This window comes from Eubalaena glacialis, chromosome 2 (genome assembly GCF_028564815.1).
Source record: "Eubalaena glacialis isolate mEubGla1 chromosome 2, mEubGla1.1.hap2.+ XY, whole genome shotgun sequence".
NCBI classification, from domain to species: Eukaryota; Metazoa; Chordata; class Mammalia; order Artiodactyla; family Balaenidae; genus Eubalaena; species Eubalaena glacialis.
Window position 1 is genome coordinate 94,179,866 of NC_083717.1, and position 72,089 is coordinate 94,251,954.

Here is a 72,089-nt window from a genome sequence, read left to right on the forward strand (position 1 = left end):
AGCAGGGAGTAGGTCTTGTCTATTACATATTTGGCTAATGGAACGGTATCTGAGCTAATTTGAAACCTTTGTTTTATGTATCACCCCACCTGATCTTTCCCGTTAAGCAGCCATAGTGTGTTTTCTAAACGTGTGACTCTGTTCTGTTTTGTAATTCAGTTCAAAGGTAGCGATTTTGACATTCCCTCTATAAGTGATATCTTAGGATAAGTGTCTTTTTCTGTGTCACTTATTTCACTTAGAGTCATCGTACCTAAATCCACTCATCATGCTGCTACTAGCCTTATGACACTGATTTCATGGCTGAGTGATATTCCATTGTGCATAAGTACCACAACTTCTTTATCCATTTTTCTCTTTCCTGGGCTATTTAAGGTGTACCGAAGTGGAGGTTCTTGTAAACAGAGCAGCCCTACACTTTGGGGTGACGGTGTCTTGTGGATTTTCAGTTTTCCCAATGTATACGCCCATGAGTGGAAGTGCCCTATGCTCTCTAAGCTGTGTTTATTACATGTTTCAGGACACACCGTACACTTCTCCAGAGTGGCTGTTGGCAATTTACATCCCGCCCATCAGCGTAGCAAGGCTCCCATGTCTCCATGACCTGTCCTGCATTTCTGGGTTTTACACTTTTTTCAGCATGGCCCTTTTGACCGATGGCAAGCGAGACTTCTTTGTAGTGCTGATTTGCCTTTCCGGCTTGCTTGGTTGGCCAAAAAGGGCGTATGCGTTTTTTCCTGAATATATTCAGGAAAAAACGCATACGCCCTTTTTGGCCAAGGGCATCATTGTCGACGTTTTGCCGCTTTTCATGTGCTTTAAAGGCGAGTCGAATCTACCTCCTGAAATCTGTTTCCTGCAATTCTGCCTTGCTTTCCAATCCTCTTCGTTGCCTTCCCTCAATATATTTGTGGACGAGAGTTATCATTTCTAACTCTGCAGGTTTGTGAATTGCAGTGCCCCTGAGCTCCATTTGTCAACTCGCTTTTTTGGGAGCTGGCCGCAAAAGCGCAGGATTGCTTCAGGCCCTATTCTGGTTCCGGGGGGGCAGGCTGAGCCTGTGGTTCATTCTTCTTCCTGATGGGAAAATAGAGTGACCTGTGAATGTCCCAACACCTAGAGCTAGTCTCTCATTGGTTCCCCCTCTTCCCGTTCATCCTAGGACAAATTGCAACCTGTACGAAACAGGAGGGTAACGGTGCTGATTCTCCAAGTAAGGAGATTGTTGGTAAAGCGGCTGGAATGGCGAACCCGAGCACAAGGATAGGAGAAATGAGGTGCGTTTTAAAAACCTTTCCTGATCACACGGTGTACCATCTTCTGGGTTTCCCAGCATGTTTTCGATGTAGGAAGATGCCCTTGAACCTGGAGATTTGGGACCCATGGGATGGGTACCACGCAGTATTACTTTAAAGGGTCTGCGTTTGCTCGCCCAACCTCACCAATCCTCTCAGCCCCAAGAGTGTCCAGCCTTCTGTCTCATCCAGCTGTGGGTCTAGATATGGTCAATCCAGGTGGCATCAGAGCCCCTGAACGGATTTTGTAAGAATTTCTCTCTCTTTCACTGTCTTTGTTTTATGGGGTTTTTTTTGAGTAATTTATTTTTATAATGGGGTTTAGCTGCTTTTCACTGCTGTGATTATGCCGCTTTACACCCTCTTGTGGCACTTCCCGAGAGATAGCAACACATAGGTTTTAAGATTCTTACTAGTCAGATATATTCTTGTGTGGTGAATAGGGGGTGTTGAGTCCAGTTCACTGAGCAGGGAGTAGGTCTTGTCTATTACATATTTGGCTTATGGAACGGTATCTGAGCTAATTTGAAACCCTTGTTTTATGTATCACCCCACCTGATCTTTCCCGTTAAGCAGCCATAGTGTGTTTTCTAAACGTGTGACTCTGTTCTGTTTTGTAATTCAGTTCAAAGGTAGCGATTTTGACATTCCCTCTATAAGTGATATCTTAGGATAAGTGTCTTTTTCTGTGTCACTTATTTCACTTAGAGTCATCGTACCTAAATCCACTCATCATGCTGCTACTAGCCTTATGACACTGATTTCATGGCTGAGTGATATTCCATTGTGCATAAGTACCACAACTTCTTTATCCATTTTTCTCTTTCCTGGGCTATTTAAGGTGTACCGAAGTGGAGGTTCTCGTAAACAGAGCAGCCCTACACTTTGGGGTGCCGGTGTCTTGTGGATTTTCAGTTTTCCCAATGTATACGCCCATGAGTGGAAGTGCCCTATGCTCTCTAAGCTGTGTTTATTACATGTTTCAGGACACACCGTACACTTCTCCAGAGTGGCTGTTGGCAATTTACATCCCGCCCATCAGCGTAGCAAGGCTCCCATGTCTCCATGGCCTGTCCTGCATTTCTGGTTTTTACACTTTTTTCAGCATGGCCCTTTTGACCGATGGCAAGCGAGACTTCTTTGTAGTGCTGATTTGCCTTTCCGGCTTGCTTGGTTGGCCAAAAAGGGCGTATGCGTTTTTTCCTGAATATATTCAGGAAAAAACGCATACGCCCTTTTTGGCCAAGGGCATCATTGTCGACGTTTTGCCGCTTTTTATGTGCTTTAAAGGCGAGTCGAATCTACCTCCTGAAATCTGTTTCCTGCAATTCTGCCTTGCTTTCCAATCCTCTTCGTTGCCTTCCCTCAATATATTTGTGGACGAGAGTTATCATTTCTAACTCTGCAGGTTTGTGAATTGCAGTGCCCCTGAGCTCCATTTGTCAACTCGCTTTTTTGGGAGCTGGCCGCAAAAGCGCAGGATTGCTTCAGGCCCTATTCTGGTTCCGGGGGGGGGGCAGGCTGAGCCTGTGGTTCATTCTTCTTCCTGATGGGAAAATAGAGTGACCTGTGCCTGTCCCAACACCTAGAGCTAGTCTCTCATTGGTTCCCCCTCTTCCCGTTCATCCTCAGGACAAATTGCAACCTGTACGAAACAGGAGGGTAACGGTGCTGATTCTCCAAGTAGGGAGATTGTTGGTAAAGCGGCTGGAATGGCGAACCCCAGCACAAGGAGAGGAGAAATGAGGTGCGTTTTACAAACCTTTCCCGATCACACGGTGTACCATCTTCTGGGTTTCCCAGGCATGTTTTCGATGTAGGAAGATGCCCTTGAACCTGGAGATTTGGGACCCATGGGATGGGTACCACGCAGTATTACTTTAAAGGGTCTGCGTTTGCTCGCCCAACCTCACCAATCCTCTCAGCCCCAAGAGTGTCCAGCCTTCTGTCTCATCCAGCTGTGGGTCTAGATATGGTCAATCCAGGTGGCATCAGAGCCCCTGAACGGATTTTGTAAGAATTTGTCTCTCTTTCACTGTCTTTGTTTTATGGGGTTTTTTTTTGAGTAATTTATTTTTATAATGGGGTTTAGCTGCTTTTCACTGCTGTGTTTATGCCGCTTTACACCCTCTTGTTGCACTTCCCGAGAGATAGCAACACATAGGTTTTAAGATTCTTACTAGTCAGATATATTCTTGTGTGGTGAATAGGGGGTGTTGAGTCCAGTTCACTGAGCAGGGAGTAGGTCTTGTCTATTACATATTTGGCTAATGGAACGGTATCTGATCTAATTTGAAACCTTTGTTTTATGTATCACCCCACCTGATCTTTCCCGGTAAGCAGCCATAGTGTGTTTTCTAAACGTGTGACTCTGTTCTGTTTTGTAATTCAGTTCAAAGGTAGCGATTTTGACATTCCCTCTATAAGTGATATCTTAGGATAAGTGTCTTTTTCTGTGTCACTTATTTCACTTAGAGTCATCGTACCTAAATCCACTCATCATGCTGCTACTAGCCTTATGACACTGATTTCATGGCTGAGTGATATTCCATTGTGCATAAGTACCACAACTTCTTTATCCATTTTTCTCTTTCCTGGGCTATTTAAGGTGTACCGAAGTGGAGGTTCTTGTAAACAGAGCAGCCCTACACTTTGGGGTGACGGTGTCTTGTGGATTTTCAGTTTTCCCAATGTATACGCCCATGAGTGGAAGTGCCCTATGCTCTCTAAGCTGTGTTTATTACATGTTTCAGGACACACCGTACACTTCTCCAGAGTGGCTGTTGGCAATTTACATCCCGCCCATCAGCGTAGCAAGGCTCCCATGTCTCCATGACCTGTCCTGCATTTCTGGGTTTTACACTTTTTTCAGCATGGCCCTTTTGACCGATGGCAAGCGAGACTTCTTTGTAGTGCTGATTTGCCTTTCCGGCTTGCTTGGTTGGCCAAAAAGGGCGTATGCGTTTTTTCCTGAATATATTCAGGAAAAAACGCATACGCCCTTTTTGGCCAAGGGCATCATTGTCGACGTTTTGCCGCTTTTCATGTGCTTGAAAGGCGAGTCGAATCTACCTCCTGAAATCTGTTTCCTGCAATTCTGCCTTGCTTTCCAATCCTCTTCGTTGCCTTCCCTCAATATATTTGTGGACGAGAGTTATCATTTCTAACTCTGCAGGTTTGTGAATTGCAGTGCCCCTGAGCTCCATTTGTCAACTCGCTTTTTTGGGAGCTGGCCGCAAAAGCGCAGGATTGCTTCAGGCCCTATTCTGGTTCCGGGGGGGCAGGCTGAGCCTGTGGTTCATTCTTCTTCCTGATGGGAAAATAGAGTGACCTGTGAATGTCCCAACACCTAGAGCTAGTCTCTCATTGGTTCCCCCTCTTCCCGTTCATCCTAGGACAAATTGCAACCTGTACGAAACAGGAGGGTAACGGTGCTGATTCTCCAAGTAAGGAGATTGTTGGTAAAGCGGCTGGAATGGCGAACCCCAGCACAAGGAGAGGAGAAATGAGGTGCGTTTTACAAACCTTTCCTGATCACACGGTGTACCATCTTCTGGGTTTCCCAGCATGTTTTCGATGTAGGAAGATGCCCTTGAACCTGGAGATTTGGGACCCATGGGATGGGTACCACGCAGTATTACTTTAAAGGGTCTGCGTTTGCTCGCCCAACCTCACCAATCCTCTCAGCCCCAAGAGTGTCCAGCCTTCTGTCTCATCCAGCTGTGGGTCTAGATATGGTCAATCCAGGTGGCATCAGAGCCCCTGAACGGATTTTGTAAGAATTTCTCTCTCTTTCACTGTCTTTGTTTTATGGGGTTTTTTTTGAGTAATTTATTTTTATAATGGGGTTTAGCTGCTTTTCACTGCTGTGATTATGCCGCTTTACACCCTCTTGATTCACTTCCCGAGAGATATCAATACATAGGTTTTAAGATTCTTACTAGTCAGATATATTCTTGTGTGGTGAATAGGGGGTGTTGAGTCCAGTTCACTGAGCAGGGAGTAGGTCTTGTCTATTACATATTTGGCTAATGGAACGGTATCTGAGCTAATTTGAAACCTTTGTTTTATGTATCACCCCACCTGATCTTTCCCGTTAAGCAGCCATAGTGTGTTTTCTAAACGTGTGACTCTGTTCTGTTTTGTAATTCAGTTCAAAGGTAGCAATTTTGACATTCCCTCTATAAGTGATATCTTAGGATAAGTGTCTTTTTCTGTGTGACTTATTTCACTTAGAGTCATCGTACCTAAATCCACTCATCATGCTGCTACTAGCCTTATGACACTGATTTCATGGCTGAGTGATATTCCATTGTGCATAAGTACCACAACTTCTTTATCCATTTTTCTCTTTCCTGGGCTATTTAAGGTGTGTACCGAAGTGGAGGTTCTTGTAAACAGAGCAGCCCTACACTTTGGGGTGCCGGTGTCTTGTGGATTTTCAGTTTTCCCAATGTATACGCCCATGAGTGGAAGTGCCCTATGCTCTCTAAGCTGTGTTTATTACATGTTTCAGGACACACCGTACACTTCTCCAGAGTGGCTGTTGGCAATTTACATCCCGCCCATCAGCGTAGCAAGGCTCCCATGTCTCCATGACCTGTCCTGCATTTCTGGTTTTTACACTTTTTTCAGCATGGCCCTTTTGACCGATGGCAAGCGAGACTTCTTTGTAGTGCTGATTTGCCTTTCCGGCTTGCTTGGTTGGCCAAAAAGGGCGTATGCGTTTTTTCCTGAATATATTCAGGAAAAAACGCATACGCCCTTTTTGGCCAAGGGCATCATTGTCGACGTTTTGCCGCTTTTCATGTGCTTGAAAGGCGAGTCGAATCTACCTCCTGAAATCTGTTTCCTGCAATTCTGCCTTGCTTTCCAATCCTCTTCGTTGCCTTCCCTCAATATATTTGTGGACGAGAGTTATCATTTCTAACTCTGCAGGTTTGTGAATTCCAGTGCCCCTGAGCTCCATTTGTCAACTCGCTTTTTTGGGAGCTGGCCGCAAAAGCGCAAGATTGCTTCAGGCCCTATTCTGGTTCCGGGGGGGCAGGCTGAGCCTGTGGTTCATTCTTCTTCCTGATGGGAAAATAGAGTGACCTGTGAATGTCCCAAAACCTAGAGCTAGTCTCTCATTGGTTCCCCCTCTTCCCGTTCATCCTAGGACAAATTGCAACCTGTACGAAACAGGAGGGTAACGGTGCTGATTCTCCAAGTAAGGAGATTGTTGGTAAAGCGGCTGGAATGGCGAACCCCAGCACAAGGAGAGGAGAAATGAGGTGCGTTTTACAAACCTTTCCCGATCACACGGTGTACCATCTTCTGGGTTTCCCAGGCATGTTTTCGATGTAGGAAGATGCCCTTGAACCTGGAGATTTGGGACCCATGGGATGGGTACCACGCAGTATTACTTTAAAGGGTCTGCGTTTGCTCGCCCAACCTCACCAATCCTCTCAGCCCCAAGAGTGTCCAGCCTTCTGTCTCATCCAGCTGTGGGTCTAGATATGGTCAATCCAGGTGGCATCAGAGCCCCTGAACGGATTTTGTAAGAATTTGTCTCTCTTTCACTGTCTTTGTTTTATGGGGTTTTTTTTGAGTAATTTATTTTTATAATGGGGTTTAGCTGCTTTTCACTGCTGTGTTTATGCCGCTTTACACCCTCTTGTTGCACTTCCCGAGAGATAGCAACACATAGGTTTTAAGATTCTTACTAGTCAGATATATTCTTGTGTGGTGAATAGGGGGTGTTGAGTCCAGTTCACTGAGCAGGGAGTAGGTCTTGTCTATTACATATTTGGCTAATGGAACGGTATCTGAGCTAATTTGAAACCTTTGTTTTATGTATCACCCCACCTGATCTTTCCCGTTAAGCAGCCATAGTGTGTTTTCTAAACGTGTGACTCTGTTCTGTTTTGTAATTCAGTTCAAAGGTAGCGATTTTGACATTCCCTCTATAAGTGATATCTTAGGATAAGTGTCTTTTTCTGTGTGACTTATTTCACTTAGAGTCATCGTACCTAAATCCACTCATCATGCTGCTACTAGCCTTATGACACTGATTTCATGGCTGAGTGATATTCCATTGTGCATAAGTACCACAACTTCTTTATCCATTTTTCTCTTTCCTGGGCTATTTAAGGTGTACCGAAGTGGAGGTTCTCGTAAACAGAGCAGCCCTACACTTTGGGGTGACGGTGTCTTGTGGATTTTCAGTTTTCCCAATGTATACGCCCATGAGTGGAAGTGCCCTATGCTCTCTAAGCTGTGTTTATTACATGTTTCAGGACACACCGTACACTTCTCCAGAGTGGCTGTTGGCAATTTACATCCCGCCCATCAGCGTAGCAAGGCTCCCATGTCTCCATGACCTGTCCTGCATTTCTGGTTTTTACACTTTTTTCAGCATGGCCCTTTTGACCGATGGCAAGCGAGACTTCTTTGTAGTGCTGATTTGCCTTTCCGGCTTGCTTGGTTGGCCAAAAAGGGCGTATGCGTTTTTTCCTGAATATATTCAGGAAAAAACGCATACGCCCTTTTTGGCCAAGGGCATCATTGTCGACGTTTTGCCGCTTTTCATGTGCTTTAAAGGCGAGTCGAATCTACCTCCTGAAATCTGTTTCCTGCAATTCTGCCTTGCTTTCCAATCCTCTTCATTGCCTTCCCTCAATATATTTGTGGACGAGAGTTATCATTTCTAACTCTGCAGGTTTGTGAATTGCAGTGCCCCTGAGCTCCATTTGTCAACTCGCTTTTTTGGGAGCTGGCCGCAAAAGCGCAGGATTGCTTCAGGCCCTATTCTGGTTCCGGGGGGGCAGGCTGAGCCTGTGGTTCATTCTTCTTCCTGATGGGAAAATAGAGTGACCTGTGCCTGTCCCAACACCTAGAGCTAGTCTCTCATTGGTTCCCCCTCTTCCCGTTCATCCTCAGGACAAATTGCAACCTGTACGAAACAGGAGGGTAACGGTGCTGATTCTCCAAGTAGGGAGATTGTTGGTAAAGCGGCTGGAATGGCGAACCCCAGCACAAGGAGAGGAGAAATGAGGTGCGTTTTACAAACCTTTCCCGATCACACGGTGTACCATCTTCTGGGTTTCCCAGGCATGTTTTCGATGTAGGAAGATGCCCTTGAACCTTGAGATTTGGGACCCATGGGATGGGTACCACGCAGTATTACTTTAAAGGGTCTGCGTTTGCTCACCCAACCTCACCAATCCTCTCAGCCCCAAGAGTGTCCAGCCTTCTGTCTCATCCAGCTGTGGGTCTAGATATGGTCAATCCAGGTGGCATCAGAGCCCCTGAACGGATTTTGTAAGAATTTCTCTCTCTTTCACTGTCTTTGTTTTATGGGGTTTTTTTTTGAGTAATTTATTTTTATAATGGGGTTTAGCTGCTTTTCACTGCTGTGTTTATGCCGCTTTACACCCTCTTGTTGCACTTCCCGAGAGATAGCAACACATAGGTTTTAAGATTCTTACTAGTCAGATATATTCTTGTGTGGTGAATAGGGGGTGTTGAGTCCAGTTCACTGAGCAGGGAGTAGGTCTTGTCTATTACATATTTGGCTAATGGAACGGTATCTGAGCTAATTTGAAACCTTTGTTTTATGTATCACCCCACCTGATCTTTCCCGTTAAGCAGCCATAGTGTGTTTTCTAAACGTGTGACTCTGTTCTGTTTTGTAATTCAGTTCAAAGGTAGCGATTTTGACATTCCCTCTATAAGTGATATCTTAGGATAAGTGTCTTTTTCTGTGTGACTTATTTCACTTAGAGTCATCGTACCTAAATCCACTCATCATGCTGCTACTAGCCTTATGCCATTGATTTCATGGCTGAGTGATATTCCATTGTGCATAAGTACCACAACTTCTTTATCCATTTTTCTCTTTCCTGGGCTATTTAAGGTGTACCGAAGTGGAGGTTCTCGTAAACAGAGCAGCCCTACACTTTGGGGTGCCGGTGTCTTGTGGATTTTCAGTTTTCCCAATGTATACGCCCATGAGTGGAAGTGCCCTATGCTCTCTAAGCTGTGTTTATTACATGTTTCAGGACACACCGTACACTTCTCCAGAGTGGCTGTTGGCAATTTACATCCCGCCCATCAGCGTAGCAAGGCTCCCATGTCTCCATGGCCTGTCCTGCATTTCTGGTTTTTACACTTTTTTCAGCATGGCCCTTTTGACCGATGGCAAGCGAGACTTCTTTGTAGTGCTGATTTGCCTTTCCGGCTTGCTTGGTTGGCCAAAAAGGGCGTATGCGTTTTTTCCTGAATATATTCAGGAAAAAACGCATACGCCCTTTTTGGCCAAGGGCATCATTGTCGACGTTTTGCCGCTTTTCATGTGCTTCAAAGGCGAGTCGAATCTACCTCCTGAAATCTCTTTCCTGCAATTCTGCCTTGCTTTCCAATCCTCTTCGTTGCCTTCCCTCAATATATTTGTGGACGAGAGTTATCATTTCTAACTCTGCAGGTTTGTGAATTGCAGTGCCCCTGAGCTCCATTTGTCAACTCGCTTTTTTGGGAGCTGGCCGCAAAAGCGCAGGTTTGCTTCAGGCCCTATTCTGGTTCCGCGGGGGCAGGCTGAGCCTGTGGTTCATTCTTCTTCCTGATGGGAAAATAGAGTGACCTGTGCCGCTCCCAACACTTAGAGCTATTCTCTCATTGGTTCCCCCTCTTCCCGTTCATCCTCAGGACAAATTGCAACCTGTACGAAACAGGAGGGTAACGGTGCTGATTCTCCAAGTAGGGAGATTGTTAGTAAAGCGGCTGGAATGGCGAACCCGAGCACAAGGAGAGGAGAAATGAGGTGTGCTTTAGAAACCTTTCCCGATCACACGGTGTACCATCTTCTGGGTTTCCCAGGCATGTTTTCTATGTAGGAAGATGCCTTTGAACCTGGAGATTTGGGACCCATGGGATGGGTACCACGCAGTATTACTTTAAAGGGTCTGCGTTTGCTCGCCCAACCTCACCAATCCTCTCAGCCCCAAGAGTGTCCAGCCTTATGTCTCATCAAGCTGTGGGTCTAGATATGGTCAATCTAGGTGGCATCAGAGCCCCTGAACGGATTTTGTAAGAATTTCTATCTCTTTCACTGTCTTTGTTTTATGGCTTTTTTTTTGAGTAATTTATTTTTATAATGGTGTTTAGCTGCTTTTTACTGCTGTGTTTATGCCGCTTTACACCCTCTTGTTGCACTTCCCGAGAGATAGCAACACATAGGTTTTAAGATTCTTACTAGTCAGATATATTCTTGTGTGGTGAATAGGGGGTGTTGAGTCCAGTTCACTGAGCAGGGAGTAGGTCTTGTCTATTACATATTTGGCTAATGGAACTGTATCTGAGCTAATTTGAAAACTTTGTTTTATGTATCACCCCACCTGATCTTTCCCGTTAAGCAGCCATAGTGTGTTTTCTAAACGTGTGACTCTGTTCTGTTTTGTAATTCAGTTCAAAGGTAGCGATTTTGACATTCCCTCTATAAGTGATATCTTAGGATAAGTGTCTTTTTCTGTGTCACTTATTTCACTTAGAGTCATCGTACCTAAATCCACTCATCATGCTGCTACTAGCCTTATGACACTGATTTCATGGCTGAGTGATATTCCATTGTGCATAAGTACCACAACTTCTTTATCCATTTTTCTCTTTCCTGGGCTATTTAAGGTGTACCGAAGTGGAGGTTCTTGTAAACAGAGCAGCCCTACACTTTGGGGTGCCTGTGTCTTGTGGATTTTCAGTTTTCCCAATGTATACGCCCATGAGTGGAAGTGCCCTATGCTCTCTAAGCTGTGTTTATTACATGTTTCAGGACACACCGTACACTTCTCCAGAGTGGCTGTTGGCAATTTACATCCCGCCCATCAGCGTAGCAAGGCTCCCATGTCTCCATGGCCTGTCCTGCATTTCTGGTTTTTACACTTTTTTCAGCATGGCCCTTTTGACCGATGGCAAGCGAGACTTCGTTGTAGTGCTGATTTGCCTTTCCGGCTTGCTTGGTTGGCCAAAAAGGGCGTATGCGTTTTTTCCTGAATATATTCAGGAAAAAACGCATACGCCCTTTTTGGCCAAGGGCATCATTGTCGACGTTTTGCCGCTTTTCATGTGCTTTAAAGGCGAGTCGAATCTACCTCCTGAAATCTGTTTCCTGCAATTCTGCCTTGCTTTCCAATCCTCTTCGTTGCCTTCCCTCAATATATTTGTGGACGAGAGTTATCATTTCTAACTCTGCAGGTTTGTGAATTGCAGTGCCCCTGAGCTCCATTTGTCAACTCGCTTTTTTGGGAGCTGGCCGCAAAAGCGCAGGATTGCTTCAGGCCCTATTCTGGTTCCGGAGGGGCAGGCTGAGCCTGTGGTTCATTCTTCTTCCTGATGGGGAAATAGAGTGACCTGTGCCTGTCCCAACACCTAGAGCTACTCTCTCATTGGTTCCCCCTCTTCCCGTTCATCCTCAGGACAAATTGCAATCTGTACGAAACACAGGGTAACGGTGCTGATTCTCCAAGTAGGGAGATTGTTGGTAAAGTGGCTGGAATGGCGAACCCCAGCACAAGGAGAGGAGAAATGAGGTGCGTTTTACAAACCTTTCCCGATCACACGGTGTACCATCTTCTGGGTTTCCCAGGCATGTTTTCGATGTAGGAAGATGCCCTTGAACCTGGAGATTTGGGACCCATGGGATGGGTACCACGCAGTATTACTTTAAAGGGTCTGCGTTTGCTCGCCCAACCTCACCAATCCTCTCAGCCCCAAGAGTGTCCAGCCTTCTGTCTCATCCAGCTGTGGGTCTAGATATGGTCAATCCAGGTGGCATCAGAGCCCCTGAACGGATTTTGTAAGAATTTGTCTCTCTTTCACTGTCTTTGTTTTATGGGGTTTTTTTTTGAGTAATTTATTTTTATAATGGTGTTTAGCTGCTTTTCACTGCTGTGTTTATGCCGCTTTACACCCTCTTGATTCACTTCCCGAGAGATATCAATACATAGGTTTTAAGATTCTTACTAGTCAGATATATTCTTGTGCGGTGAATAGGGGATGTTGAGTCCAGTTCACTGAGCAGGGTGTAGGTCTTGTCTATTACATATTTGGCTTATGGAACGGTATCTGAGCTAATTTCAAACCCTTGTTTTATGCATCACCCCACCTCACCTTTCCCGGTAAGCAGCCATATTGTGTTTTCTAAACGTGTGACTCTATTCTGTTTTGTAATTCAGTTCAAGGGTAGCGATTTTGACATTTTCTCTATAAGTGATATCTTAGGATAAGTGTCTTTTTCTGTGTCACTTATTTCACTTAGAGTCATCGTACCTAAATCCACTCATCATGCTGCTACTAGCCTTATGACACTGATTTCATGGCTGAGTGATATTCCATTGTGCATAAGTACCACAACTTCTTTATCCATTTTTCTCTTTCCTGGGCTATTTAAGGTGTACCGAAGTGGAGGTTCTTGTAAACAGAGCAGCCCTACACTTTGGGGTGACGGTGTCTTGTGGATTTTCAGTTTTCCCAATGTATACGCCCATGAGTGGAAGTGCCCTATGCTCTCTAAGCTGTGTTTATTACATGTTTCAGGACACACCGTACACTTCTCCAGAGTGGCTGTTGGCAATTTACATCCCGCCCATCAGCGTAGCAAGGCTCCCATGTCTCCATGACCTGTCCTGCATTTCTGGGTTTTACACTTTTTTCAGCATGGCCCTTTTGACCGATGGCAAGCGAGACTTCTTTGTAGTGCTGATTTGCCTTTCCGGCTTGCTTGGTTGGCCAAAAAGGGCGTATGCGTTTTTTCCTGAATATATTCAGGAAAAAACGCATACGCCCTTTTTGGCCAAGGGCATCATTGTCGACGTTTTGCCGCTTTTCATGTGCTTTAAAGGCGAGTCGAATCTACCTCCTGAAATCTGTTTCCTGCAATTCTGCCTTGCTTTCCAATCCTCTTCGTTGCCTTCCCTCAATATATTTGTGGACGAGAGTTATCATTTCTAACTCTGCAGGTTTGTGAATTGCAGTGCCCCTGAGCTCCATTTGTCAAGTCGCTTTTTTGGGAGCTGGCCGCAAAAGCGCAGGATTGCTTCAGGCCCTATTCTGGTTCCGGGGGGGCAGGCTGAGCCTGTGGTTCATTCTTCTTCCTGATGGGAAAATAGAGTGACCTGTGAATGTCCCAACACCTAGAGCTAGTCTCTCATTGGTTCCCCCTCTTCCCGTTCATCCTAGGACAAATTGCAACCTGTACGAAACAGGAGGGTAACGGTGCTGATTCTCCAAGTAAGGAGATTGTTGGTAAAGCGGCTGGAATGGCGAACCCGAGCACAAGGATAGGAGAAATGAGGTGCGTTTTAGAAACCTTTCCTGATCACACGGTGTACCATCTTCTGGGTTTCCCAGCATGTTTTCGATGTAGGAAGATGCCCTTGAACCTGGAGATTTGGGACCCATGGGATGGGTACCACGCAGTATTACTTTAAAGGGTCTGCGTTTGCTCGCCCAACCTCACCAATCCTCTCAGCCCCAAGAGTGTCCAGCCTTCTGTCTCATCCAGCTGTGGGTCTAGATATGGTCAATCCAGGTGGCATCAGAGCCCCTGAACGGATTTTGTAAGAATTTCTCTCTCTTTCACTGTCTTTGTTTTATGGGGTTTTTTTTGAGTAATTTATTTTTATAATGGGGTTTAGCTGCTTTTCACTGCTGTGATTATGCCGCTTTACACCCTCTTGATTCACTTCCCGAGAGATATCAATACATAGGTTTTAAAATTCTTACTAGTCAGATATATTCTTGTGTGGTGAATAGGGGGTGTTGAGTCCAGTTCACTGAGCAGGGAGTAGGTCTTGTCTATTACATATTTGGCTTATGGAACGGTATCTGAGCTAATTTGAAACCCTTGTTTTATGTATCACCCCACCTGATCTTTCCCGTTAAGCAGCCATAGTGTGTTTTCTAAACGTGTGACTCTGTTCTGTTTTGTAATTCAGTTCAAAGGTAGCGATTTTGACATTCCCTCTATAAGTGATATCTTAGGATAAGTGTCTTTTTCTGTGTCACTTATTTCACTTAGAGTCATCGTACCTAAATCCACTCATCATGCTGCTACTAGCCTTATGCCATTGATTTCATGGCTGAGTGATATTCCATTGTGCATAAGTACCACAACTTCTTTATCCATTTTTCTCTTTCCTGGGCTATTTAAGGTGTACCGAAGTGGAGGTTCTCGTAAACAGAGCAGCCCTACACTTTGGGGTGCCTGTGTCTTGTGGATTTTCAGTTTTCCCAATGTATACGCCCATGAGTGGAAGTGCCCTATGCTCTCTAAGCTGTGTTTATTACATGTTTCAGGACACACCGTACACTTCTCCAGAGTGGCTGTTGGCAATTTACATCCCGCCCATCAGCGTAGCAAGGCTCCCATGTCTCCATGGCCTGTCCTGCATTTCTGGTTTTTACACTTTTTTCAGCATGGCCCTTTTGACCGATGGCAAGCGAGACTTCTTTGTAGTGCTGATTTGCCTTTCCGGCTTGCTTGGTTGGCCAAAAAGGGCGTATGCGTTTTTTCCTGAATATATTCAGGAAAAAACGCATACGCCCTTTTTGGCCAAGGGCATCATTGTCGACGTTTTGCCGCTTTTCATGTGCTTTAAAGGCGAGTCGAATCTACCTCCTGAAATCTGTTTCCTGCAATTCTGCCTTGCTTTCCAATCCTCTTCGTTGCCTTCCCTCAATATATTTGTGGACGAGAGTTATCATTTCTAACTCTGCAGGTTTGTGAATTGCAGTGCCCCTGAGCTCCATTTGTCAACTCGCTTTTTTGGGAGCTGGCCGCAAAAGCGCAGGATTGCTTCAGGCCCTATTCTGGTTCCGGGGGGGCAGGCTGAGCCTGTGGTTCATTCTTCTTCCTGATGGGAAAATAGAGTGAACTGTGCCTGTCCCAACACCTAGAGGTAGTCTCTCATTGGTTCCCCCTCTTCCCGTTCATCCTCAGGACAAATTGCAACCTGTACGAAACAGGAGGTTAACGGTGCTGATTCTCCAAGTAGGGAGATTGCTGGTAAAGCGGCTGGAATGGCGAACCCCAGCACAAGGAGAGGAGAAATGAGGTGCGTTTTACAAACCTTTCCCGATCACACGGTGTACCATCTTCTGGGTTTCCCAGGCATGTTTTCGATGTAGGAAGATGCCCTTGAACCTGGAGATTTGGGACCCATGGGATGGGTACCACGCAGTATTACTTTAAAGGGTCTGCGTTTGCTCGCCCAACCTCACCAATCCTCTCAGCCCCAAGAGTGTCCAGCCTTCTGTCTCATCCAGCTGTGGGTCTAGATATGGTCAATCCAGGTGGCATCAGAGCCCCTGAACGGATTTTGTAAGAATTTGTCTCTCTTTCACTGTCTTTGTTTTATGGGGTTTTTTTGAGTAATTTATTTTTATAATGGGGTTTAGCTGCTTTTCACTGCTGTGTTTATGCCGCTTTACACCCTCTTGTTGCACTTCCCGAGAGATAGCAACACATAGGTTTTAAGATTCTTACTAGTCAGATATATTCTTGTGTGGTGAATAGGGGGTGTTGAGTCCAGTTCACTGAGCAGGGAGTAGGTCTTGTCTATTACATATTTGGCTAATGGAACGGTATCTGAGCTAATTTGAAACCTTTGTTTTATGTATCACCCCACCTGATCTTTCCCGTTAAGCAGCCATAGTGTGTTTTCTAAACGTGTGACTCTGTTCTGTTTTGTAATTCAGTTCAAAGGTAGCGATTTTGACATTCCCTCTATAAGTGATATCTTAGGATAAGTGTCTTTTTCTGTGTGACTTATTTCACTTAGAGTCATCGTACCTAAATCCACTCATCATGCTGCTACTAGCCTTATGACACTGATTTCATGGCTGAGTGATATTCCATTGTGCATAAGTACCACAACTTCTTTATCCATTTTTCTCTTTCCTGGGCTATTTAAGGTGTACCGAAGTGGAGGTTCTCGTAAACAGAGCAGCCCTACACTTTGGGGTGCCGGTGTCTTGTGGATTTTCAGTTTTCCCAATGTATACGCCCATGAGTGGAAGTGCCCTATGCTCTCTAAGCTGTGTTTATTACATGTTTCAGGACACACCGTACACTTCTCCAGAGTGGCTGTTGGCAATTTACATCCCGCCCATCAGCGTAGCAAGGCTCCCATGTCTCCATGGCCTGTCCTGCATTTCTGGTTTTTACACTTTTTTCAGCATGGCCCTTTTGACCGATGGCAAGCGAGACTTCTTTGTAGTGCTGATTTGCCTTTCCGGCTTGCTTGGTTGGCCAAAAAGGGCATCATTGTCGACGTTTTGCCGCTTTTCATGTGCTTTAAAGGCGAGTCGAATCTACCTCCTGAAATCTGTTTCCTGCAATTCTGCCTTGCTTTCCAATCCTCTTCGTTGCCTTCCCTCAATATATTTGTGGACGAGAGTTATCATTTCTAACTCTGCAGGTTTGTGAATTGCAGTGCCCCTGAGCTCCATTTGTCAACTCGCTTTTTTGGGAGCTGGCCGCAAAAGCGCAGGATTGTTTCAGGCCCTATTCTGGTTCCGGGGGGGCAGGCTGAGCCTGTGGTTCATTCTTCTTCCTGATGGGAAAATAGAGTGACCTGTGAATGTCCCAAAACCTAGAGCTAGTCTCTCATTGGTTCCCCCTCTTCCCGTTCATCCTAGGACAAATTGCAACCTGTACGAAACAGGAGGGTAACGGTGCTGATTCTCCAAGTAAGGAGATTGTTGGTAAAGCGGCTGGAATGGCGAACCCCAGCACAAGGAGAGGAGAAATGAGGTGCGTTTTACAAACCTTTCCCGATCACACGGTGTACCATCTTCTGGGTTTCCCAGGCATGTTTTCGATGTAGGAAGATGCCCTTGAACCTGGAGATTTGGGACCCATGGGATGGGTACCACGCAGTATTACTTTAAAGGGTCTGCGTTTGCTCGCCCAACCTCACCAATCCTCTCAGCCCCAAGAGTGTCCAGCCTTCTGTCTCATCCAGCTGTGGGTCTAGATATGGTCAATCCAGGTGGCATCAGAGCCCCTGAACGGATTTTGTAAGAATTTGTCTCTCTTTCACTGTCTTTGTTTTATGGGGTTTTTTTTGAGTAATTTATTTTTATAATGGGGTTTAGCTGCTTTTCACTGCTGTGTTTATGCCGCTTTACACCCTCTTGTTGCACTTCCCGAGAGATAGCAACACATAGGTTTTAAGATTCTTACTAGTCAGATATATTCTTGTGTGGTGAATAGGGGGTGTTGAGTCCAGTTCACTGAGCAGGGAGTAGGTCTTGTCTATTACATATTTGGCTAATGGAACGGTATCTGAGCTAATTTGAAACCTTTGTTTTATGTATCACCCCACCTGATCTTTCCCGTTAAGCAGCCATAGTGTGTTTTCTAAACGTGTGACTCTGTTCTGTTTTGTAATTCAGTTCAAAGGTAGCGATTTTGACATTCCCTCTATAAGTGATATCTTAGGATAAGTGTCTTTTTCTGTGTGACTTATTTCACTTAGAGTCATCGTACCTAAATCCACTCATCATGCTGCCACTAGCCTTATGACACTGATTTCATGGCTGAGTGATATTCCATTGTGCATAAGTACCACAACTTCTTTATCCATTTTTCTCTTTCCTGGGCTATTTAAGGTGTACCGAAGTGGAGGTTCTCGTAAACAGAGCAGCCCTACACTTTGGGGTGCCTGTGTCTTGTGGATTTTCAGTTTTCCCAATGTATACGCCCATGAGTGGAAGTGCCCTATGCTCTCTAAGCTGTGTTTATTACATGTTTCAGGACACACCGTACACTTCTCCAGAGTGGCTGTTGGCAATTTACATCCCGCCCATCAGCGTAGCAAGGCTCCCATGTCTCCATGACCTGTCCTGCATTTCTGGTTTTTACACTTTTTTCAGCATGGCCCTTTTGACCGATGGCAAGCGAGACTTCTTTGTAGTGCTGATTTGCCTTTCCGGCTTGCTTGGTTGGCCAAAAAGGGCGTATGCGTTTTTTCCTGAATATATTCAGGAAAAAACGCATACGCCCTTTTTGGCCAAGGGCATCATTGTCGACGTTTTGCCGCTTTTCATGTGCTTTAAAGGCGAGTCGAATCTACCTCCTGAAATCTGTTTCCTGCAATTCTGCCTTGCTTTCCAATCCTCTTCGTTGCCTTCCCTCAATATATTTGTGGACGAGAGTTATCATTTCTAACTCTGCAGGTTTGTGAATTGCAGTGCCCCTGAGCTCCATTTGTCAACTCGCTTTTTTGGGAGCTGGCCGCAAAAGCGCAGGATTGCTTCAGGCCCTATTCTGGTTCCGGGGGGGCAGGCTGAGCCTGTGGTTCATTCTTCTTCCTGATGGGAAAATAGAGTGACCTGTGCCTGTCCCAACACCTAGAGCTAGTCTCTCATTGGTTCCCCCTCTTCCCGTTCATCCTCAGGACAAATTGCAACCTGTACGAAACAGGAGGGTAACGGTGCTGATTCTCCAAGTAGGGAGATTGTTGGTAAAGCGGCTGGAATGGCGAACCCCAGCACAAGGAGAGGAGAAATGAGGTGCGTTTTACAAACCTTTCCCGATCACACGGTGTACCATCTTCTGGGTTTCCCAGGCATGTTTTCTATGTAGGAAGATGCCCTTGAACCTTGAGATTTGGGACCCATGGGATGGGTACCACGCAGTATTACTTTAAAGGGTCTGCGTTTGCTCGCCCAACCTCACCAATCCTCTCAGCCCCAAGAGTGTCCAGCCTTCTGTCTCATCCAGCTGTGGGTCTAGATATGGTCAATCCAGGTGGCATCAGAGCCCCTGAACGGATTTTGTAAGAATTTCTCTCTCTTTCACTGTCTTTGTTTTATGGGGTTTTTTTTTGAGTAATTTATTTTTATAATGGGGTTTAGCTGCTTTTCACTGCTGTGTTTATGCCGCTTTACACCCTCTTGTTGCACTTCCCGAGAGATAGCAACACATAGGTTTTAAGATTCTTACTAGTCAGATATATTCTTGTGTGGTGAATAGGGGGTGTTGAGTCCAGTTCACTGAGCAGGGAGTAGGTCTTGTCTATTACATATTTGGCTAATGGAACGGTATCTGAGCTAATTTGAAACCTTTGTTTTATGTATCACCCCACCTGATCTTTCCCGTTAAGCAGCCATAGTGTGTTTTCTAAACGTGTGACTCTGTTCTGTTTTGTAATTCAGTTCAAAGGTAGCGATTTTGACATTCCCTCTATAAGTGATATCTTAGGATAAGTGTCTTTTTCTGTGTGACTTATTTCACTTAGAGTCATCGTACCTAAATCCACTCATCATGCTGCTACTAGCCTTATGACACTGATTTCATGGCTGAGTGATATTCCATTGTGCATAAGTACCACAACTTCTTTATCCATTTTTCTCTTTCCTGGGCTATTTAAGGTGTACCGAAGTGGAGGTTCTCGTAAACAGAGCAGCCCTACACTTTGGGGTGACGGTGTCTTGTGGATTTTCAGTTTTCCCAATGTATACGCCCATGAGTGGAAGTGCCCTATGCTCTCTAAGCTGTGTTTATTACATGTTTCAGGACACACCGTACACTTCTCCAGAGTGGCTGTTGGCAATTTACATCCCGCCCATCAGCGTAGCAAGGCTCCCATGTCTCCATGACCTGTCCTGCATTTCTGGTTTTTACACTTTTTTCAGCATGGCCCTTTTGACCGATGGCAAGCGAGACTTCTTTGTAGTGCTGATTTGCCTTTCCGGCTTGCTTGGTTGGCCAAAAAGGGCGTATGCGTTTTTTCCTGAATATATTCAGGAAAAAACGCATACGCCCTTTTTGGCCAAGGGCATCATTGTCGACGTTTTGCCGCTTTTCATGTGCTTTAAAGGCGAGTCGAATCTACCTCCTGAAATCCGTTTCCTGCAATTCTGCCTTGCTTTCCAATCCTCTTCGTTGCCTTCCCTCAATATATTTGTGGACGAGAGTTATCATTTCTAACTCTGCAGGTTTGTGAATTGCAGTGCCCCTGAGCTCCATTTGTCAACTCGCTTTTTTGGGAGCTGGCCGCAAAAGCGCAGGATTGCTTCAGGCCCTATTCTGGTTCCGGGGGGGCAGGCTGAGCCTGTGGTTCATTCTTCTTCCTGATGGGAAAATAGAGTGACCTGTGCCTGTCCCAACACCTAGAGGTAGTCTCTCATTGGTTCCCCCTCTTCCCGTTCATCCTCAGGACAAATTGCAACCTGTACGAAACAGGAGGTTAACGGTGCTGATTCTCCAAGTAGGGAGATTGCTGGTAAAGCGGCTGGAATGGCGAACCCCAGCACAAGGAGAGGAGAAATGAGGTGCGTTTTACAAACCTTTCCCGATCACACGGTGTACCATCTTCTGGGTTTCCCAGGCATGTTTTCGATGTAGGAAGATGCCCTTGAACCTGGAGATTTGGGACCCATGGGATGGGTACCACGCAGTATTACTTTAAAGGTTCTGCGTTTGCTCGCCCAACCTCACCAATCCTCTCAGCCCCAAGAGTGTCCAGCCTTCTGTCTCATCCAGCTGTGGGTCTAGATATGGTCAATCCAGGTGGCATCAGAGCCCCTGAACGGATTTTGTAAGAATTTGTCTCTCTTTCACTGTCTTTGTTTTATGGGGTTTTTTTTGAGTAATTTATTTTTATAATGGGGTTTAGCTGCTTTTCACTGCTGTGTTTATGCCGCTTTACACCCTCTTGTTGCACTTCCCGAGAGATAGCAACACATAGGTTTTAAGATTCTTTCTAGTCAGATATATTCTTGTGTGGTGAATAGGGGGTGTTGAGTCCAGTTCACTGAGCAGGGAGTAGGTCTTGTCTATTACATATTTGGCTAATGGAACGGTATCTGAGCTAATTTGAAACCTTTGTTTTATGTATCACCCCACCTGATCTTTCCCGTTAAGCAGCCATAGTGTGTTTTCTAAACGTGTGACTCTGTTCTGTTTTGTAATTCAGTTCAAAGGTAGCGATTTTGACATTCCCTCTATAAGTGATATCTTAGGATAAGTGTCTTTTTCTGTGTGACTTATTTCACTTAGAGTCATCATACCTAAATCCACTCATCATGCTGCTACTAGCCTTATGACACTGATTTCATGGCTGAGTGATATTCCATTGTGCATATGTACCACAACTTCTTTATCCATTTTTCTCTTTCCTGGGCTATTTAAGGTGTACCGAAGTGGAGGTTCTCGTAAACAGAGCAGCCCTACACTTTGGGGTGCCGGTGTCTTGTGGATTTTCAGTTTTCCCAATGTATACGCCCATGAGTGGAAGTGCCCTATGCTCTCTAAGCTGTGTTTATTACATGTTTCAGGACACACCGTACACTTCTCCAGAGTGGCTGTTGGCAATTTACATCCCGCCCATCAGCGTAGCAAGGCTCCCATGTCTCCATGGCCTGTCCTGCATTTCTGGTTTTTACACTTTTTTCAGCATGGCCCTTTTGACCGATGGCAAGCGAGACTTCTTTGTAGTGCTGATTTGCCTTTCCGGCTTGCTTGGTTGGCCAAAAAGGGCGTATGCGTTTTTTCCTGAATATATTCAGGAAAAAACGCATACGCCCTTTTTGGCCAAGGGCATCATTGTCGACGTTTTGCCGCTTTTCATGTGCTTGAAAGGCGAGTCGAATCTACCTCCTGAAATCTGTTTCCTGCAATTCTGCCTTGCTTTCCAATCCTCTTCGTTGCCTTCCCTCAATATATTTGTGGACGAGAGTTATCATTTCTAACTCTGCAGGTTTGTGAATTGCAGTGCCCCTGAGCTCCATTTGTCAACTCGCTTTTTTGGGAGCTGGCCGCAAAAGCGCAGGATTGCTTCAGGCCCTATTCTGGTTCCGGGGGGGCAGGCTGAGCCTGTGGTTCATTCTTCTTCCTGATGGGAAAATAGAGTGACCTGTGAATGTCCCAACACCTAGAGCTAGTCTCTCATTGGTTCCCCCTCTTCCCGTTCATCCTAGGACAAATTGCAACCTGTACGAAACAGGAGGGTAATGGTGCTGATTCTCCAAGTAAGGAGATTGTTGGTAAAGCGGCTGGAATGGCGAACCCGAGCACAAGGATAGGAGAAATGAGGTGCGTTTTAGAAACCTTTCCTGATCACACGGTGTACCATCTTCTGGGTTTCCCAGCATGTTTTCGATGTAAGAAGATGCCCTTGAACCTTGAGATTTGGGACCCATGGGATGGGTACCACGCAGTATTACTTTAAAGGGTCTGCGTTTGCTCGCCCAACCTCACCAATCCTCTCAGCCCCAAGAGTGTCCAGCCTTCTGTCTCATCCAGCTGTGGGTCTAGATATGGTCAATCCAGGTGGCATCAGAGCCCCTGAACGGATTTTGTAAGAATTTCTCTCTCTTTCACTGTCTTTGTTTTATGGGGTTTTTTTTGAGTAATTTATTTTTATAATGGGGTTTAGCTGCTTTTCACTGCTGTGATTATGCCGCTTTACACCCTCTTGATTCCCTTCCCGAGAGATATCAATACATAGGTTTTAAGATTCTTACTAGTCAGATATATTCTTGTGTGGTGAATAGGGGGTGTTGAGTCCAGTTCACTGAGCAGGGAGTAGGTCTTGTCTATTACATATTTGGCTTATGGAACGGTATCTGAGCTAATTTGAAACCCTTGTTTTATGTATCACCCCACCTGATCTTTCCCGTTAAGCAGCCATAGTGTGTTTTCTAAACGTGTGACTCTGTTCTGTTTTGTAATTCAGTTCAAAGGTAGCGATTTTGACATTCCCTCTATAAGTGATATCTTAGGATAAGTGTCTTTTTCTGTGTGACTTATTTCACTTAGAGTCATCGTACCTAAATCCATTCATCATGCTGCTACTAGCCTTATGCCATTGATTTCATGGCTGAGTGATATTCCATTGTGCATAAGTACCACAACTTCTTTATCCATTTTTCTCTTTCCTGGGCTATTTAAGGTGTACCGAAGTGGAGGTTCTCGTAAACAGAGCAGCCCTACACTTTGGGGTGCCGGTGTCTTGTGGATTTTCAGTTTTCCCAATGTATACGCCCATGAGTGGAAGTGCCCTATGCTCTCTAAGCTGTGTTTATTACATGTTTCAGGACACACCGTACACTTCTCCAGAGTGGCTGTTGGCAATTTACATCCCGCCCATCAGCGTAGCAAGGCTCCCATGTCTCCATGGCCTGTCCTGCATTTCTGGTTTTTACACTTTTTTCAGCATGGCCCTTTTGACCGATGGCAAGCGAGACTTCCTTGTAGTGCTGATTTGCCTTTCCGGCTTGCTTGGTGGGCCAAAAAGGGCGTATGCGTTTTTTCCTGAATATATTCAGGAAAAAACGCATACGCCCTTTTTGATCAAGGGCATCATTGTCGACGTTTTGCCGCTTTTCATGTGCTTTAAAGGCGAGTCGAATCTACCTCCTGAAATCTGTTTCCTGCAATTCTGCCTTGCTTTCCAATCCTCTTCGTTGCCTTCCCTCAATATATTTGTGGACGAGAGTTATCATTTCTAACTCTGCAGGTTTGTGAATTGCAGTGCCCCTGAGCTCCATTTGTCAAGTCGCTTTTTTGGGAGCTGGCCGCAAAAGCGCAGGATTGCTTCAGGCCCTATTCTGGTTCCGGGGGGGCAGGCTGAGCCTGTGGTTCATTCTTCTTCCTGATGGGAAAATAGAGTGAACAGTGCCGGTCCGAACACCTAGAGCTAGTCTCTCATTGGTTCCCCCTCTTCCCGTTCATCCTAGGACAAATTGCAACCTGTACGAAACAGGAGGGTAACGGTGCTGATTCTCCAAGTAAGGAGATTGTTGGTAAAGCGGCTGGAATGGCGAACCCGAGCACAAGGATAGGAGAAATGAGGTGCGTTTTAGAAACCTTTCCTGATCACACGGTGTACCATCTTCTGGGTTTCCCAGGCATGTTTTCGATGTAGGAAGATGCCCTTGAACCTGGAGATTTGGGACCCATGGGATGGGTACCACGCAGTATTACTTTAAAGGGTCTGCGTTTGCTCGCCCAACCTCACCAATCCTCTCAGCCCCAAGAGTGTCCAGCCTTCTGTCTCATCCAGCTGTGGGTCTAGATATGGTCAATCCAGGTGGCATCAGAGCCCCTGAACGGATTTTGTAAGAATTTCTCTCTCTTTCACTGTCTTTGTTTTATGGGGTTTATTTTGAGTAATTTATTTTTATAATGGGGTTTAGCTGCTTTTCACTGCTGTGTTTATGCCGCTTTACACCCTCTTGTTGCACTTCCCGAGAGATAGCAACACATAGGTTTTAAGATTCTTACTAGTCAGATATATTCTTGTGTGGTGAATAGGGGGTGTTGAGTCCAGTTCACTGAGCAGGGAGTAGGTCTTGTCTATTACATATTTGGCTTATGGAACGGTATCTGAGCTAATTTGAAACCCTTGTTTTATGTATCACCCCACCTGATCTTTCCCGTTAAGCAGCCATAGTGTGTTTTCTAAACATGTGACTCTGTTCTGTTTTGTAATTCAGTTCAAAGGTAGCGATTTTGACATTCCCTCTATAAGTGATATCTTAGGATAAGTGTCTTTTTCTGTGTGACTTATTTCACTTAGAGTCATCGTACCTAAATCCACTCATCATGCTGCTACTAGCCTTATGCCATTGATTTCATGGCTGAGTGATATTCCATTGTGCATAAGTACCACAACTTCTTTATCCATTTTTCTCTTTCCTGGGCTATTTAAGGTGTACCGAAGTGGAGGTTCTCGTAAACAGAGCAGCCCTACACTTTGGGGTGCCGTTGTCTTGTGGATTTTCAGTTTTCCCAATGTATACGCCCATGAGTGGAAGTGCCCTATGCTCTCTAAGCTGTGTTTATTACATGTTTCAGGACACACCGTACACTTCTCCAGAGTGGCTGTTGGCAATTTACATCCCGCCCATCAGCGTAGCAAGGCTCCCATGTCTCCATGGCCTGTCCTGCATTTCTGGTTTTTACACTTTTTTCAGCATGGTCCTTTTGACCGATGGCAAGCGAGACTTCCTTGTAGTGCTGATTTGCCTTTCCGGCTTGCTTGGTGGGCCAAAAAGGGCGTATGCGTTTTTTCCTGAATATATTCAGGAAAAAACGCATACGCCCTTTTTGATCAAGGGCATCATTGTCGACGTTTTGCCGCTTTTCATGTGCTTTAAAGGCGAGTCGAATCTACCTCCTGAAATCTGTTTCCTGCAATTCTGCCTTGCTTTCCAATCCTCTTCGTTGCCTTCCCTCAATATATTTGTGGACGAGAGTTATCATTTCTAACTCTGCAGGTTTGTGAATTGCAGTGCCCCTGAGCTCCATTTGTCAAGTCGCTTTTTTCGGAGCTGGCCGCAAAAGCGCAGGATTGCTTCAGGCCCTATTCTGGTTCCGGGGGGGCAGGCTGAGCCTGTGGTTCATTCTTCTTCCTGATGGGAAAATAGAGTGAACTGTGCCGGTCCCAACACCTAGAGCTAGTCTCTCATTGGTTCCCCCTCTTCCCGTTCATCCTAGGACAAATTGCAACCTGTACGAAACAGGAGGGTAACGGTGCTGATTCTCCAAGTAAGGAGATTGTTGGTAAAGCGGCTGGAATGGCGAACCCGAGCACAAGGATAGGAGAAATGAGGTGCGTTTTAGAAACCTTTCCTGATCACACGGTGTACCATCTTCTGGGTTTCCCAGGCATGTTTTCGATGTAGGAAGATGCCCTTGAACCTGGAGATTTGGGACCCATGGGATGGGTACCACGCAGTATTACTTTAAAGGGTCTGCGTTTGCTCGCCCAACCTCACCAATCCTCTCAGCCCCAAGAGTGTCCAGCCTTCTGTCTCATCCAGCTGTGGGTCTAGATATGGTCAATCCAGGTGGCATCAGAGCCCCTGAACGGATTTTGTAAGAATTTGTCTCTCTTTCACTGTCTTTGTTTTATGGGGTTTTTTTTGAGTAATTTATTTTTATAATGGGGTTTAGCTGCTTTTCACTGCTGTGTTTATGCCGCTTTACACCCTCTTGTTGCACTTCCCGAGAGATAGCAACACATAGGTTTTAAGATTCTTACTAGTCAGATATATTCTTGTGTGGTGAATAGGGGGTGTTGAGTCCAGTTCACTGAGCAGGGAGTAGGTCTTGTCTATTACATATTTGGCTAATGGAACGGTATCTGAGCTAATTTGAAACCTTTGTTTTATGTATCACCCCACCTGATCTTTCCCGTTAAGCAGCCATAGTGTGTTTTCTAAACGTGTGACTCTGTTCTGTTTTGTAATTCAGTTCAAAGGTAGCGATTTTGACATTCCCTCTATAAGTGATATCTTAGGATAAGTGTCTTTTTCTGTGTCACTTATTTCACTTAGAGTCATCGTACCTAAATCCACTCATCATGCTGCTACTAGCCTTATGACACTGATTTCATGGCTGAGTGATATTCCATTGTGCATAAGTACCACAACTTCTTTATCCATTTTTCTCTTTCCTGGGCTATTTAAGGTGTACCGAATTGGAGGTTCTTGTAAACAGAGCAGCCCTACACTTTGGGGTGCCGGTGTCTTGTGGATTTTCAGTTTTCCCAATGTATACGCCCATGAGTGGAAGTGCCCTATGCTCTCTAAGCTGTGTTTATTACATGTTTCAGGACACACCGTACACTTCTCCAGAGTGGCTGTTGGCAATTTACATCCCGCCCATCAGCGTAGCAAGGCTCCCATGTCTCCATGGCCTGTCCTGCATTTCTGGTTTTTACACTTTTTTCAGCATGGTCCTTTTGACCGATGGCAAGCGAGACTTCCTTGTAGTGCTGATTTGCCTTTCCGGCTTGCTTGGTGGGCCAAAAAGGGCGTATGCGTTTTTTCCTGAATATATTCAGGAAAAAACGCATACGCCCTTTTTGATCAAGGGCATCATTGTCGACGTTTTGCCGCTTTTCATGTGCTTTAAAGGCGAGTCGAATCTACCTCCTGAAATCTGTTTCCTGCAATTCTGCCTTGCTTTCCAATCCTCTTCGTTGCCTTCCCTCAATATATTTGTGGACGAGAGTTATCATTTCTAACTCTGCAGGTTTGTGAATTGCAGTGCCCCTGAGCTCCATTTGTCAAGTCGCTTTTTTGGGAGCTGGCCGCAAAAGCGCAGGATTGCTTCAGGCCCTATTCTGGTTCCGGGGGGGCAGGCTGAGCCTGTGGTTCATTCTTCTTCCTGATGGGAAAATAGAGTGACCTGTGAATGTCCCAAAACCTAGAGCTAGTCTCTCATTGGTTCCCCCTCTTCCCGTTCATCCTAGGACAAATTGCAACCTGTACGAAACAGGAGGGTAATGGTGCTGATTCTCCAAGTAAGGAGATTGTTGGTAAAGCGGCTGGAATGGCGAACCCGAGCACAAGGATAGGAGAAATGAGGTGCGTTTTAGAAACCTTTCCTGATCACACGGTGTACCATCTTCTGGGTTTCCCAGCATGTTTTCGATGTAGGAAGATGTCCTTGAACCTTGAGATTTGGGACCCATGGGATGGGTACCACGCAGTATTACTTTAAAGGGTCTGCGTTTGCTCGCCCAACCTCACCAATCCTCTCAGCCCCAAGAGTGTCCAGCCTTCTGTCTCATCCAGCTGTGGGTCTAGATATGGTCAATCCAGGTGGCATCAGAGCCCCTGAACGGATTTTGTAAGAATTTCTCTCTCTTTCACTGTCTTTGTTTTATGGGGTTTTTTTTGAGTAATTTATTTTTATAATGGGGTTTAGCTGCTTTTCACTGCTGTGATTATGCCGCTTTACACCCTCTTGATTCCCTTCCCGAGAGATATCAATACATAGGTTTTAAGATTCTTACTAGTCAGATATATTCTTGTGTGGTGAATAGGGGGTGTTGAGTCCAGTTCACTGAGCAGGGAGTAGGTCTTGTCTATTACATATTTGGCTTATGGAACGGTATCTGAGCTAATTTGAAACCCTTGTTTTATGTATCACCCCACCTGATCTTTCCCGTTAAGCAGCCATAGTGTGTTTTCTAAACGTGTGACTCTGTTCTGTTTTGTAATTCAGTTCAAAGGTAGCGATTTTGACATTCCCTCTATAAGTGATATCTTAGGATAAGTGTCTTTTTCTGTGTGACTTATTTCACTTAGAGTCATCGTACCTAAATCCACTCATCATGCTGCTACTAGCCTTATGCCATTGATTTCATGGCTGAGTGATATTCCATTGTGCATAAGTACCACAACTTCTTTATCCATTTTTCTCTTTCCTGGGCTATTTAAGGTGTACCGAAGTGGAGGTTCTCGTAAACAGAGCAGCCCTACACTTTGGGGTGCCGGTGTCTTGTGGATTTTCAGTTTTCCCAATGTATACGCCCATGAGTGGAAGTGCCCTATGCTCTCTAAGCTGTGTTTATTACATGTTTCAGGACACACCGTACACTTCTCCAGAGTGGCTGTTGGCAATTTACATCCCGCCCATCAGCGTAGCAAGGCTCCCATGTCTCCATGGCCTGTCCTGCATTTCTGGTTTTTACACTTTTTTCAGCATGGTCCTTTTGACCGATGGCAAGCGAGACTTCCTTGTAGTGCTGATTTGCCTTTCCGGCTTGCTTGGTGGGCCAAAAAGGGCGTATGCGTTTTTTCCTGAATATATTCAGGAAAAAACGCATACGCCCTTTTTGATCAAGGGCATCATTGTCGACGTTTTGCCGCTTTTCATGTGCTTTAAAGGCGAGTCGAATCTACCTCCTGAAATCTGTTTCCTGCAATTCTGCCTTGCTTTCCAATCCTCTTCGTTGCCTTCCCTCAATATATTTGTGGACGAGAGTTATCATTTCTAACTCTGCAGGTTTGTGAATTGCAGTGCCCCTGAGCTCCATTTGTCAAGTCGCTTTTTTGGGAGCTGGCCGCAAAAGCGCAGGATTGCTTCAGGCCCTATTCTGGTTCCGGGGGGGCAGGCTGAGCCTGTGGTTCATTCTTCTTCCTGATGGGAAAATAGAGTGAACTGTGCCGGTCCCAACACCTAGAGCTAGTCTCTCATTGGTTCCCCCTCTTCCCGTTCATCCTAGGACAAATTGCAACCTGTACGAAACAGGAGGGTAACGGTGCTGATTCTCCAAGTAAGGAGATTGTTGGTAAAGCGGCTGGAATGGCGAACCCGAGCACAAGGATAGGAGAAATGAGGTGCGTTTTAGAAACCTTTCCTGATCACACGGTGTACCATCTTCTGGGTTTCCCAGCATGTTTTCGATGTAGGAAGATGCCCTTGAACCTGGAGATTTGGGACCCATGGGATGGGTACCACGCAGTATTACTTTAAAGGGTCTGCGTTTGCTCGCCCAACCTCACCAATCCTCTCAGCCCCAAGAGTGTCCAGCCTTCTGTCTCATCCAGCTGTGGGTCTAGATATGGTCAATCCAGGTGGCATCAGAGCCCCTGAACGGATTTTGTACGAATTTCTCTCTCTTTCACTGTCTTTGTTTTATGGGTTTTTTTTTTGAGTAATTTATTTTTATAATGGGGTTTAGCTGCTTTTCACTGCTGTGATTATGCCGCTTTACACCCTCTTGATTCACTTCCCGAGAGATATCAATACATAGGTTTTAAGATTCTTACTAGTCAGATATATTCTTGTGTGGTGAATAGGGGGTGTTGAGTCCAGTTCACTGAGCAGGGAGTAGGTCTTGTCTATTACATATTTGGCTAATGGAACGGTATCTGAGCTAATTTGAAACCTTTGTTTTATGTATCACCCCACCTGATCTTTCCCGTTAAGCAGCCATAGTGTGTTTTCTAAACGTGTGACTCTGTTCTGTTTTGTAATTCAGTTCAAAGGTAGCGATTTTGACATTCCCTCTATAAGTGATATCTTAGGATAAGTGTCTTTTTCTGTGTCACTTATTTCACTTAGAGTCATCGTACCTAAATCCACTCATCATGCTGCTACTAGCCTTATGACACTGATTTCATGGCTGAGTGATATTCCATTGTGCATAAGTACCACAACTTCTTTATCCATTTTTCTCTTTCCTGGGCTATTTAAGGTGTACCGAAGTGGAGGTTCTTGTAAACAGAGCAGCCCTACACTTTGGGGTGCCGGTGTCTTGTGGATTTTCAGTTTTCCCAATGTATACGCCCATGAGTGGAAGTGCCCTATGCTCTCTAAGCTGTGTTTATTACATGTTTCAGGACACACCGTACACTTCTCCAGAGTGGCTGTTGGCAATTTACATCCCGCCCATCAGCGTAGCAAGGCTCCCATGTCTCCATGACCTGTCCTGCATTTCTGGTTTTTACACTTTTTTCAGCATGGCCCTTTTGACCGATGGCAAGCGAGACTTCTTTGTAGTGCTGATTTGCCTTTCCGGCTTGCTTGGTTGGCCAAAAAGGGCGTATGCGTTTTTTCCTGAATATATTCAGGAAAAAACGCATACGCCCTTTTTGGCCAAGGGCATCATTGTCGACGTTTTGCCGCTTTTCATGTGCTTTAAAGGCGAGTCGAATCTACCTCCTGAAATCTGTTTCCTGCAATTCTGCCTTGCTTTCCAATCCTCTTCGTTGCCTTCCCTCAATATATTTGTGGACGAGAGTTATCATTTCTAACTCTGCAGGTTTGTGAATTGCAGTGCCCCTGAGCTCCATTTGTCAACTCGCTTTTTTGGGAGCTGGCCGCAAAAGCGCAGGATTGCTTCAGGCCCTATTCTGGTTCCGGGGGGGCAGGCTGAGCCTGTGGTTCATTCTTTTTCCTGATGGGAAAATAGAGTGACCTGTGAATGTCCCAACACCTAGAGCTAGTCTCTCATTGGTTCCCCCTCTTCCCGTTCATCCTAGGACAAATTGCAACCTGTACGAAACAGGAGGGTAACGGTGCTGATTCTCCAAGTAAGGAGATTGTTGGTAAAGCGGCTGGAATGGCGAACCCGAGCACAAGGATAGGAGAAATGAGGTGCGTTTTAGAAACCTTTCCTGATCACACGGTGTACCATCTTCTGGGTTTCCCAGCATGTTTTCGATGTAGGAAGATGCCCTTGAACCTTGAGATTTGGGACCCATGAGATGGGTACCACGCAGTATTACTTTAAAGGGTCTGCGTTTGCTCGCCCAACCTCACCAATCCTCTCAGCCCCAAGAGTGTCCAGCCTTCTGTCTCATCCAGCTGTGGGTCTAGATATGGTCAATCCAGGTGGCATCAGAGCCCCTGAACGGATTTTGTACGAATTTCTCTCTCTTTCACTGTCTTTGTTTTATGGGTTTTTTTTTTTAGTAATTTATTTTTATAATGGGGTTTAGCTGCTTTTCACTGCTGTGATTATGCCGCTTTACACCCTCTTGATTCACTTCCCGAGAGATATCAATACATAGGTTTTAAGATTCTTACTAGTCAGATATATTCTTGTGTGGTGAATAGGGGGTGTTGAGTCCAGTTCACTGAGCAGGGAGTAGGTCTTGTCTATTACATATTTGGCTTATGGAACGGTATCTGAGCTAATTTGAAACCCTTGTTTTATGTATCACCCCACCTGATCTTTCCCGTTAAGCAGCCATAGTGTGTTTTCTAAACGTGTGACTCTGTTCTGTTTTGTAATTCAGTTCAAAGGTAGCGATTTTGACATTCCCTCTATAAGTGATATCTTAGGATAAGTGTCTTTTTCTGTGTGACTTATTTCACTTAGAGTCATCGTACCTAAATCCACTCATCATGCTGCTACTAGCCTTATGCCATTGATTTCATGGCTGAGTGATATTCCATTGTGCATAAGTACCACAACTTCTTTATCCATTTTTCTCGTTCCTGGGCTATTTAAGGTGTACCGAAGTGGAGGTTCTCGTAAACAGAGCAGCCCTACACTTTGGGGTGCCGGTGTCTTGTGGATTTTCAGTTTTCCCAATGTATACGCCCATGAGTGGAAGTGCCCTATGCTCTCTAAGCTGTGTTTATTACATGTTTCAGGACACACCGTACACTTCTCCAGAGTGGCTGTTGGCAATTTACATCCCGCCCATCAGCGTAGCAAGGCTCCCATGTCTCCATGGCCTGTCCTGCATTTCTGGTTTTTACACTTTTTTCAGCATGGTCCTTTTGACCGATGGCAAGCGAGACTTCCTTGTAGTGCTGATTTGCCTTTCCGGCTTGCTTGGTTGGCCAAAAAGGGCGTATGCGTTTTTTCCTGAATATATTCAGGAAAAAACGCATACGCCCTTTTTGGCCAAGGGCATCATTGTCGACGTTTTGCCGCTTTTCATGTGCTTTAAAGGCGAGTCGAATCTACCTCCTGAAATCTGTTTCCTGCAATTCTGCCTTGCTTTCCAATCCTCTTCGTTGCCTTCCCTCAATATATTTGTGGACGAGAGTTATCATTTCTAACTCTGCAGGTTTGTGAATTGCAGTGCCCCTGAGCTCCATTTGTCAAGTCGCTTTTTTGGGAGCTGGCCGCAAAAGCGCAGGATTGCTTCAGGCCCTATTCTGGTTCTGGGGGGGCAGGCTGAGCCTTTGGTTCATTCTTCTTCCTGATGGGAAAATAGAGTGAACTGTGCCGGTCCCAACACCTAGAGCTAGTCTCTCATTGGTTCCCCCTCTTCCCGTTCATCCTAGGACAAATTGCAACCTGTACGAAACAGGAGGGTAACGGTGCTGATTCTCCAAGTAAGGAGATTGTTGGTAAAGCGGCTGGAATGGCGAACCCGAGCACAAGGATAGGAGAAATGAGGTGCGTTTTAGAAACCTTTCCTGATCACACGGTGTACCATCTTCTGGGTTTCCCAGGCATGTTTTCGATGTAGGAAGATGCCCTTGAACCTGGAGATTTGGGACCCATGGGATGGGTACCACGCAGTATTACTTTAAAGGGTCTGCGTTTGCTCGCCCAACCTCACCAATCCTCTCAGCCCCAAGAGTGTCCAGCCTTCTGTCTCATCCAGCTGTGGGTCTAGATATGGTCAATCCAGGTGGCATCAGAGCCCCTGAACGGATTTTGTAAGAATTTCTCTCTCTTTCACTGTCTTTGTTTTATGGGTTTTTTTTTTGAGTAATTTATTTTTATAATGGGGTTTAGCTGCTTTTCACTGCTGTGATTATGCCGCTTTACACCGTCTTGATTCACTTCCCGAGAGATTTCAATACATAGGTTTTAAGATTCTTACTAGTCAGATATATTCTTGTGTGGTGAATAGGGGGTGTTGAGTCCAGTTCACTGAGCAGGGAGTAGGTCTTGTCTATTACATATTTGGCTAATGGAACGGTATCTGAGCTAATTTGAAACCTTTGTTTTATGTATCACCCCACCTGATCTTTCCCGTTAAGCAGCCATAGTGTGTTTTCTAAACGTGTGACTCTGTTCTGTTTTGTAATTCAGTTCAAAGGTAGCGATTTTGACATTCCCTCTATAAGTGATATCTTAGGATAAGTGTCTTTTTCTGTGTCACTTATTTCACTTAGAGTCATCGTACCTAAATCCACTCATCATGCTGCTACTAGCCTTATGACACTGATTTCATGGCTGAGTGATATTCCATTGTGCATAAGTACCACAACTTCTTTATCCATTTTTCTCTTTCCTGGGCTATTTAAGGTGTACCGAAGTGGAGGTTCTTGTAAACAGAGCAGCCCTACACTTTGGGGTGCCGGTGTCTTGTGGATTTTCAGTTTTCCCAATGTATACGCCCATGAGTGGAAGTGCCCTATGCTCTCTAAGCTGTGTTTATTACATGTTTCAGGACACACCGTACACTTCTCCAGAGTGGCTGTTGGCAATTTACATCCCGCCCATCAGCGTAGCAAGGCTCCCATGTCTCCATGGCCTGTCCTGCATTTCTGGTTTTTACACTTTTTTCAGCATGGCCCTTTTGACCGATGGCAAGCGAGACTTCTTTGTAGTGCTGATTTGCCTTTCCGGCTTGCTTGGTTGGCCAAAAAGGGCGTATGCGTTTTTTCCTGAATATATTCAGGAAAAAACGCATACGCCCTTTTTGGCCAAGGGCATCATTGTCGACGTTTTGCCGCTTTTCATGTGCTTTAAAGGCGAGTCGAATCTACCTCCTGAAATCTGTTTCCTGCAATTCTGCCTTGCTTTCCAATCCTCTTCGTTGCCTTCCCTCAATATATTTGTGGACGAGAGTTATCATTTCTAACTCTGCAGGTTTGTGAATTGCAGTGCCCCTGAGCTCCATTTGTCAAGTCGCTTTTTTGGGAGCTGGCCGCAAAAGCGCAGGATTGCTTCAGGCCCTATTCTGGTTCCGGGGGGGCAGGCTGAGCCTGTGGTTCATTCTTCTTCCTGATGGGAAAATAGAGTGACCTGTGAATGTCCCAACACCTAGAGCTAGTCTCTCATTGGTTCCCCCTCTTCCCGTTCATCCTAGGACAAATTGCAACCTGTACGAAACAGGAGGGTAATGGTGCTGATTCTCCAAGTAAGGAGATTGTTGGTAAAGCGGCTGGAATGGCGAACCCGAGCACAAGGATAGGAGAAATGAGGTGCGTTTTAGAAACCTTTCCTGATCACACGGTGTACCATCTTCTGGGTTTCCCAGCATGTTTTCGATGTAGGAAGATGCCCTTGAACCTGGAGATTTGGGACCCATGGGATGGGTACCACGCAGTATTACTTTAAAGGGTCTGCGTTTGCTCGCCCAACCTCACCAATCCTCTCAGCCCCAAGAGTGTCCAGCCTTCTGTCTCATCCAGCTGTGGGTCTAGATATGGTCAATCCAGGTGGCATCAGAGCCCCTGAACGGATTTTGTAAGAATTTCTCTCTCTTTCACTGTCTTTGTTTTATGGGGTTTTTTTTGAGTAATTTATTTTTATAATGGGGTTTAGCTGCTTTTCACTGCTGTGATTATGCCGCTTTACACCCTCTTGATTCCCTTCCCGAGAGATATCAATACATAGGTTTTAAGATTCTTACTAGTCAGATATATTCTTGTGTGGTGAATAGGGGGTGTTGAGTCCAGTTCACTGAGCAGGGAGTAGGTCTTGTCTATTACATATTTGGCTTATGGAACGGTATCGGAGCTAATTTGAAACCCTTGTTTTATGTATCACCCCACCTGATCTTTCCCGTTAAGCAGCCATAGTGTGTTTTCTAAACGTGTGACTCTGTTCTGTTTTGTAATTCAGTTCAAAGGTAGCGATTTTGACATTCCCTCTATAAGTGATATCTTAGGATAAGTGTCTTTTTCTGTGTGACTTATTTCACTTAGAGTCATCGTACCTAAATCCACTCATCATGCTGCTACTAGCCTTATGCCATTGATTTCATGGCTGAGTGATATTCCATTGTGCATAAGTACCACAACTTCTTTATCCATTTTTCTCTTTCCTGGGCTATTTAAGGTGTACCGAAGTGGAGGTTCTCGTAAACAGAGCAGCCCTACACTTTGGGGTGCCGGTGTCTTGTGGATTTTCAGTTTTCCCAATGTATACGCCCATGAGTGGAAGTGCCCTATGCTCTCTAAGCTGTGTTTATTACATGTTTCAGGACACACCGTACACTTCTCCAGAGTGGCTGTTGGCAATTTACATCCCGCCCATCAGCGTAGCAAGGCTCCCATGTCTCCATGGCCTGTCCTGCATTTCTGGTTTTTACACTTTTTTCAGCATGCTCCTTTTGACCGATGGCAAGCGAGACTTCCTTGTAGTGCTGATTTGCCTTTCCGGCTTGCTTGGTGGGCCAAAAAGGGCGTATGCGTTTTTTCCTGAATATATTCAGGAAAAAACGCATACGCCCTTTTTGATCAAGGGCATCATTGTCGACGTTTTGCCGCTTTTCATGTGCTTTAAAGGCGAGTCGAATCTACCTCCTGAAATCTGTTTCCTGCAATTCTGCCTTGCTTTCCAATCCTCTTCGTTGCCTTCCCTCAATATATTTGTGGACGAGAGTTATCATTTCTAACTCTGCAGGTTTGTGAATTGCAGTGCCCCTGAGCTCCATTTGTCAAGTCGCTTTTTTGGGAGCTGGCCGCAAAAGCGCAGGATTGCTTCAGGCCCTATTCTGGTTCCGGGGGGGCAGGCTGAGCCTGTGGTTCATTCTTCTTCCTGATGGGAAAATAGAGTGAACTGTGCCGGTCCCAACACCTAGAGCTAGTCTCTCATTGGTTCCCCCTCTTCCCGTTCATCCTAGGACAAATTGCAACCTGTACGAAACAGGAGGGTAACGGTGCTGATTCTCCAAGTAAGGAGATTGTTGGTAAAGCGGCTGGAATGGCGAACCCGAGCACAAGGATAGGAGAAATGAGGTGCGTTTTAGAAACCTTTCCTGATCACACGGTGTACCATCTTCTGGGTTTCCCAGCATGTTTTCGATGTAGGAAGATGCCCTTGAACCTGGAGATTTGGGACCCATGGGATGGGTACCACGCAGTATTACTTTAAAGGGTCTGCGTTTGCTCGCCCAACCTCACCAATCCTCTCAGCCCCAAGAGTGTCCAGCCTTCTGTCTCATCCAGCTGTGGGTCTAGATATGGTCAATCCAGGTGGCATCAGAGCCCCTTAACGGATTTTGTACGAATTTCTCTCTCTTTCACTGTCTTTGTTTTATGGGGTTTTTTTTTGAGTAATTTATTTTTATAATGGGGTTTAGCTGCTTTTCACTGCTGTGATTATGCCGCTTTACACCGTCTTGATTCACTTCCCGAGAGATTTCAATACATAGGTTTTAAGATTCTTACTAGTCAGATATATTCTTGTGTGGTGAATAGGGGGTGTTGAGTCCAGTTCACTGAGCAGGGAGTAGGTCTTGTCTATTACATATTTGGCTAATGGAACGGTATCTGAGCTAATTTGAAACCTTTGTTTTATGTATCACCCCACCTGATCTTTCCCGTTAAGCAGCCATAGTGTGTTTTCTAAACGTGTGACTCTGTTCTGTTTTGTAATTCAGTTCAAAGGTAGCGATTTTGACATTCCCTCTATAAGTGATATCTTAGGATAAGTGTCTTTTTCTGTGTCACTTATTTCACTTAGAGTCATCGTACCTAAATCCACTCATCATGCTGCTACTAGCCTTATGACACTGATTTCATGGCTGAGTGATATTCCATTGTGCATAAGTACCACAACTTCTTTATCCATTTTTCTCTTTCCTGGGCTATTTAAGGTGTACCGAAGTGGAGGTTCTTGTAAACAGAGCAGCCCTACACTTTGGGGTGCCGGTGTCTTGTGGATTTTCAGTTTTCCCAATGTATACGCCCATGAGTGGAAGTGCCCTATGCTCTCTAAGCTGTGTTTATTACATGTTTCAGGACACACCGTACACTTCTCCAGAGTGGCTGTTGGCAATTTACATCCCGCCCATCAGCGTAGCAAGGCTCCCATGTCTCCATGACCTGTCCTGCATTTCTGGTTTTTACACTTTTTTCAGCATGGCCCTTTTGACCGATGGCAAGCGAGACTTCTTTGTAGTGCTGATTTGCCTTTCCGGCTTGCTTGGTTGGCCAAAAAGGGCGTATGCGTTTTTTCCTGAATATATTCAGGAAAAAACGCATACGCCCTTTTTGGCCAAGGGCATCATTGTCGACGTTTTGCCGCTTTTCATGTGCTTGAAAGGCGAGTCGAATCTACCTCCTGAAATCTGTTTCCTGCAATTCTGCCTTGCTTTCCAATCCTCTTCGTTGCCTTCCCTCAATATATTTGTGGACGAGAGTTATCATTTCTAACTCTGCAGGTTTGTGAATTGCAGTGCCCCTGAGCTCCATTTGTCAACTCGCTTTTTTGGGAGCTGGCCGCAAAAGCGCAGGATTGCTTCAGGCCTTATTCTGGTTCCGGGGGGGCAGGCTGAGCCTGTGGTTCATTCTTCTTCCTGATGGGAAAATAGAGTGACCTGTGCCTGTCCCAACACCTAGAGCTAGTCTCTCATTGGTTCCCCCTCTTCCCGTTCATCCTCAGGACAAATTGCAACCTGTACGAAACAGGAGGGTAACGGTGCTGATTCTCCAAGTAGGGAGATTGTTGGTAAAGCGGCTGGAATGGCGAACCCCAGCACAAGGAGAGGAGAAATGAGGTGCGTTTTACAAACCTTTCCCGATCACACGGTGTACCATCTTCTGGGTTTCCCAGGCATGTTTTCGATGTAGGAAGATGCCCTTGAACCTGGAGATTTGGGACCCATGGGATGGGTACCACGCAGTATTACTTTAAAGGGTCTGCGTTTGCTCGCCCAACCTCACCAATCCTCTCAGCCCCAAGAGTGTCCAGCCTTCTGTCTCATCCAGCTGTGGGTCTAGATATGGTCAATCCAGGTGGCATCAGAGCCCCTGAACGGATTTTGTACGAATTTCTCTCTCTTTCACTGTCTTTGTTTTATGGGGTTTTTTTTGAGTAATTTATTTTTATAATGGGGTTTAGCTGCTTGTCACTGCTGTGTTTATGCCGCTTTACACCCTCTTGTTGCACTTCCCGAGAGATAGCAACACATAGGTTTTAAGATTCTTACTAGTCAGATATATTCTTGTGTGGTGAATAGGGGGTGTTGAGTCCAGTTCACTGAGCAGGGAGTAGGTCTTGTCTATTACATATTTGGCTTATGGAACGGTATCTGAGCTAATTTGAAACCCTTGTTTTATGTATCACCCCACCTGATCTTTCCCGTTAAGCAGCCATAGTGTGTTTTCTAAACGTGTGACTCTGTTCTGTTTTGTAATTCAGTTCAAAGGTAGCGATTTTGACATTCCCTCTATAAGTGATATCTTAGGATAAGTGTCTTTTTCTGTGTGACTTATTTCACTTAGAGTCATCGTACCTAAATCCACTCATCATGCTGCTACTAGCCTTATGCCATTGATTTCATGGCTGAGTGATATTCCATTGTGCATAAGTACCACAACTTCTTTATCCATTTTTCTCTTTCCTGGGCTATTTAAGGTGTACCGAAGTGGAGGTTCTCGTAAACAGAGCAGCCCTACACTTTGGGGTGCCGGTGTCTTGTGGATTTTCAGTTTTCCCAATGTATACGCCCATGAGTGGAAGTGCCCTATGCTCTCTAAGCTGTGTTTATTACATGTTTCAGGACACACCGTACACTTCTCCAGAGTGGCTGTTGGCAATTTACATCCCGCCCATCAGCGTAGCAAGGCTCCCATGTCTCCATGGCCTGTCCTGCATTTCTGGTTTTTACACTTTTTTCAGCATGGCCCTCTTGACCGATGGCAAGCGAGACTTCTTTGTAGTGCTGATTTGCCTTTCCGGCTTGCTTGGGTGGCCAAAAAGGGCGTATGCGTTTTTTCCTGAATATATTCAGGAAAAAACGCATACGCCCTTTTTGGCCAAGGGCATCATTGTCGACGTTTTGCCGCTTTTCATGTGCTTGAAAGGCGAGTCGAATCTACCTCCTGAAATCTGTTTCCTGCAATTCTGCCTTGCTTTCCAATCCTCTTCGTTGCCTTCCCTCAATATATTTGTGGACGAGAGTTATCATTTCTAACTCTGCAGGTTTGTGAATTGCAGTGCCCCTGAGCTCCATTTGTCAACTCGCTTTTTTGGGAGCTGGCCGCAAAAGCGCAGGATTGCTTCAGGCCCTATTCTGGTTCCGGGGGGGCAGGCTGAGCCTGTGGTTCATTCTTCTTCCTGATGGGAAAATAGAGTGACCTGTGCCTGTCCCAACACCTAGAGCTAGTCTCTCATTGGTTCCCCCTCTTCCCGTTCATCCTCAGGACAAATTGCAACCTGTACGAAACAGGAGGGTAACGGTGCTGATTCTCCAAGTAGGGAGATTGTTGGTAAAGCGGCTGGAATGGCGAACCCCAGCACAAGGAGAGGAGAAATGAGGTGCGTTTTACAAACCTTTCCCGATCACACGGTGTACCATCTTCTGGGTTTCCCAGGCATGTTTTCGATGTAGGAAGATGCCCTTGAACCTGGAGATTTGGGACCCATGGGATGGGTACCACGCAGTATTACTTTAAAGGGTCTGCGTTTGCTCGCCTTACCTCACCAATCCTCTCAGCCCCAAGAGTGTCCAGCCTTCTGTCTCATCCAGCTGTGGGTCTAGATATGGTCAATCCAGGTGGCATCAGAGCCCCTGAACGGATTTTGTACGAATTTCTCTCTCTTTCACTGTCTTTGTTTTATGGGTTTTTTTTTTTAGTAATTTATTTTTATAATGGGGTTTAGCTGCTTTTCACTGCTGTGATTATGCCGCTTTACACCCTCTTGATTCACTTCCCGAGAGATATCAATACATAGGTTTTAAGATTCTTACTAGTCAGATATATTCTTGTGTGGTGAATAGGGGGTGTTGAGTCCAGTTCACTGAGCAGGGAGTAGGTCTTGTCTATTACATATTTGGCTTATGGAACGGTATCTGAGCTAATTTGAAACCCTTGTTTTATGTATCACCCCACCTGATCTTTCCCGTTAAGCAGCCATAGTGTGTTTTCTAAACGTGTGACTCTGTTCTGTTTTGTAATTCAGTTCAAAGGTAGCGATTTTGACATTCCCTCTATAAGTGATATCTTAGGATAAGTGTCTTTTTCTGTGTGACTTATTTCACTTAGAGTCATCGTACCTAAATCCACTCATCATGCTGCTACTAGCCTTATGCCATTGATTTCATGGCTGAGTGATATTCCATTGTGCATAAGTACCACAACTTCTTTATCCATTTTTCTCGTTCCTGGGCTATTTAAGGTGTACCGAAGTGGAGGTTCTCGTAAACAGAGCAGCCCTACACTTTGGGGTGCCGGTGTCTTGTGGATTTTCAGTTTTCCCAATGTATACGCCCATGAGTGGAAGTGCCCTATGCTCTCTAAGCTGTGTTTATTACATGTTTCAGGACACACCGTACACTTCTCCAGAGTGGCTGTTGGCAATTTACATCCCGCCCATCAGCGTAGCAAGGCTCCCATGTCTCCATGGCCTGTCCTGCATTTCTGGTTTTTACACTTTTTTCAGCATGGTCCTTTTGACCGATGGCAAGCGAGACTTCCTTGTAGTGCTGATTTGCCTTTCCGGCTTGCTTGGTTGGCCAAAAAGGGCGTATGCGTTTTTTCCTGAATATATTCAGGAAAAAACGCATACGCCCTTTTTGGCCAAGGGCATCATTGTCGACGTTTTGCCGCTTTTCATGTGCTTTAAAGGCGAGTCGAATCTACCTCCTGAAATCTGTTTCCTGCAATTCTGCCTTGCTTTCCAATCCTCTTCGTTGCCTTCCCTCAATATATTTGTGGACGAGAGTTATCATTTCTAACTCTGCAGGTTTGTGAATTGCAGTGCCCCTGAGCTCCATTTGTCAAGTCGCTTTTTTGGGAGCTGGCCGCAAAAGCGCAGGATTGCTTCAGGCCCTATTCTGGTTCCGGGGGGGCAGGCTGAGCCTTTGGTTCATTCTTCTTCCTGATGGGAAAATAGAGTGAACTGTGCCGGTCCCAACACCTAGAGCTAGTCTCTCATTGGTTCCCCCTCTTCCCGTTCATCCTAGGACAAATTGCAACCTGTACGAAACAGGAGGGTAACGGTGCTGATTCTCCAAGTAAGGAGATTGTTGGTAAAGCGGCTGGAATGGCGAACCCGAGCACAAGGATAGGAGAAATGAGGTGCGTTTTAGAAACCTTTCCTGATCACACGGTGTACCATCTTCTGGGTTTCCCAGGCATGTTTTCGATGTAGGAAGATGCCCTTGAACCTGGAGATTTGGGACCCATGGGATGGGTACCACGCAGTATTACTTTAAAGGGTCTGCGTTTGCTCGCCCAACCTCACCAATCCTCTCAGCCCCAAGAGTGTCCAGCCTTCTGTCTCATCCAGCTGTGGGTCTAGATATGGTCAATCCAGGTGGCATCAGAGCCCCTGAACGGATTTTGTAAGAATTTCTCTCTCTTTCACTGTCTTTGTTTTATGGGGTTTTTTTTGAGTAATTTATTTTTATAATGGGGTTTAGCTGCTTTTCACTGCTGTGTTTATGCCGCTTTACACCATCTTGTTGCACTTCCCGAGAGATAGCAACACATAGGTTTTAAGATTCTTACTAGTCAGATATATTCTTGTGTGGTGAATAGGGGGTGTTGAGTCCAGTTCACTGAGCAGGGAGTAGGTCTTGTCTATTACATATTTGGCTAATGGAACGGTATCTGAGCTAATTTGAAACCTTTGTTTTATGTATCACCCCACCTGATCTTTCCCGTTAAGCAGCCATAGTGTGTTTTCTAAACGTGTGACTCTGTTCTGTTTTGTAATTCAGTTCAAAGGTAGCGATTTTGACATTCCCTCTATAAGTGATATCTTAGGATAAGTGTCTTTTTCTGTGTCACTTATTTCACTTAGAGTCATCGTACCTAAATCCACTCATCATGCTGCTACTAGCCTTATGACACTGATTTCATGGCTGAGTGATATTCCATTGTGCATAAGTACCACAACTTCTTTATCCATTTTTCTCTTTCCTGGGCTATTTAAGGTGTACCGAATTGGAGGTTCTTGTAAACAGAGCAGCCCTACACTTTGGGGTGCCGGTGTCTTGTGGATTTTCAGTTTTCCCAATGTATACGCCCATGAGTGGAAGTGCCCTATGCTCTCTAAGCTGTGTTTATTACATGTTTCAGGACACACCGTACACTTCTCCAGAGTGGCTGTTGGCAATTTACATCCCGCCCATCAGCGTAGCAAGGCTCCCATGTCTCCATGACCTGTCCTGCATTTCTGGTTTTTACACTTTTTTCAGCATGGCCCTTTTGACCGATGGCAAGCGAGACTTCTTTGTAGTGCTGATTTGCCTTTCCGGCTTGCTTGGTTGGCCAAAAAGGGCGTATGCGTTTTTTCCTGAATATATTCAGGAAAAAACGCATACGCCCTTTTTGGCCAAGGGCATCATTGTCGACGTTTTGCCGCTTTTCATGTGCTTTAAAGGCGAGTCGAATCTACCTCCTGAAATCTGTTTCCTGCAATTCTGCCTTGCTTTCCAATCCTCTTCGTTGCCTTCCCTCAATATATTTGTGGACGAGAGTTATCATTTCTAACTCTGCAGGTTTGTGAATTGCAGTGCCCCTGAGCTCCATTTGTCAACTCGCTTTTTTGGGAGCTGGCCGCAAAAGCGCAGGATTGCTTCAGGCCCTATTCTGGTTCCGGGGGGGCAGGCTGAGCCTGTGGTTCATTCTTCTTCCTGATGGGAAAATAGAGTGACCTGTGAATGTCCCAACACCTAGAGCTAGTCTCTCATTGGTTCCCCCTCTTCCCGTTCATCCTAGGACAAATTGCAACCTGTACGAAACAGGAGGGTAATGGTGCTGATTCTCCAAGTAAGGAGATTGTTGGTAAAGCGGCTGGAATGGCGAACCCGAGCACAAGGATAGGAGAAATGAGGTGCGTTTTAGAAACCTTTCCTGATCACACGGTGTACCATCTTCTGGGTTTCCCAGCATGTTTTCGATGTAGGAAGATGCCCTTGAACCTGGAGATTTGGGACCCATGGGATGGGTACCACGCAGTATTACTTTAAAGGGTCTGCGTTTGCTCGCCCAACCTCACCAATCCTCTCAGCCCCAAGAGTGTCCAGCCTTCTGTCTCATCCAGCTGTGGGTCTAGATATGGTCAATCCAGGTGGCATCAGAGCCCCTGAACGGATTTTGTAAGAATTTCTCTCTCTTTCACTGTCTTTGTTTTATGGGGTTTTTTTTGAGTAATTTATTTTTATAATGGGGTTTAGCTGCTTTTCACTGCTGTGATTATGCCGCTTTACACCCTCTTGATTCCCTTCCCGAGAGATATCAATACATAGGTTTTAAGATTCTTACTAGTCAGATATATTCTTGTGTGGTGAATAGGGGGTGTTGAGTCCAGTTCACTGAGCAGGGAGTAGGTCTTGTCTATTACATATTTGGCTTATGGAACGGTATCGGAGCTAATTTGAAACCCTTGTTTTATGTATCACCCCACCTGATCTTTCCCGTTAAGCAGCCATAGTGTGTTTTCTAAACGTGTGACTCTGTTCTGTTTTGTAATTCAGTTCAAAGGTAGCGATTTTGACATTCCCTCTATAAGTGATATCTTAGGATAAGTGTCTTTTTCTGTGTGACTTATTTCACTTAGAGTCATCGTACCTAAATCCACTCATCATGCTGCTACTAGCCTTATGCCATTGATTTCATGGCTGAGTGATATTCCATTGTGCATAAGTACCACAACTTCTTTATCCATTTTTCTCTTTCCTGGGCTATTTAAGGTGTACCGAAGTGGAGGTTCTCGTAAACAGAGCAGCCCTACACTTTGGGGTGCCGGTGTCTTGTGGATTTTCAGTTTTCCCAATGTATACGCCCATGAGTGGAAGTGCCCTATGCTCTCTAAGCTGTGTTTATTACATGTTTCAGGACACACCGTACACTTCTCCAGAGTGGCTGTTGGCAATTTACATCCCGCCCATCAGCGTAGCAAGGCTCCCATGTCTCCATGGCCTGTCCTGCATTTCTGGTTTTTACACTTTTTTCAGCATGCTCCTTTTGACCGATGGCAAGCGAGACTTCCTTGTAGTGCTGATTTGCCTTTCCGGCTTGCTTGGTGGGCCAAAAAGGGCGTATGCGTTTTTTCCTGAATATATTCAGGAAAAAACGCATACGCCCTTTTTGATCAAGGGCATCATTGTCGACGTTTTGCCGCTTTTCATGTGCTTTAAAGGCGAGTCGAATCTACCTCCTGAAATCTGTTTCCTGCAATTCTGCCTTGCTTTCCAATCCTCTTCGTTGCCTTCCCTCAATATATTTGTGGACGAGAGTTATCATTTCTAACTCTGCAGGTTTGTGAATTGCAGTGCCCCTGAGCTCCATTTGTCAAGTCGCTTTTTTGGGAGCTGGCCGCAAAAGCGCAGGATTGCTTCAGGCCCTATTCTGGTTCCGGGGGGGCAGGCTGAGCCTGTGGTTCATTCTTCTTCCTGATGGGAAAATAGAGTGAACTGTGCCGGTCCCAACACCTAGAGCTAGTCTCTCATTGGTTCCCCCTCTTCCCGTTCATCCTAGGACAAATTGCAACCTGTACGAAACAGGAGGGTAACGGTGCTGATTCTCCAAGTAAGGAGATTGTTGGTAAAGCGGCTGGAATGGCGAACCCGAGCACAAGGATAGGAGAAATGAGGTGCGTTTTAGAAACCTTTCCTGATCACACGGTGTACCATCTTCTGGGTTTCCCAGCATGTTTTCGATGTAGGAAGATGCCCTTGAACCTGGAGATTTGGGACCCATGGGATGGGTACCACGCAGTATTACTTTAAAGGGTCTGCGTTTGCTCGCCCAACCTCACCAATCCTCTCAGCCCCAAGAGTGTCCAGCCTTCTGTCTCATCCAGCTGTGGGTCTAGATATGGTCAATCCAGGTGGCATCAGAGCCCCTGAACGGATTTTGTACGAATTTCTCTCTCTTTCACTGTCTTTGTTTTATGGGTTTTTTTTTTGAGTAATTTATTTTTATAATGGGGTGTAGCTGCTTTTCACTGCTGTGATTATGCCGCTTTACACCGTCTTGATTCACTTCCCGAGAGATTTCAATACATAGGTTTTAAGATTCTTACTAGTCAGATATATTCTTGTGTGGTGAATAGGGGGTGTTGAGTCCAGTTCACTGAGCAGGGAGTAGGTCTTGTCTATTACATATTTGGCTAATGGAACGGTATCTGAGCTAATTTGAAACCTTTGTTTTATGTATCACCCCACCTGATCTTTCCCGTTAAGCAGCCATAGTGTGTTTTCTAAACGTGTGACTCTGTTCTGTTTTGTAATTCAGTTCAAAGGTAGCGATTTTGACATTCCCTCTATAAGTGATATCTTAGGATAAGTGTCTTTTTCTGTGTGACTTATTTCACTTAGAGTCATCGTACCTAAATCCACTCATCATGCTGCTACTAGCCTTATGACACTGATTTCATGGCTGAGTGATATTCCATTGTGCATAAGTACCACAACTTCTTTATCCATTTTTCTCTTTCCTGGGCTATTTAAGGTGTACCGAAGTGGAGGTTCTTGTAAACAGAGCAGCCCTACACTTTGGGGTGCCGGTGTCTTGTGGATTTTCAGTTTTCCCAATGTATACGCCCATGAGTGGAAGTGCCCTATGCTCTCTAAGCTGTGTTTATTACATGTTTCAGGACACACCGTACACTTCTCCAGAGTGGCTGTTGGCAATTTACATCCCGCCCATCAGCGTAGCAAGGCTCCCATGTCTCCATGACCTGTCCTGCATTTCTGGTTTTTACACTTTTTTCAGCATGGCCCTTTTGACCGATGGCAAGCGAGACTTCTTTGTAGTGCTGATTTGCCTTTCCGGCTTGCTTGGTTGGCCAAAAAGGGCGTATGCGTTTTTTCCTGAATATATTCAGGAAAAAACGCATACGCCCTTTTTGGCCAAGGGCATCATTGTCGACGTTTTGCCGCTTTTCATGTGCTTTAAAGGCGAGTCGAATCTACCTCCTGAAATCTGTTTCCTGCAATTCTGCCTTGCTTTCCAATCCTCTTCGTTGCCTTCCCTCAATATATTTGTGGACGAGAGTTATCATTTCTAACTCTGCAGGTTTGTGAATTGCAGTGCCCCTGAGCTCCATTTGTCAACTCGCTTTTTTGGGAGCTGGCCGCAAAAGCGCAGGATTGCTTCAGGCCTTATTCTGGTTCCGGGGGGGCAGGCTGAGCCTGTGGTTCATTCTTCTTCCTGATGGGAAAATAGAGTGACCTGTGCCTGTCCCAACACCTAGAGCTAGTCTCTCATTGGTTCCCCCTCTTCCCGTTCATCCTCAGGACAAATTGCAACCTGTACGAAACAGGAGGGTAACGGTGCTGATTCTCCAAGTAGGGAGATTGTTGGTAAAGCGGCTGGAATGGCGAACCCCAGCACAAGGAGAGGAGAAATGAGGTGCGTTTTACAAACCTTTCCCGATCACACGGTGTACCATCTTCTGGGTTTCCCAGGCATGTTTTCGATGTAGGAAGATGCCCTTGAACCTGGAGATTTGGGACCCATGGGATGGGTACCACGCAGTATTACTTTAAAGGGTCTGCGTTTGCTCGCCCAACCTCACCAATCCTCTCAGCCCCAAGAGTGTCCAGCCTTCTGTCTCATCCAGCTGTGGGTCTAGATATGGTCAATCCAGGTGGCATCAGAGCCCCTGAACGGATTTTGTACGAATTTCTCTCTCTTTCACTGTCTTTGTTTTATGGGGTTTTTTTTGAGTAATTTATTTTTATAATGGGGTTTAGCTGCTTGTCACTGCTGTGTTTATGCCGCTTTACACCCTCTTGTTGCACTTCCCGAGAGATAGCAACACATAGGTTTTAAGATTCTTACTAGTCAGATATATTCTTGTGTGGTGAATAGGGGGTGTTGAGTCCAGTTCACTGAGCAGGGAGTAGGTCTTGTCTATTACATATTTGGCTTATGGAACGGTATCTGAGCTAATTTGAAACCCTTGTTTTATGTATCACCCCACCTGATCTTTCCCGTTAAGCAGCCATAGTGTGTTTTCTAAACGTGTGACTCTGTTCTGTTTTGTAATTCAGTTCAAAGGTAGCGATTTTGACATTCCCTCTATAAGTGATATCTTAGGATAAGTGTCTTTTTCTGTGTGACTTATTTCACTTAGAGTCATCGTACCTAAATCCACTCATCATGCTGCTACTAGCCTTATGCCATTGATTTCATGGCTGAGTGATATTCCATTGTGCATAAGTACCACAACTTCTTTATCCATTTTTCTCTTTCCTGGGCTATTTAAGGTGTACCGAAGTGGAGGTTCTCGTAAACAGAGCAGCCCTACACTTTGGGGTGCCGGTGTCTTGTGGATTTTCAGTTTTCCCAATGTATACGCCCATGAGTGGAAGTGCCCTATGCTCTCTAAGCTGTGTTTATTACATGTTTCAGGACACACCGTACACTTCTCCAGAGTGGCTGTTGGCAATTTACATCCCGCCCATCAGCGTAGCAAGGCTCCCATGTCTCCATGGCCTGTCCTGCATTTCTGGTTTTTACACTTTTTTCAGCATGGCCCTCTTGACCGATGGCAAGCGAGACTTCTTTGTAGTGCTGATTTGCCTTTCCGGCTTGCTTGGTTGGCCAAAAAGGGCGTATGCGTTTTTTCCTGAATATATTCAGGAAAAAACGCATACGCCCTTTTTGGCCAAGGGCATCATTGTCGACGTTTTGCCGCTTTTCATGTGCTTGAAAGGCGAGTCGAATCTACCTCCTGAAATCTGTTTCCTGCAATTCTGCCTTGCTTTCCAATCCTCTTCGTTGCCTTCCCTCAATATATTTGTGGACGAGAGTTATCATTTCTAACTCTGCAGGTTTGTGAATTGCAGTGCCCCTGAGCTCCATTTGTCAAGTCGCTTTTTTGGGAGCTGGCCGCAAAAGCGCAGGATTGCTTCAGGCCCTATTCTGGTTCCGGGGGGGGGGGGCAGGCTGAGCCTGTGGTTCATTCTTCTTCCTGATGGGAAAATAGAGTGACCTGTGCCTGTCCCAACACCTAGAGCTAGTCTCTCGTTGGTTCCCCCTCTTCCCGTTCATCCTCAGGACAAATTGCAACCTGTACGAAACAGGAGGGTAACGGTGCTGATTCTCCAAGTAGGGAGATTGTTGGTAAAGCGGCTGGAATGGCGAACCCCAGCACAAGGAGAGGAGAAATGAGGTGCGTTTTACAAACCTTTCCCGATCACACGGTGTACCATCTTCTGGGTTTCCCAGGCATGTTTTCGATGTAGGAAGATGCCCTTGAACCTGGAGATTTGGGACCCATGGGATGGGTACCACGCAGTATTACTTTAAAGGGTCTGCGTTTGCTCGCCTTACCTCACCAATCCTCTCAGCCCCAAGAGTGTCCAGCCTTCTGTCTCATCCAGCTGTGGGTCTAGATATGGTCAATCCAGGTGGCATCAGAGCCCCTGAACGGATTTTGTAAGAATTTCTCTCTCTTTCACTGTCTTTGTTTTATGGGGTTTATTTTGAGTAATTTATTTTTATAATGGGGTTTAGCTGCTTTTCACTGCTGTGTTTATGCCGCTTTACACCCTCTTGTTGCACTTCCCGAGAGATAGCAACACATAGGTTTTAAGATTCTTACTAGTCAGATATATTCTTGTGTGGTGAATAGGGGGTGTTGAGTCCAGTTCACTGAGCAGGGAGTAGGTCTTGTCTATTACATATTTGGCTAATGGAACGGTATCTGAGCTAATTTGAAACCTTTGTTTTATGTATCACCCCACCTGATCTTTCCCGTTAAGCAGCCATAGTGTGTTTTCTAAACGTGTGACTCTGTTCTGTTTTGTAATTCAGTTCAAAGGTAGCGATTTTGACATTCCCTCTATAAGTGATATCTTAGGATAAGTGTCTTTTTCTGTGTCACTTATTTCACTTAGAGTCATCGTACCTAAATCCACTCATCATGCTGCTACTAGCCTTATGACACTGATTTCATGGCTGAGTGATATTCCATTGTGCATAAGTACCACAACTTCTTTATCCATTTTTCTCTTTCCTGGGCTATTTAAGGTGTACCGAAGTGGAGGTTCTCGTAAACAGAGCAGCCCTACACTTTGGGGTGCCGGTGTCTTGTGGATTTTCAGTTTTCCCAATGTATACGCCCATGAGTGGAAGTGCCCTATGCTCTCTAAGCTGTGTTTATTACATGTTTCAGGACACACCGTACACTTCTCCAGAGTGGCTGTTGGCAATTTACATCCCGCCCATCAGCGTAGCAAGGCTCCCATGTCTCCATGACCTGTCCTGCATTTCTGGTTTTTACACTTTTTTCAGCATGGCCCTTTTGACCGATGGCAAGCGAGACTTCTTTGTAGTGCTGATTTGCCTTTCCGGCTTGCTTGGTTGGCCAAAAAGGGCGTATGCGTTTTTTCCTGAATATATTCAGGAAAAAACGCATACGCCCTTTTTGGCCAAGGGCATCATTGTCGACGTTTTGCCGCTTTTCATGTGCTTTAAAGGCGAGTCGAATCTACCTCCTGAAATCTGTTTCCTGCAATTCTGCCTTGCTTTCCAATCCTCTTCGTTGCCTTCCCTCAATATATTTGTGGACGAGAGTTATCATTTCTAACTCTGCAGGTTTGTGAATTGCAGTGCCCCTGAGCTCCATTTGTCAAGTCGCTTTTTTGGGAGCTGGCCGCAAAAGCGCAGGATTGCTTCAGGCCCTATTCTGGTTCCGGGGGGGCAGGCTGAGCCTGTGGTTCATTCTTCTTCCTGATGGGAAAATAGAGTGACCTGTGCCTGTCCCAACACCTAGAGCTAGTCTCTCATTGGTTCCCCCTCTTCCCGTTCATCCTCAGGACAAATTGCAACCTGTACGAAACAGGAGGGTAACGGTGCTGATTCTCCAAGTAGGGAGATTGTTGGTAAAGCGGCTGGAATGGCGAACCCCAGCACAAGGAGAGGAGAAATGAGGTGCGTTTTACAAACCTTTCCCGATCACACGGTGTACCATCTTCTGGGTTTCCCAGGCATGTTTTCGATGTAGGAAGATGCCCTTGAACCTGGAGATTTGGGACCCATGGGATGGGTACCACGCAGTATTACTTTAAAGGGTCTGCGTTTGCTCGCCCAACCTCACCAATCCTCTCAGCCCCAAGAGTGTCCAGCCTTCTGTCTCATCCAGCTGTGGGTCTAGATATGGTCAATCCAGGTGGCATCAGAGCCCCTGAACGGATTTTGTACGAATTTCTCTCTCTTTCACTGTCTTTGTTTTATGGGGTTTTTTTTGAGTAATTTATTTTTATAATGGGGTTTAGCTGCTTGTCACTGCTGTGTTTATGCCGCTTTACACCCTCTTGTTGCACTTCCCGAGAGATAGCAACACATAGGTTTTAAGATTCTTACTAGTCAGATATATTCTTGTGTGGTGAATAGGGGGTGTTGAGTCCAGTTCACTGAGCAGGGAGTAGGTCTTGTCTATTACATATTTGGCTTATGGAACGGTATCTGAGCTAATTTGAAACCCTTGTTTTATGTATCACCCCACCTGATCTTTCCCGTTAAGCAGCCATAGTGTGTTTTCTAAACGTGTGACTCTGTTCTGTTTTGTAATTCAGTTCAAAGGTAGCGATTTTGACATTCCCTCTATAAGTGATATCTTAGGATAAGTGTCTTTTTCTGTGTGACTTATTTCACTTAGAGTCATCGTACCTAAATCCACTCATCATGCTGCTACTAGCCTTATGCCATTGATTTCATGGCTGAGTGATATTCCATTGTGCATAAGTACCACAACTTCTTTATCCATTTTTCTCTTTCCTGGGCTATTTAAGGTGTACCGAAGTGGAGGTTCTCGTAAACAGAGCAGCCCTACACTTTGGGGTGCCGGTGTCTTGTGGATTTTCAGTTTTCCCAATGTATACGCCCATGAGTGGAAGTGCCCTATGCTCTCTAAGCTGTGTTTATTACATGTTTCAGGACACACCGTACACTTCTCCAGAGTGGCTGTTGGCAATTTACATCCCGCCCATCAGCGTAGCAAGGCTCCCATGTCTCCATGGCCTGTCCTGCATTTCTGGTTTTTACACTTTTTTCAGCATGGCCCTCTTGACCGATGGCAAGCGAGACTTCTTTGTAGTGCTGATTTGCCTTTCCGGCTTGCTTGGTTGGCCAAAAAGGGCGTATGCGTTTTTTCCTGAATATATTCAGGAAAAAACGCATACGCCCTTTTTGGCCAAGGGCATCATTGTCGACGTTTTGCCGCTTTTCATGTGCTTGAAAGGCGAGTCGAATCTACCTCCTGAAATCTGTTTCCTGCAATTCTGCCTTGCTTTCCAATCCTCTTCGTTGCCTTCCCTCAATATATTTGTGGACGAGAGTTATCATTTCTAACTCTGCAGGTTTGTGAATTGCAGTGCCCCTGAGCTCCATTTGTCAAGTCGCTTTTTTGGGAGCTGGCCGCAAAAGCGCAGGATTGCTTCAGGCCCTATTCTGGTTCCGGGGGGGCAGGCTGAGCCTGTGGTTCATTCTTCTTCCTGATGGGAAAATAGAGTGACCTGTGCCTGTCCCAACACCTAGAGCTAGTCTCTCATTGGTTCCCCCTCTTCCCGTTCATCCTCAGGACAAATTGCAACCTGTACGAAACAGGAGGGTAACGGTGCTGATTCTCCAAGTAGGGAGATTGTTGGTAAAGCGGCTGGAATGGCGAACCCCAGCACAAGGAGAGGAGAAATGAGGTGCGTTTTACAAACCTTTCCCGATCACACGGTGTACCATCTTCTGGGTTTCCCAGGCATGTTTTCGATGTAGGAAGATGCCCTTGAACCTGGAGATTTGGGACCCATGGGATGGGTACCACGCAGTATTACTTTAAAGGGTCTGCGTTTGCTCGCCTTACCTCACCAATCCTCTCAGCCCCAAGAGTGTCCAGCCTTCTGTCTCATCCAGCTGTGGGTCTAGATATGGTCAATCCAGGTGGCATCAGAGCCCCTGAACGGATTTTGTAAGAATTTCTCTCTCTTTCACTGTCTTTGTTTTATGGGGTTTATTTTGAGTAATTTATTTTTATAATGGGGTTTAGCTGCTTTTCACTGCTGTGTTTATGCCGCTTTACACCCTCTTGTTGCACTTCCCGAGAGATAGCAACACATAGGTTTTAAGATTCTTACTAGTCAGATATATTCTTGTGTGGTGAATAGGGGGTGTTGAGTCCAGTTCACTGAGCAGGGAGTAGGTCTTGTCTATTACATATTTGGCTAATGGAACGGTATCTGAGCTAATTTGAAACCTTTGTTTTATGTATCACCCCACCTGATCTTTCCCGTTAAGCAGCCATAGTGTGTTTTCTAAACGTGTGACTCTGTTCTGTTTTGTAATTCAGTTCAAAGGTAGCGATTTTGACATTCCCTCTATAAGTGATATCTTAGGATAAGTGTCTTTTTCTGTGTGACTTATTTCACTTAGAGTCATCGTACCTAAATCCACTCATCATGCTGCTACTAGCCTTATGACACTGATTTCATGGCTGAGTGATATTCCATTGTGCATAAGTACCACAACTTCTTTATCCATTTTTCTCTTTCCTGGGCTATTTAAGGTGTACCGAAGTGGAGGTTCTTGTAAACAGAGCAGCCCTACACTTTGGGGTGCCGGTGTCTTGTGGATTTTCAGTTTTCCCAATGTATACGCCCATGAGTGGAAGTGCCCTATGCTCTCTAAGCTGTGTTTATTACATGTTTCAGGACACACCGTACACTTCTCCAGAGTGGCTGTTGGCAATTTACATCCCGCCCATCAGCGTAGCAAGGCTCCCATGTCTCCATGACCTGTCCTGCATTTCTGGTTTTTACACTTTTTTCAGCATGGCCCTTTTGACCGATGGCAAGCGAGACTTCTTTGTAGTGCTGATTTGCCTTTCCGGCTTGCTTGGTTGGCCAAAAAGGGCGTATGCGTTTTTTCCTGAATATATTCAGGAAAAAACGCATACGCCCTTTTTGGCCAAGGGCATCATTGTCGACGTTTTGCCGCTTTTCATGTGCTTCAAAGGCGAGTCGAATCTACCTCCTGAAATCTGTTTCCTGCAATTCTGCCTTGCTTTCCAATCCTCTTCGTTGCCTTCCCTCAATATATTTGTGGACGAGAGTTATCATTTCTAACTCTGCAGGTTTGTGAATTGCAGTGCCCCTGAGCTCCATTTGTCAACTCGCTTTTTTGGGAGCTGGCCGCAAAAGCGCAGGATTGCTTCAGGCCCTATTCTGGTTCCGGGGGGGCAGGCTGAGCCTGTGGTTCATTCTTCCTCCTGATGGGAAAATAGAGTGACCTGTGCCTGTCCCAACACCTAGAGCTAGTCTCTCATTGGTTCCCCCTCTTCCCGTTCATCCTCAGGACAAATTGCAACCTGTACGAAACAGGAGGGTAACGGTGCTGATTCTCCAAGTAGGGAGATTGTTGGTAAAGCGGCTGGAATGGCGAACCCCAGCACAAGGAGAGGAGAAATGAGGTGCGTTTTACAAACCTTTCCCGATCACACGGTGTACCATCTTCTGGGTTTCCCAGGCATGTTTTCGATGTAGGAAGATGCCCTTGAACCTGGAGATTTGGGACCCATGGGATGGGTACCACGCAGTATTACTTTAAAGGGTCTGCGTTTGCTCGCCCAACCTCACCAATCCTCTCAGCCCCAAGAGTGTCCAGCCTTCTGTCTCATCCAGCTGTGGGTCTAGATATGGTCAATCCAGGTGGCATCAGAGCCCCTGAACGGATTTTGTAAGAATTTCTCTCTCTTTCACTGTCTTTGTTTTATGGGGTTTTTTTTGAGTAATTTATTTTTATAATGGGGTTTAGCTGCTTTTCACTGCTGTGATTATGCCGCTTTACACCCTCTTGATTCACTTCCCGAGAGATATCAATACATAGGTTTTAAGATTCTTACTAGTCAGATATATTCTTGTGTGGTGAATAGGGGGTGTTGAGTCCAGTTCACTGAGCAGGGAGTAGGTCTTGTCTATTACATATTTGGCTTATGGAACGGTATCTGAGCTAATTTGAAACCCTTGTTTTATGTATCACCCCACCTGATCTTTCCCGTTAAGCAGCCATAGTGTGTTTTCTAAACGTGTGACTCTGTTCTGTTTTGTAATTCAGTTCAAAGGTAGCGATTTTGACATTCCCTCTATAAGTGATATCTTAGGATAAGTGTCTTTTTCTGTGTGACTTATTTCACTTAGAGTCATCGTACCTAAATCCACTCATCATGCTGCTACTAGCCTTATGCGATTGATTTCATGGCTGAGTGATATTCCATTGTGCATAAGTACCACAACTTCTTTATCCATTTTTCTCTTTCCTGGGCTATTTAAGGTGTACCGAAGTGGAGGTTCTCGTAAACAGAGCAGCCCTACACTTTGGGGTGCCGGTGTCTTGTGGATTTTCAGTTTTCCCAATGTATACGCCCATGAGTGGAAGTGCCCTATGCTCTCTAAGCTGTGTTTATTACATGTTTCAGGACACACCGTACACTTCTCCAGAGTGGCTGTTGGCAATTTACATCCCGCCCATCAGCGTAGCAAGGCTCCCATGTCTCCATGGCCTGTCCTGCATTTCTGGTTTTTACACATTTTTCAGCATGGCCCTTTTGACCGATGGCAAGCGAGACTTCCTTGTAGTGCTGATTTGCCTTTCCGGCTTGCTTGGTTGGCCAAAAAGGGCGTATGCGTTTTTTCCTGAATATATTCAGGAAAAAACGCATACGCCCTTTTTGGCCAAGGGCATCATTGTCGACGTTTTGCCGCTTTTCATGTGCTTGAAAGGCGAGTCGAATCTACCTCCTGAAATCTGTTTCCTGCAATTCTGCCTTGCTTTCCAATCCTCTTCGTTGCCTTCCCTCAATATATTTGTGGACGAGAGTTATCATTTCTAACTCTGCAGGTTTGTGAATTGCAGTGCCCCTGAGCTCCATTTGTCAAGTCGTTTTTTTGGGAGCTGGCCGCAAAAGCGCAGGATTGCTTCAGGCCCTATTCTGGTTCCGGGGGGGCAAGCTGAGCCTGTGGTTCATTCTTCTTCCTGATGGGAAAATAGAGTGAACTGTGCCGGTCCCAACACCTAGAGCTAGTCTGTCATTGGTTCCCCCTCTTCCCGTTCATCCTCAGGACAAATTGCAACCTGTACGAAACAGGAGGTTAACGGTGCTGATTCTCCAAGTAGGGAGATTGCTGGTAAAGCGGCTGGAATGGCGAACCCCAGCACAAGGAGAGGAGAAATGAGGTGCGTTTTACAAACCTTTCCCGATCACACGGTGTACCATCTTCTGGGTTTCCTAGGCATGTTTTCGATGTAGGAAGATGCCCTTGAACCTGGAGATTTGGGACCCATTGGATGGGTACCACGCAGTATTACTTTAAAGGGTCTGCGTTTGCTCGCCCAACCTCACCAATCCTCTCAGCCCCAAGAGTGTCCAGCCTTCTGTCTCATCCAGCTGTGGGTCTAGATATGGTCAATCCAGGTGGCATCAGAGCCCCTGAACGGATTTTGTAAGAATTTCTCTCTCTTTCACTGTCTTTGTTTTATGGGGTTTTTTTTTGAGTAATTTATTTTTATAATGGGGTTTAGCTGCTTTTCACTGCTGTGTTTATGCCGCTTTACACCCTCTTGTTGCACTTCCCGAGAGATAGCAACACATAGGTTTTAAGATTCTTACTAGTCAGATATATTCTTGTGTGGTGAATAGGGGGTGTTGAGTCCAGTTCACTGAGCAGGGAGTAGGTCTTGTCTATTACATATTTGGCTAATGGAACGGTATCTGAGCTAATTTGAAACCTTTGTTTTATGTATCACCCCACCTGATCTTTCCCGTTAAGCAGCCATAGTGTGTTTTCTAAACGTGTGACTCTGTTCTGTTTTGTAATTCAGTTCAAAGGTAGCGATTTTGACATTCCCTCTATAAGTGATATCTTAGGATAAGTGTCTTTTTCTGTGTGACTTATTTCACTTAGAGTCATCGTACCTAAATCCACTCATCATGCTGCTACTAGCCTTATGACACTGATTTCATGGCTGAGTGATATTCCATTGTGCATAAGTACCACAACTTCTTTATCCATTTTTCTCTTTCCTGGGCTATTTAAGGTGTACCGAAGTGGAGGTTCTCGTAAACAGAGCAGCCCTACACTTTGGGGTGCCGGTGTCTTGTGGATTTTCAGTTTTCCCAATGTATACGCCCATGAGTGGAAGTGCCCTATGCTCTCTAAGCTGTGTTTATTACATGTTTCAGGACACACCGTACACTTCTCCAGAGTGGCTGTTGGCAATTTACATCCCGCCCATCAGCGTAGCAAGGCTCCCATGTCTCCATGGCCTGTCCTGCATTTCTGGTTTTTACACTTTTTTCAGCATGGCCCTTTTGACCGATGGCAAGCGAGACTTCTTTGTAGTGCTGATTTGCCTTTCCGGCTTGCTTGGTTGGCCAAAAAGGGCATCATTGTCGACGTTTTGCCGCTTTTCATGTGCTTTAAAGGCGAGTCGAATCTACCTCCTGAAATCTGTTTCCTGCAATTCTGCCTTGCTTTCCAATCCTCTTCGTTGCCTTCCCTCAATATATTTGTGGACGAGAGTTATCATTTCTAACTCTGCAGGTTTGTGAATTGCAGTGCCCCTGAGCTCCATTTGTCAACTCGCTTTTTTGGGAGCTGGCCGCAAAAGCGCAGGATTGTTTCAGGCCCTATTCTGGTTCCGGGGGGGCAGGCTGAGCCTGTGGTTCATTCTTCTTCCTGATGGGAAAATAGAGTGACCTGTGAATGTCCCAAAACCTAGAGCTAGTCTCTCATTGGTTCCCCCTCTTCCCGTTCATCCTAGGACAAATTGCAACCTGTACGAAACAGGAGGGTAACGGTGCTGATTCTCCAAGTAAGGAGATTGTTGGTAAAGCGGCTGGAATGGCGAACCCCAGCACAAGGAGAGGAGAAATGAGGTGCGTTTTACAAACCTTTCCCGATCACACGGTGTACCATCTTCTGGGTTTCCCAGGCATGTTTTCGATGTAGGAAGATGCCCTTGAACCTGGAGATTTGGGACCCATGGGATGGGTACCACGCAGTATTACTTTAAAGTGTCTGCGTTTGCTCGCCCAACCTCACCAATCCTCTCAGCCCCAAGAGTGTCCAGCCTTCTGTCTCATCCAGCTGTGGGTCTAGATATGGTCAATCCAGGTGGCATCAGAGCCCCTGAACGGATTTTGTAAGAATTTGTCTCTCTTTCACTGTCTTTGTTTTATGGGGTTTTTTTTGAGTAATTTATTTTTATAATGGGGTTTAGCTGCTTTTCACTGCTGTGTTTATGCCGCTTTACACCCTCTTGTTGCACTTCCCGAGAGATAGCAACACATAGGTTTTAAGATTCTTACTAGTCAGATATATTCTTGTGTGGTGAATAGGGGGTGTTGAGTCCAGTTCACTGAGCAGGGAGTAGGTCTTGTCTATTACATATTTGGCTAATGGAACGGTATCTGAGCTAATTTGAAACCTTTGTTTTATGTATCACCCCACCTGATCTTTCCCGTTAAGCAGCCATAGTGTGTTTTCTAAACGTGTGACTCTGTTCTGTTTTGTAATTCAGTTCAAAGGTAGCGATTTTGACATTCCCTCTATAAGTGATATCTTAGGATAAGTGTCTTTTTCTGTGTCACTTATTTCACTTAGAGTCATCGTACCTAAATCCACTCATCATGCTGCTACTAGCCTTATGACACTGATTTCATGGCTGAGTGATATTCCATTGTGCATAAGTACCACAACTTCTTTATCCATTTTTCTCTTTCCTGGGCTATTTAAGGTGTACCGAAGTGGAGGTTCTCGTAAACAGAGCAGCCCTACACTTTGGGGTGACGGTGTCTTGTGGATTTTCAGTTTTCCCAATGTATACGCCCATGAGTGGAAGTGCCCTATGCTCTCTAAGCTGTGTTTATTACATGTTTCAGGACACACCGTACACTTCTCCAGAGTGGCTGTTGGCAATTTACATCCCGCCCATCAGCGTAGCAAGGCTCCCATGTCTCCATGACCTGTCCTGCATTTCTGGTTTTTACACTTTTTTCAGCATGGCCCTTTTGACCGATGGCAAGCGAGACTTCTTTGTAGTGCTGATTTGCCTTTCCGGCTTGCTTGGTTGGCCAAAAAGGGCGTATGCGTTTTTTCCTGAATATATTCAGGAAAAAACGCATACGCCCTTTTTGGCCAAGGGCATCATTGTCGACGTTTTGCCGCTTTTCATGTGCTTTAAAGGCGAGTCGAATCTACCTCCTGAAATCTGTTTCCTGCAATTCTGCCTTGCTTTCCAATCCTCTTCGTTGCCTTCCCTCAATATATTTGTGGACGAGAGTTATCATTTCTAACTCTGCAGGTTTGTGAATTGCAGTGCCCCTGAGCTCCATTTGTCAACTCGCTTTTTTGGGAGCTGGCCGCAAAAGCGCAGGATTGCTTCAGGCCCTATTCTGGTTCCGGGGGGGCAGGCTGAGCCTGTGGTTCATTCTTCTTCCTGATGGGAAAATAGAGTGACCTGTGCCTGTCCCAACACCTAGAGCTAGTCTCTCATTGGTTCCCCCTCTTCCCGTTCATCCTCAGGACAAATTGCAACCTGTACGAAACAGGAGGGTAACGGTGCTGATTCTCCAAGTAGGGAGATTGTTGGTAAAGCGGCTGGAATGGCGAACCCCAGCACAAGGAGAGGAGAAATGAGGTGCGTTTTACAAACCTTTCCCGATCACACGGTGTACCATCTTCTGGGTTTCCCAGGCATGTTTTCGATGTAGGAAGATGCCCTTGAACCTTGAGATTTGGGACCCATGGGATGGGTACCACGCAGTATTACTTTAAAGGGTCTGCGTTTGCTCGCCCAACCTCACCAATCCTCTCAGCCCCAAGAGTGTCCAGCCTTCTGTCTCATCCAGCTGTGGGTCTAGATATGGTCAATCCAGGTGGCATCAGAGCCCCTGAACGGATTTTGTAAGAATTTCTCTCTCTTTCACTGTCTTTGTTTTATGGGGTTTTTTTTTGAGTAATTTATTTTTATAATGGGGTTTAGCTGCTTTTCACTGCTGTGTTTATGCCGCTTTACACCCTCTTGTTGCACTTCCCGAGAGATAGCAACACATAGGTTTTAAGATTCTTACTAGTCAGATATATTCTTGTGTGGTGAATAGGGGGTGTTGAGTCCAGTTCACTGAGCAGGGAGTAGGTCTTGTCTATTACATATTTGGCTAATGGAACGGTATCTGAGCTAATTTGAAACCTTTGTTTTATGTATCACCCCACCTGATCTTTCCCGTTAAGCAGCCATAGTGTGTTTTCTAAACGTGTGACTCTGTTCTGTTTTGTAATTCAGTTCAAAGGTAGCGATTTTGACATTCCCTCTATAAGTGATATCTTAGGATAAGTGTCTTTTTCTGTGTGACTTATTTCACTTAGAGTCATCGTACCTAAATCCACTCATCATGCTGCTACTAGCCTTATGCCATTGATTTCATGGCTGAGTGATATTCCATTGTGCATAAGTACCACAACTTCTTTATCCATTTTTCTCTTTCCTGGGCTATTTAAGGTGTACCGAAGTGGAGGTTCTCGTAAACAGAGCAGCCCTACACTTTGGGGTGCCGGTGTCTTGTGGATTTTCAGTTTTCCCAATGTATACGCCCATGAGTGGAAGTGCCCTATGCTCTCTAAGCTGTGTTTATTACATGTTTCAGGACACACCGTACACTTCTCCAGAGTGGCTGTTGGCAATTTACATCCCGCCCATCAGCGTAGCAAGGCTCCCATGTCTCCATGACCTGTCCTGCATTTCTGGTTTTTACACTTTTTTCAGCATGGCCCTTTTGACCGATGGCAAGCGAGACTTCTTTGTAGTGCTGATTTGCCTTTCCGGCTTGCTTGGTTGGCCAAAAAGGGCGTATGCGTTTTTTCCTGAATATATTCAGGAAAAAACGCATACGCCCTTTTTGGCCAAGGGCATCATTGTCGACGTTTTGCCGCTTTTCATGTGCTTCAAAGGCGAGTCGAATCTACCTCCTGAAATCTGTTTCCTGCAATTCTGCCTTGCTTTCCAATCCTCTTCGTTGCCTTCCCTCAATATATTTGTGGACGAGAGTTATCATTTCTAACTCTGCAGGTTTGTGAATTGCAGTGCCCCTGAGCTCCATTTGTCAACTCGCTTTTTTGGGAGCTGGCCGCAAAAGCGCAGGATTGCTTCAGGCCCTATTCTGGTTCCGGGGGGCGGGGCAGGCTGAGCCTGTGGTTCATTCTTCTTCCTGATGGGAAAATAGAGTGACCTGTGCCTGTCCCAACACCTAGAGCTAGTCTCTCATTGGTTCCCCCTCTTCCCGTTCATCCTCAGGACAAATTGCAACCTGTACGAAACAGGAGGGTAACGGTGCTGATTCTCCAAGTAGGGAGATTGTTGGTAAAGCGGCTGGAATGGCGAACCCCAGCACAAGGAGAGGAGAAATGAGGTGCGTTTTACAAACCTTTCCCGATCACACGGTGTACCATCTTCTGGGTTTCCCAGGCATGTTTTCGATGTAGGAAGATGCCCTTGAACCTGGAGATTTGGGACCCATGGGATGGGTACCACGCAGTATTACTTTAAAGGGTCTGCGTTTGCTCGCCCAACCTCACCAATCCTCTCAGCCCCAAGAGTGTCCAGCCTTCTGTCTCATCCAGCTGTGGGTCTAGATATGGTCAATCCAGGTGGCATCAGAGCCCCTGAACGGATTTTGTAAGAATTTGTCTCTCTTTCACTGTCTTTGTTTTATGGGGTTTTTTTTTGAGTAATTTATTTTTATAATGGGGTTTAGCTGCTTTTCACTGCTGTGTTTATGCCGCTTTACACCCTCTTGTTGCACTTCCCGAGAGATAGCAACACATAGGTTTTAAGATTCTTACTAGTCAGATATATTCTTGTGTGGTGAATAGGGGGTGTTGAGTCCAGTTCACTGAGCAGGGAGTAGGTCTTGTCTATTACATATTTGGCTAATGGAACGGTATCTGAGCTAATTTGAAACCTTTGTTTTATGTATCACCCCACCTGATCTTTCCCGTTAAGCAGCCATAGTGTGTTTTCTAAACGTGTGACTCTGTTCTGTTTTGTAATTCAGTTCAAAGGTAGCGATTTTGACATTCCCTCTATAAGTGATATCTTAGGATAAGTGTCTTTTTCTGTGTGACTTATTTCACTTAGAGTCATCGTACCTAAATCCACTCATCATGCTGCTACTAGCCTTATGACACTGATTTCATGGCTGAGTGATATTCCATTGTGCATAAGTACCACAACTTCTTTATCCATTTTTCTCTTTCCTGGGCTATTTAAGGTGTACCGAAGTGGAGGTTCTTGTAAACAGAGCAGCCCTACACTTTGGGGTGACGGTGTCTTGTGGATTTTCAGTTTTCCCAATGTATACGCCCATGAGTGGAAGTGCCCTATGCTCTCTAAGCTGTGTTTATTACATGTTTCAGGACACACCGTACACTTCTCCAGAGTGGCTGTTGGCAATGTACATCCCGCCCATCAGCGTAGCAAGGCTCCCATGTCTCCATGACCTGTCCTGCATTTCTGGGTTTTACACTTTTTTCAGCATGGCCCTTTTGACCGATGGCAAGCGAGACTTCTTTGTAGTGCTGATTTGCCTTTCCGGCTTGCTTGGTTGGCCAAAAAGGGCGTATGCGTTTTTTCCTGAATATATTCAGGAAAAAACGCATACGCCCTTTTTGGCCAAGGGCATCATTGTCGACGTTTTGCCGCTTTTCATGTGCTTGAAAGGCGAGTCGAATCTACCTCCTGAAATCTGTTTCCTGCAATTCTGCCTTGCTTTCCAATCCTCTTCGTTGCCTTCCCTCAATATATTTGTGGACGAGAGTTATCATTTCTAACTCTGCAGGTTTGTGAATTGCAGTGCCCCTGAGCTCCATTTGTCAAGTCGCTTTTTTGGGAGCTGGCCGCAAAAGCGCAGGATTGCTTCAGGCCCTATTCTGGTTCCGGGGGGGCAGGCTGAGCCTGTGGTTCATTCTTCTTCCTGATGGGAAAATAGAGTGACCTGTGAATGTCCCAACACCTAGAGCTAGTCTCTCATTGGTTCCCCCTCTTCCCGTTCATCCTAGGACAAATTGCAACCTGTACGAAACAGGAGGGTAACGGTGCTGATTCTCCAAGTAAGGAGATTGTTGGTAAAGCGGCTGGAATGGCGAACCCGAGCACAAGGATAGGAGAAATGAGGTGCGTTTTAGAAACCTTTCCTGATCACACGGTGTACCATCTTCTGGGTTTCCCAGCATGTTTTCGATGTAGGAAGATGCCCTTGAACCTGGAGATTTGGGACCCATGGGATGGGTACCACGCAGTATTACTTTAAAGGGTCTGCGTTTGCTCGCCCAACCTCACCAATCCTCTCAGCCCCAAGAGTGTCCAGCCTTCTGTCTCATCCAGCTGTGGGTCTAGATATGGTCAATCCAGGTGGCATCAGAGCCCCTGAACGGATTTTGTAAGAATTTCTCTCTCTTTCACTGTCTTTGTTTTATGGGGTTTTTTTTGAGTAATTTATTTTTATAATGGGGTTTAGCTGCTTTTCACTGCTGTGATTATGCCGCTTTACACCCTCTTGATTCACTTCCCGAGAGATATCAATACATAGGTTTTAAGATTCTTACTAGTCAGATATATTCTTGTGTGGTGAATAGGGGGTGTTGAGTCCAGTTCACTGAGCAGGGAGTAGGTCTTGTCTATTACATATTTGACTTATGGAACGGTATCTGAGCTAATTTGAAACCCTTGTTTTATGTATCACCCCACCTGATCTTTCCCGTTAAGCAGCCATAGTGTGTTTTCTAAACGTGTGACTCTGTTCTGTTTTGTAATTCAGTTCAAAGGTAGCGATTTTGACATTCCCTCTATAAGTGATATCTTAGGATAAGTGTCTTTTTCTGTGTGACTTATTTCACTTAGAGTCATCGTACCTAAATCCACTCATCATGCTGCTACTAGCCTTATGCCATTGATTTCATGGCTGAGTGATATTCCATTGTGCATAAGTACCACAACTTCTTTATCCATTTTTCTCTTTCCTGGGCTATTTAAGGTGTACCGAAGTGGAGGTTCTCGTAAACAGAGCAGCCCTACACTTTGGGGTGCCGGTGTCTTGTGGATTTTCAGTTTTCCCAATGTATACGCCCATGAGTGGAAGTGCCCTATGCTCTCTAAGCTGTGTTTATTACATGTTTCAGGACACACCGTACACTTCTCCAGAGTGGCTGTTGGCAATTTACATCCCGCCCATCAGCGTAGCAAGGCTCCCATGTCTCCATGGCCTGTCCTGCATTTCTGGTTTTTACACTTTTTTCAGCATGGCCCTTTTGACCGATGGCAAGCGAGACTTCCTTGTAGTGCTGATTTGCCTTTCCGGCTTGCTTGGTTGGCCAAAAAGGGCGTATGCGTTTTTTCCTGAATATATTCAGGAAAAAACGCATACGCCCTTTTTGGCCAAGGGCATCATTGTCGACGTTTTGCCGCTTTTCATGTGCTTGAAAGGCGAGTCGAATCTACCTCCTGAAATCTGTTTCCTGCAATTCTGCCTTGCTTTCCAATCCTCTTCGTTGCCTTCCCTCAATATATTTGTGGACGAGAGTTATCATTTCTAACTCTGCAGGTTTGTGAATTGCAGTGCCCCTGAGCTCCATTTGTCAAGTCGCTTTTTTGGGAGCTGGCCGCAAAAGCGCAGGATTGCTTCAGGCCCTATTCTGGTTCCGGGGGGGCAGGCTGAGCCTGTGGTTCATTCTTCTTCCTGATGGGAAAATAGAGTGAACTGTGCCGGTCCCAACACCTAGAGCTAGTCTCTCATTGGTTCCCCCTCTTCCCGTTCATCCTCAGGACAAATTGCAACCTGTACGAAACAGGAGGTTAACGGTGCTGATTCTCCAAGTAGGGAGATTGCTGGTAAAGCGGCTGGAATGGCGAACCCCAGCACAAGGAGAGGAGAAATGAGGTGCGTTTTACAAACCTTTCCCGATCACACGGTGTACCATCTTCTGGGTTTCCTAGGCATGTTTTCGATGTAGGAAGATGCCCTTGAACCTGGAGATTTGGGACCCATGGGATGGGTACCACGCAGTATTACTTTAAAGGGTCTGCGTTTGCTCGCCCAACCTCACCAATCCTCTCAGCCCCAAGAGTGTCCAGCCTTCTGTCTCATCCAGCTGTGGGTCTAGATATGGTCAATCCAGGTGGCATCAGAGCCCCTGAACGGATTTTGTAAGAATTTCTCTCTCTTTCACTGTCTTTGTTTTATGGGGTTTTTTTTGAGTAATTTATTTTTATAATGGGGTTTAGCTGCTTTTCACTGCTGTGTTTATGCCGCTTTACACCCTCTTGTTGCACTTCCCGAGAGATAGCAACACATAGGTTTTAAGATTCTTACTAGTCAGATATATTCTTGTGTGGTGAATAGGGGGTGTTGAGTCCAGTTCACTGAGCAGGGAGTAGGTCTTGTCTATTACATATTTGGCTAATGGAACGGTATCTGAGCTAATTTGAAACCTTTGTTTTATGTATCACCCCACCTGATCTTTCCCGTTAAGCAGCCATAGTGTGTTTTCTAAACGTGTGACTCTGTTCTGTTTTGTAATTCAGTTCAAAGGTAGCGATTTTGACATTCCCTCTATAAGTGATATCTTAGGATAAGTGTCTTTTTCTGTGTGACTTATTTCACTTAGAGTCATCGTACCTAAATCCACTCATCATGCTGCTACTAGCCTTATGACACTGATTTCATGGCTGAGTGATATTCCATTGTGCATAAGTACCACAACTTCTTTATCCATTTTTCTCTTTCCTGGGCTATTTAAGGTGTACCGAAGTGGAGGTTCTCGTAAACAGAGCAGCCCTACACTTTGGGGTGCCGGTGTCTTGTGGATTTTCAGTTTTCCCAATGTATACGCCCATGAGTGGAAGTGCCCTATGCTCTCTAAGCTGTGTTTATTACATGTTTCAGGACACACCGTACACTTCTCCAGAGTGGCTGTTGGCAATTTACATCCCGCCCATCAGCGTAGCAAGGCTCCCATGTCTCCATGGCCTGTCCTGCATTTCTGGTTTTTACACTTTTTTCAGCATGGCCCTTTTGACCGATGGCAAGCGAGACTTCTTTGTAGTGCTGATTTGCCTTTCCGGCTTGCTTGGTTGGCCAAAAAGGGCATCATTGTCGACGTTTTGCCGCTTTTCATGTGCTTTAAAGGCGAGTCGAATCTACCTCCTGAAATCTGTTTCCTGCAATTCTGCCTTGCTTTCCAATCCTCTTCGTTGCCTTCCCTCAATATATTTGTGGACGAGAGTTATCATTTCTAACTCTGCAGGTTTGTGAATTGCAGTGCCCCTGAGCTCCATTTGTCAACTCGCTTTTTTGGGAGCTGGCCGCAAAAGCGCAGGATTGTTTCAGGCCCTATTCTGGTTCCGGGGGGGCAGGCTGAGCCTGTGGTTCATTCTTCTTCCTGATGGGAAAATAGAGTGACCTGTGAATGTCCCAAAACCTAGAGCTAGTCTCTCATTGGTTCCCCCTCTTCCCGTTCATCCTAGGACAAATTGCAACCTGTACGAAACAGGAGGGTAACGGTGCTGATTCTCCAAGTAAGGAGATTGTTGGTAAAGCGGCTGGAATGGCGAACCCCAGCACAAGGAGAGGAGAAATGAGGTGCGTTTTACAAACCTTTCCCGATCACACGGTGTACCATCTTCTGGGTTTCCCAGGCATGTTTTCGATGTAGGAAGATGCCCTTGAACCTGGAGATTTGGGACCCATGGGATGGGTACCACGCAGTATTACTTTAAAGGGTCTGCGTTTGCTCGCCCAACCTCACCAATCCTCTCAGCCCCAAGAGTGTCCAGCCTTCTGTCTCATCCAGCTGTGGGTCTAGATATGGTCAATCCAGGTGGCATCAGAGCCCCTGAACGGATTTTGTAAGAATTTGTCTCTCTTTCACTGTCTTTGTTTTATGGGGTTTTTTTTGAGTAATTTATTTTTATAATGGGGTTTAGCTGCTTTTCACTGCTGTGTTTATGCCGCTTTACACCCTCTTGTTGCACTTCCCGAGAGATAGCAACACATAGGTTTTAAGATTCTTACTAGTCAGATATATTCTTGTGTGGTGAATAGGGGGTGTTGAGTCCAGTTCACTGAGCAGGGAGTAGGTCTTGTCTATTACATATTTGGCTAATGGAACGGTATCTGAGCTAATTTGAAACCTTTGTTTTATGTATCACCCCACCTGATCTTTCCCGTTAAGCAGCCATAGTGTGTTTTCTAAACGTGTGACTCTGTTCTGTTTTGTAATTCAGTTCAAAGGTAGCGATTTTGACATTCCCTCTATAAGTGATATCTTAGGATAAGTGTCTTTTTCTGTGTGACTTATTTCACTTAGAGTCATCGTACCTAAATCCACTCATCATGCTGCTACTAGCCTTATGACACTGATTTCATGGCTGAGTGATATTCCATTGTGCATAAGTACCACAACTTCTTTATCCATTTTTCTCTTTCCTGGGCTATTTAAGGTGTACCGAAGTGGAGGTTCTCGTAAACAGAGCAGCCCTACACTTTGGGGTGACGGTGTCTTGTGGATTTTCAGTTTTCCCAATGTATACGCCCATGAGTGGAAGTGCCCTATGCTCTCTAAGCTGTGTTTATTACATGTTTCAGGACACACCGTACACTTCTCCAGAGTGGCTGTTGGCAATTTACATCCCGCCCATCAGCGTAGCAAGGCTCCCATGTCTCCATGACCTGTCCTGCATTTCTGGTTTTTACACTTTTTTCAGCATGGCCCTTTTGACCGATGGCAAGCGAGACTTCTTTGTAGTGCTGATTTGCCTTTCCGGCTTGCTTGGTTGGCCAAAAAGGGCGTATGCGTTTTTTCCTGAATATATTCAGGAAAAAACGCATACGCCCTTTTTGGCCAAGGGCATCATTGTCGACGTTTTGCCGCTTTTCATGTGCTTTAAAGGCGAGTCGAATCTACCTCCTGAAATCTGTTTCCTGCAATTCTGCCTTGCTTTCCAATCCTCTTCGTTGCCTTCCCTCAATATATTTGTGGACGAGAGTTATCATTTCTAACTCTGCAGGTTTGTGAATTGCAGTGCCCCTGAGCTCCATTTGTCAACTCGCTTTTTTGGGAGCTGGCCGCAAAAGCGCAGGATTGCTTCAGGCCCTATTCTGGTTCCGGGGGGGCAGGCTGAGCCTGTGGTTCATTCTTCTTCCTGATGGGAAAATAGAGTGACCTGTGCCTGTCCCAACACCTAGAGCTAGTCTCTCATTGGTTCCCCCTCTTCCCGTTCATCCTCAGGACAAATTGCAACCTGTACGAAACAGGAGGGTAACGGTGCTGATTCTCCAAGTAGGGAGATTGTTGGTAAAGCGGCTGGAATGGCGAACCCCAGCACAAGGAGAGGAGAAATGAGGTGCGTTTTACAAACCTTTCCCGATCACACGGTGTACCATCTTCTGGGTTTCCCAGGCATGTTTTCGATGTAGGAAGATGCCCTTGAACCTTGAGATTTGGGACCCATGGGATGGGTACCACGCAGTATTACTTTAAAGGGTCTGCGTTTGCTCGCCCAACCTCACCAATCCTCTCAGCCCCAAGAGTGTCCAGCCTTCTGTCTCATCCAGCTGTGGGTCTAGATATGGTCAATCCAGGTGGCATCAGAGCCCCTGAACGGATTTTGTAAGAATTTGTCTCTCTTTCACTGTCTTTGTTTTATGGGGTTTTTTTTGAGTAATTTATTTTTATAATGGGGTTTAGCTGCTTTTCACTGCTGTGTTTATGCCGCTTTACACCCTCTTGTTGCACTTCCCGAGAGATAGCAACACATAGGTTTTAAGATTCTTACTAGTCAGATATATTCTTGTGTGGTGAATAGGGGGTGTTGAGTCCAGTTCACTGAGCAGGGAGTAGGTCTTGTCTATTACATATTTGGCTAATGGAACGGTATCTGAGCTAATTTGAAACCTTTGTTTTATGTATCACCCCACCTGATCTTTCCCGTTAAGCAGCCATAGTGTGTTTTCTAAACGTGTGACTCTGTTCTGTTTTGTAATTCAGTTCAAAGGTAGCGATTTTGACATTCCCTCTATAAGTGATATCTTAGGATAAGTGTCTTTTTCTGTGTGACTTATTTCACTTAGAGTCATCGTACCTAAATCCACTCATCATGCTGCTACTAGCCTTATGACACTGATTTCATGGCTGAGTGATATTCCATTGTGCATAAGTACCACAACTTCTTTATCCATTTTTCTCTTTCCTGGGCTATTTAAGGTGTACCGAAGTGGAGGTTCTCGTAAACAGAGCAGCCCTACACTTTGGGGTGACGGTGTCTTGTGGATTTTCAGTTTTCCCAATGTATACGCCCATGAGTGGAAGTGCCCTATGCTCTCTAAGCTGTGTTTATTACATGTTTCAGGACACACCGTACACTTCTCCAGAGTGGCTGTTGGCAATTTACATCCCGCCCATCAGCGTAGCAAGGCTCCCATGTCTCCATGACCTGTCCTGCATTTCTGGTTTTTACACTTTTTTCAGCATGGCCCTTTTGACCGATGGCAAGCGAGACTTCTTTGTAGTGCTGATTTGCCTTTCCGGCTTGCTTGGTTGGCCAAAAAGGGCGTATGCGTTTTTTCCTGAATATATTCAGGAAAAAACGCATACGCCCTTTTTGGCCAAGGGCATCATTGTCGACGTTTTGCCGCTTTTCATGTGCTTTAAAGGCGAGTCGAATCTACCTCCTGAAATCTGTTTCCTGCAATTCTGCCTTGCTTTCCAATCCTCTTCGTTGCCTTCCCTCAATATATTTGTGGACGAGAGTTATCATTTCTAACTCTGCAGGTTTGTGAATTGCAGTGCCCCTGAGCTCCATTTGTCAACTCGCTTTTTTGGGAGCTGGCCGCAAAAGCGCAGGATTGCTTCAGGCCCTATTCTGGTTCCGGGGGGGCAGGCTGAGCCTGTGGTTCATTCTTCTTCCTGATGGGAAAATAGAGTGACCTGTGCCTGTCCCAACACCTAGAGCTAGTCTCTCATTGGTTCCCCCTCTTCCCGTTCATCCTCAGGACAAATTGCAACCTGTACGAAACAGGAGGGTAACGGTGCTGATTCTCCAAGTAGGGAGATTGTTGGTAAAGCGGCTGGAATGGCGAACCCCAGCACAAGGAGAGGAGAAATGAGGTGCGTTTTACAAACCTTTCCCGATCACACGGTGTACCATCTTCTGGGTTTCCCAGGCATGTTTTCGATGTAGGAAGATGCCCTTGAACCTTGAGATTTGGGACCCATGGGATGGGTACCACGCAGTATTACTTTAAAGGGTCTGCGTTTGCTCGCCCAACCTCACCAATCCTCTCAGCCCCAAGAGTGTCCAGCCTTCTGTCTCATCCAGCTGTGGGTCTAGATATGGTCAATCCAGGTGGCATCAGAGCCCCTGAACGGATTTTGTAAGAATTTCTCTCTCTTTCACTGTCTTTGTTTTATGGGGTTTTTTTTTGAGTAATTTATTTTTATAATGGGGTTTAGCTGCTTTTCACTGCTGTGTTTATGCCGCTTTACACCCTCTTGTGGCACTTCCCGAGAGATAGCAACACATAGGTTTTAAGATTCTTACTAGTCAGATATATTCTTGTGTGGTGAATAGGGGGTGTTGAGTCCAGTTCACTGAGCAGGGAGTAGGTCTTGTCTATTACATATTTGGCTAATGGAACGGTATCTGAGCTAATTTGAAACCTTTGTTTTATGTATCACCCCACCTGATCTTTCCCGTTAAGCAGCCATAGTGTGTTTTCTAAACGTGTGACTCTGTTCTGTTTTGTAATTCAGTTCAAAGGTAGCGATTTTGACATTCCCTCTATAAGTGATATCTTAGGATAAGTGTCTTTTTCTGTGTGACTTATTTCACTTAGAGTCATCGTACCTAAATCCACTCATCATGCTGCTACTAGCCTTATGCCATTGATTTCATGGCTGAGTGATATTCCATTGTGCATAAGTACCACAACTTCTTTATCCATTTTTCTCTTTCCTGGGCTATTTAAGGTGTACCGAAGTGGAGGTTCTCGTAAACAGAGCAGCCCTACACTTTGGGGTGCCGGTGTCTTGTGGATTTTCAGTTTTCCCAATGTATACGCCCATGAGTGGAAGTGCCCTATGCTCTCTAAGCTGTGTTTATTACATGTTTCAGGACACACCGTACACTTCTCCAGAGTGGCTGTTGGCAATTTACATCCCGCCCATCAGCGTAGCAAGGCTCCCATGTCTCCATGACCTGTCCTGCATTTCTGGTTTTTACACTTTTTTCAGCATGGCCCTTTTGACCGATGGCAAGCGAGACTTCTTTGTAGTGCTGATTTGCCTTTCCGGCTTGCTTGGTTGGCCAAAAAGGGCGTATGCGTTTTTTCCTGAATATATTCAGGAAAAAACGCATACGCCCTTTTTGGCCAAGGGCATCATTGTCGACGTTTTGCCGCTTTTCATGTGCTTCAAAGGCGAGTCGAATCTACCTCCTGAAATCTGTTTCCTGCAATTCTGCCTTGCTTTCCAATCCTCTTCGTTGCCTTCCCTCAATATATTTGTGGACGAGAGTTATCATTTCTAACTCTGCAGGTTTGTGAATTGCAGTGCCCCTGAGCTCCATTTGTCAACTCGCTTTTTTGGGAGCTGGCCGCAAAAGCGCAGGATTGCTTCAGGCCCTATTCTGGTTCCGGGGGGGCAGGCTGAGCCTGTGGTTCATTCTTCCTCCTGATGGGAAAATAGAGTGACCTGTGCCTGTCCCAACACCTAGAGCTAGTCTCTCATTGGTTCCCCCTCTTCCCGTTCATCCTCAGGACAAATTGAAACCTGTACGAAACAGGAGGGTAACGGTGCTGATTCTCCAAGTAGGGAGATTGTTGGTAAAGCGGCTGGAATGGCGAACCCCAGCACAAGGAGAGGAGAAATGAGGTGCGTTTTACAAACCTTTCCCGATCACACGGTGTACCATCTTCTGGGTTTCCTAGGCATGTTTTCGATGTAGGAAGATGCCCTTGAACCTGGAGATTTGGGACCCATGGGATGGGTACCACGCAGTATTACTTTAAAGGGTCTGCGTTTGCTCGCCCAACCTCACCAATCCTCTCAGCCCCAAGAGTGTCCAGCCTTCTGTCTCATCCAGCTGTGGGTCTAGATATGGTCAATCCAGGTGGCATCAGAGCCCCTGAACGGATTTTGTAAGAATTTCTCTCTCTTTCACTGTCTTTGTTTTATGGGGTTTTTTTTTGAGTAATTTATTTTTATAATGGGGTTTAGCTGCTTTTCACTGCTGTGTTTATGCCGCTTTACACCCTCTTGTTGCACTTCCCGAGAGATAGCAACACATAGGTTTTAAGATTCTTACTAGTCAGATATATTCTTGTGTGGTGAATAGCGGGTGTTGAGTCCAGT